The following is a 71,469-nucleotide window of genomic DNA, read 5'->3' as shown; positions in this document are numbered from 1 at the left end:
TCCTGGGCTCAAGTGACTCTCCTGCCTCAGCCTCTTAAAGGGCTGGGATTACAGGTACTGTGCCTGGCCAATTCTTCATGATTAAGATCTGTCAATGTTGAACTTTTATTTAAAACATAGGTCCCTCCCCTTATCATGAAAACATTTTAAAATTTCTGCACAATTCAGTCTGAGTCAGCATCCTCCAAAAAGAGAAGACGCTTGGCAAATTATGGAGTAAGTGTGAGAGGGTGGAAGCCAGGCCTATCACGAAGGGACCAGGTTGCTATCAGGAGGAAGGAGGCTGGTCATCCCGAGTGGGGGTGAACTTGGAAATAACAGCACTAATATGGAAGGTCCCCTGGTGCCACCATCGTGTGCTCGATACGTGCGGTCTCACTGAGTCCTCAGAGTGATCAGATGTGTCTGGGTAAGTGTAATCATGCCTGTTTAGACTTGCCTATTTACATATGGGGAAATTGGGAATCAGAGAGAAATAACTTATCTGAAGACACACCACTAGCAAGTGACAAAGCTGGGACTGAACATCCGTCAGTTTCCCTGTGACATGCCCTGGACTTGGATGTCAGTTAGGATGGACTCCAATGATAGCCAGTCAGACGTCGGGGTCCGGCTTCATGAAGAAAGAAGGAAAGCAGACGTTCTAGTGCTGTCTGACCACCTGCCTTTGTCTCTTTCTTCTCTCTGATGTGCTCATTTCCACTCTCTCTGTTTCCCTCTTTCTCCATCAAATGGAGCTGAAGAATATTTTTATTTTTGTTCGATATGTTGAAGGAAGATTTATGTTCTCTTTTCTTCAGGTTAAAATCTAATAAGACACGGTCGGGCGCGGTAGCTCAGCCTGTAATCCCAGCTCTTTTGGAGGCCGGCGGCGGGGGTGGGTAGATCACTTGAGGTCAGGAGTTCAAGACCAGCCCTGCCAACGTGGCAAAACCTCGTTTCTATTAAAAATTCAAAAAAGGCCGGGCGCAGTGGCTCACGCCTGTAATCCCAGCACTTCGGGAGGCCGAGGCGGGCGGATCACTATGTCGGGAGATCGAGACCATCCTGGCTAACACGGTGAAACCCCGTCTCTACTAAAAATACAAAAAATTAGCCGGGCGTGGTGGCAGTTGCCTGTAGTCCCAGCTACTGCGGAGGCTGAGGCAGGAGAATGGCGTGAACCCAGGAGGTGGAGCTTGCAGTGAGCCGAGATCGTGCCACTGCACTCCAGCCTGGGCGACAGAGCAAGACTCTGTCTCAAAAAAAAAAAAAAAAAATCAAAAAAATTAGCCGTGCGCAGTGGCGCGCACCTGTAATTCCAGCTACTCGGGAGGCTGAGGCGAGAGAATCACTTGAACCCGGGAGGCAGAGGTTGCAGTGAGCCAAGATCACACCACTGCACTCCAGCCTGGGTGACAGAGTGAGACTCTGTCTCAAAAAAAAAAAAAAAAAAAAAGAGTAAGACATTTTATATTTATCCGGGGCTAGTTGTCAATAACTCTCACTTGTGTAAGGTCTTTAGGTGAATTTTTTCTGAGTCCAGAATCCTCAGCAGAAAAAAGCTCTCTATCAGCAAAAAGCAGTTCCCTCTCAGGAGGTAGAACCTGAGGCTAACAGAGTTGGTGAGCAATGCCGCGCCTATGACGCCTTTCTACCATCAGGTGGCAGCACATAGTCCCGGAGAAAGCCATCAAGCCTAGCACAGTACCCATACTGTCATGCGGCCAATTCCAGTTGCAGGAAGTTCTGCATAATCTGATTAGTATTCAACAGAGTTTTAAGCTTTTGCTTGGGAAGGATTTTAGCTGTTGCTTACGAGACATTTTATCGGAAGGAATCATTCAGATATATGTAGCAATTAAAGAACAATCTCTGGCAATATCTTTTTTTTAAAACTCCTCTTTCTAGTTAAAACCATTTTTTGAAATTATGTTAAATTCCAAAAGACTCTTTTAAAATAGCCTTACAGTTCAGTCTTTGAAATGCTACCTTTCTATCGAGAGGTCCCGCTAATTTCTAATTCAAGATGTGGCAAAAGTACCTGTGCACAGCTGATGTGTAGCTCCAAGAGTAAGGCCTGAACTGGTGTTCTGGAGGCGGGGAGCTTGTGAGGCTCACGGGGCAGATCCTCAGGCTCTTAGGCTCTTGAATTGGTAACTAAAATTACACCCTCTGTGATCACTGGTTGTCCAAGAGGCAAAGTTTACATTGTGTTAATAATACACATGGATGCTTGATTAGCTATTTAATTTTTGAATATTTAGAGCAGTGGTTCTCAATCTCATGTGATTTTGCCTCCCTGGGGACATTTGGCAAAGTCTAGAGACTTTTTTTTTTTTTTTTTGAGATGGAGTCTCCCTCTGTTTCCCAAGCTGGAGTGCAGTGGCCCTATCTCCACTCACTGCAACCTCTGCATCCTGGATTCAAGCAATTCTCCTGCCTCAGCCTCCTGAGTAGCTGGGATTACAGGTGCCCACCACCACACCCAGCTAATTTTTGTATTTTTAGTAGAGACAGGGTTTCATCATGTTGGCCAGGCTGGTCTTGAACTCCTGACCTCAAGTGATCCGCCCACCTCGGCCTCCCAAAGTGCTGGGATTACAGGCGCCGACCACAGGCGCTAACTTTTGTATTTTTAGTAGAGACAGGGTTTCACCATGTTGGCCAGGCTGGTCCCGAACTCCTGATCTCAAGTGATCCGCCCGCCTCAGCCTCCCAAAGTGCTGGGATTACAGGCGTGAGCCATGGCACCCGGCCGACATTTTTGTCACAACTGGCGAGAAGCTACTTGCATCTAATGGACAGAAGCCAAGGATGCTGTGAAACATCCCACAATGCACAGGACAGCCCCAGACCTCCATTCCCTGAGTACCAGAACTTTAATTAAAGCTATTATTTGGAGGTTACTGTGTGCCAGACATTAAGGGCTTCATTGATTCTAACCTACTTCATTCCCACGACAACCCCATCTTTGCGTCCCTGTTTTTACAAACGAAATTGAGAATTATAGAGGTTAGAACATTTGTCCAGGATTATTCTGCTTGTAACTGTGGAGCTGGGATTCAAACCCAGGAGGCCAGGCTTTGGAATCCTAGTGCTTAACATTACACAACCTGCCTCTCGGATAACATATCTATATATATACTATATACACATATGTGTATATCTGTATACATGTGTATACATATCTGTATATATGTATCTGTATATATGTATCTGTATATATGTATACAGATACATTTCTGTACCTATGTATCTGTATATATGTATACATATGTATACAGATATGTATACATATATAGTAGTAATCAATGGCTTGATTATATATAAATATACACACATACATATGTATATATTGTGTGTGTGTGTATATATGTGTGTATATATATATAATCGAGCCATCATTCACATCACATAGCAATAAACAAATAGAAGCGGCCAGGCGCGGTGGCTCATGCCTGTAATCCCAGCACTTTGGGAGGCTGAGGCGGGTGGATCACCTGAGGTCAGGAGTTCGAGAACAGCCTGACCAACATGGCAAAACCCCATCTCTACTAAAAATACAAAATTAGCCAGGGGTGGTAATGCATGCCTGTAATCTCAGCTACTCAGGAGGCTGAGGCAGGCGAATCACTTGAACCTGGGAGGCGTAGGTTGCAGTGAGCCAAGATTGCACCATTGCACTCCAGCCTGGGCAACAACAGGGAAACTCCGTCTCAAGAAAAAAACAAACAAACAAACAAAAACTAAAACAAAAAACAAATACAAGCCTTTAAAGAAAAGTCAGCCTCGGCTGGGCGCGGTGGCTCACGCTTGTAATCCCAGCACTTTGGGAGGCCGAGGCGGGCGGATCCCGAGGTCAGGAGATCGAGACCACGGTGAAACCCCGTCTCTACTAAAAATACAAAAAATTAGCGGGGCGTGGTGGCGGGCGCCTGTAGTCCCAGCCACTCGGAGAGGCTGAGGCAGGAGAATGGCGTGAACCCAGGAGGCGGAGCTTGCAGTGAGCCGAGATTGTGCCACTGCACTCCAGTCTGGGCGACAGAGCGAGACTCCGTCTCAAAAAAAAAAAAAAAGAAAAGTCAGCCTCTGTGATAATATTATCTCTTTCTGTTCAGAGCTGGTTATTGTCACTGATTGTGAGAATGGGGACTATGTGTCACTGAACAGAGAAGGTGCTGAACAAAGTCTCTTTAATGAATAAATGAGTGATCAGATGGATAGGTAGAGATTGATTGGTCCACTTCTACATGGCCTGTCTTCCCTTCTAGCACCTTTATTTACTTATTTATTTGAGATGGAGTTTTGCTCTGTTGCTCAGGCTGGAGTGCAGTGGCACAATCCGGGCTCACTGCAACCTCTGCCTCCCAGGATCTCCTGCCTCAGCCTCCCAAATAGCTGAGATTACAGGCATGCACCACCATGCCCCGCTAATTTTTTGTGTTTTTAGTAGAGATAGGGTTTCACCATGTTGGTCAGGCTGGTCTCGAACTCCTGACCTCAGGTGATCCACCAACCTCTGCTTCCTAAAGTGCTGGGATTACAGGTGTGAGCTACTGCGCCTGGCCTTCTAGCCACTTTAAATGAACCTGATTTATCTGAGCTACTCAGACACCCATGTTTGCAAACCTTCTTGATTGATAACCCAGCCAAGCTTGGGTGCCATCCTGTCCAGGATGTGATTTTCCATATTAGTCTTTTAGCCATGTGAGTTGGGACCAACTAGTCAGATGTGTTGATGCCTTTCTAGACCTCTCCCAGGAACCAGAAGATGACAGGGAGAAAACAGTGACTGAAACAGACGGGTTTGGGGCTGAGGGGTAGGGGAAAAGGAGGAAGGGCAGCCTAGAAGGGAGAAAGCTGCAGAAAAAGACAAGCAGGAATGAAGCAGTATGATTTGCTTGGCTATCCAAGGAACACAGAGAGCTGAGCTTTCTTTGAAAATGAAGAACAGCTTGATCTCTGAGGAGCATCAGGCTTGGGGTGCCTTATATCTCAAACAAGGTAAACTTCAATATAGGATGTAAGATCTATAAGAAAAGTAATCTTGGCTGGGTGTGGTGGTGCATGCTTGTAATCCCAGCACTAGGGGAGGCCAAGGTGGGAGGATCGCTTGAGCCCAGGAGTTCAAGACCAGCCTGTGGAACGTAGGGAGACCCCCATCCCTAAAAATTTTTTTTTCATTATTGTTTTTTGAGACGGAGTTTCTGCTCTTGTTGCCCAGGCTGGAGTGCAGTGGCATGATCTCAGCTCACTGCAACCTCCGTCTTCCGGGTTCAAGAGATTCTCCTGCCTCAGTCTCCCCGGTAGTTGGGATTACAGGCTTTCATGCGCGTCCGTGTGAAGAGACCACCAAACAGGCTTTGTGTGAGCAACATGGCTGTTTATTTCACCTGGCTGCAGGCAGGCTGAGTCAGTCCAAAAAGAGAGTCAGCAAAGGGTGGTGGATTATCATTAGTTCTTATAGGTTTTGGGATAGGTGGTTAAGTTAAGAGCAGTGTTCTGCGGGCAGGAGTGGATCTCACAAAGTACATTCTCAAGGGTAGGGAGAATTACAAAGAACCTTCTTAAGGGTGGGAGAGATTACAAAGTACCTTCTTAAGGGTGGGGGAGATTGTAAAGTACACTGATCAGTTAGGGTGGGGCAGAAACAAATCACAATGGTGGAATGTCATCAGTTAAGGCTATTTTTACTTCTTTTGTGGATCTTCAGTTACTTCAGGCCATCTGGATGTATACGTGCAAGTCACAGGGGATGCGATGGCTTGGCTTGGGCTCAGAGGCCTGAAACAGGCGACCGCCACCACACCCAGCAAACTTTTTGTATTTTTAGTAGGGTTGGGGTTTCACCATGTTGGCCAGGCTGGTCTCAAACTCCTGACCTCAGGTGATCCACCCACCTTGGCCTCCCAAAGTGCTGGGATTACAGGCATGAACCACTGCACCCGGACTACAAAAAAGTTTTTAAAAAGTTATCTTGTCTGACTTGCTCACCACTGTATCCCCTGCACCTACAATTATACTGAATGAACAGATGAATGAATGAAGGAGTGAATGAAGTGAGTTGAAACTAGAGGGATCAGAGAGAAAGTTCTGATTTTCACAATGATCAAGGGCATTTGAGTCTCAGGACTACAGTCAGGTTACTTATGGATTAAGGTGATAGGAAGGTTGGTTTCGATGTAAACACTTGACTCCTAAGGTGGACCTGGTGGGCTCTTGAACTCTACATGACCCCACTGCTTGCACAATGATCTGCAGTAAAAGAGCAGGGGAGGCAGGCATTCCTGTGGCCACAGCCCTGCCCCTGCCCTGCCCTCCCTTCTGAATCCAGGTGGGGGCAGGGAAAGCCACAGTGTGAGCAGAAGACGTGGGTGTGAGGGCGTTGGTTCCCCCCTTCCCCCCTCCCACTGCATGGCCCTCGCCACCTTCCCTTCCCTTTCCTCTTCCCTCTTCTAGAGGTATCCAAAGGTGAAGGGATTAGTAGTTCACCTCTAAATAGCAGTTCATATTTAAATGTCTAATTAATGTTCATATATTTACAAGTGGCAAAAATGGAAGTGGTCTTAAAAATTATTCAGAACACCCATTTATTATTTTTTTTAAAGATCAGTCACATGGAGGCCCAAAGGGGGAAAGGGACGCATCTAGGGTTTCATAGCAGTGGAGTCAGAACTCAAACCCAGGTCTCTGAACTCCCAGGTCATTGCTGCTTCTACTGTTAATGATTTCAAAGTAGTTTCATGGGAGGAGCTGAGAGTGGAGCTCACACCTGTAGTCCAGCTACTTAGGAAGCTGAGGCCAGGATTTCAAGGATTACTGGGTCCCAGGAATTTGAGACCAGTAGTGAGACCCGTCTTTAAAAAAAGTAGTGTTGTGGGAAAGGAAGATGTATCAGCAGTAAACTAGGGAATTTGTCATGAGAATGAGCCTTGTGGATCTTGTCCTAGTTCTAGAAGATATAGTACACTTGATCTTAGCCAAAAGGCCGAGAAGCGATAAGTTCTAGAAGATATAGTACATCATAGAAGGGAACAGTGTGGACCTACCAGATCTACATTACAAAAAGTATAAGTGAAAAATTACATTTATTAGAAACAGAGCAGAGGTCGGCATGGTGGCTCATACCTGTACTCCAGTACTTTAGGAGGCCAAGGCAAGCAGATCACTTGAGGCCAAGAGTTTGAGACCAGCCTGGTCAACATGGCAAAACCCCATCTCTACCAAAAAATACAAAAATTAGCCGGGTGTGGTGGTGCATGCCTGTAGTCCCAGCTACTCTGGAGGCTGACTCACGAGAATTCCTTGAACCCAGGAGGCAGAGGTGCAGTGAGCTGAGATCGCACCACTACACTCCAGCCAGGGTGACAGAGTGAGACTCTGTCTCAAAAAAAACCAAAACCACAACAGAGTAAAGTTTGGCCCGCAAGCCTTGTACCCACTGCTGCCCCTTCTCAGCCGTACACAAGATACATTTGTTATTACTACATGGTCTTTTACATATGAAAGGCATTTCACAAACATGTTATTCAGCTAAGAAATGGTTATGTCTGGTTTTGTACATTTTGATGTAAAACTGTTATTTCATAATTGATGTCTGAAAAGACATTATACATTTATACACTAAATAAATTCTCTCTAAAAATCCCTTATATTGACAATCCCAGGTCGCCTTTACCTTGATGGTGCCAGAATCGGCAGAAGAATCAGCCCCATAAATTTTAAAGACTTCCTCAATCGGGATACTGTTCTGTTAAACAACAACAGCAATAACAAAGTATGATCATACCATGGCTTTTCTTTTATTACAAAACAAAGCTAATATAGCTCCAGTATGTCTAAAACTGTGCTTGGGTATCATAAATACTAAATACAGCAAATAACTTCTGATCAATGGATAAATCATTTTCTTTTTTCTTTGCCTCTTAAATAAATGTTTTCACATACAGTGTAGAAGTTAGTCTTTTTATTACTTTAAAAAATGAAACATTTACTATTAGCAACTCCTAAACATTTAGAAACATTGGTTGAAAAATAATGTAAATATTCATTACTGTAAAAATGCTCAGAGTAGATATGAAACATTCATATAGGCAGATAGTATTCTTTTCCTTACCATTAAGATTCCAGCATAAGATGATAAAATCATAGCTTCTCGTTCTCTGCGATTTGGATATATGGGTCTGCCATGGAATGGCATTTTCCTAATGGGGAATAGGAAATACAAGTGGAGGATTTATTCTTGTTCTTTTTGATGCCTGCTAAGGTTGTGATGATAATCGATAAGTAATCTGCAATGGCTGTGTGCTATCTGCTTATTTATATTAATAAAATTGATGTGATTGTTCCTCCATCGGCGAAATCCACACTTTGAATTTTTAATCTTCCAATAATGGTGATGAATTTGGCCTCATCTATCCATGTTTTCACAGCAATCAAAGATTGGCAGACTGGCCACTGTGGTGGATGTTTATGGTTTTGCAAACCATGATCCTTTCCCCTTCTTGTGACAATTTGCTTTGGGGGAACTACCTAACCCCACTGTAAGCCTCTATGCTTCTAGGGAAGCTGACTACATCCCTAGATTCCAAAGATGAAAAACACACTGTGGACTGAGCTGTCAGTGTATTCCACCTCCCCTGCGCTGCCACTGTCCAACTCTAGACAAGTCAGGTAACAGCCACTGAGACACAATTATGTGATTAAAAAAATATATAACCACCCTTCCCCGGATAATGAAATAGGCTGAAACTAGGAATGGTGTTCACCCTGAGGAAATGGAATCAAGAGGTAGATCCAGATGACATTGTTTGAGTTTTGAATTAAACCATGCCTAACACAGTCCTACCCATGGACTTTTCAGATACAAGGGCAATAAAATCTACTCCCCACCTTTTTTTGCTTAAGGCTGTTCAAATTGGATTTTCTGCTCATTACAGCTAAACCCTAACTGTTACAACTCTCTAGGTTCAGGTGTGTAGTCCGAGCCATTGAGTAGAAAAAAAAATAACAGGCCTCCAGAATAAGCTATTTGATCCTGTCTTCATTAGTTCTGTGTTGTTACCAGTTGAGTGAGTCTGCCTGAACACTCCCTGTACATGACAGAAAATGCCGGTAATCCCGGAAAGAAAATTATTCTGCGCTTCAAACAGCTCAGCTCAGATACATGTCTGCCTAAATGCTTAAGAATTTCTTTGGTAGTCCTTAGGAAAAGGTTACAGCCTTTACCCATAGAACCGACTGTTTTAAATCATGGCATGTACACAGTAAAGCAGTCATGTTTCTAAGACAGAGCATTCTTTATTTTTGAGATGGAGTCTCACTCTGTTGCCCCTGCTGGAGTGCAGTGGCACAATCTTGGCTCACTGCAACCTCCGCCTCCTGGGTTCAAGTGATTCTCCTCTCCTGCCTCACCCTCCTGAGTACAGGTGTGCGCCACCACGCTGGGCGAATTTTTGTATTTTTAATAGAGGCGAGGTTTTACCATATTGTCCAGGCTGGTCTTGAACTCCTGGCCTCAGGTAATGAGTCTGCCTCGGCCTCCCAGAATGCTGGGATTACAAGCGTGAGCCACCGCGCCTGGTCCCTTAAGACACAACATTCTGTGCGAGAAGGTCTTTTATCTCACAGAAATCAATTAGTAGAAATGCGAAACATGGAAACATGTAACTTCTTCAAGTTGGCAACTGTTTAGGTTCCTCAGGTGTCTCATTGAAGAGGGATATTCACCCTATAGTGTTTTCAAATCAGAGTGCCTCATGATGGAAGATGTTAGGGCTGGAACTTCCTCTATCGTTAATCACAGGCACAATTTAAAGAGGAAAGCAACAAACCTATTTCAACTTACAGTTCCTCCCACTCCAGCCAAGTTAAGTCTTCTGAGGGATCCAGCCACTGCAAAGCAACACGGATGGCCAAGTCATAGTGTGCCTGGGATCAGGAAGCACAGAGAGCAAAGAAACAGGCTTAGACATTGGCCGAAGTACTCCCCGGACCCAATGACAATGGCACTGCTAAGCCTATTCTAGTCTATCATGTCCAAAATGGGAAGGATCATTAGCTTTAATAACCTGATGCTCGGCTAGATTTTTTTTTTTTTTTTTTCTCAGACCTCACCTCACAGGGATGAATCAGCCAAAAATATTTTGGGATCTTCAGACATTAAATTTATTTCCCACTACAGCAGTTATCTGATTTCTGTGATTTGGAAAAGAAAGGAGAGATCAGTGAAGAATAATAAACTTGGAATCGGAGAATCTGGGCTCAAATCTAGGTATTGCCAACAACTCAAAGAATATCCTCAGGTGAGTAACTGATGCTTTCTGGGCTTCAGTTTCCCTACATTTTTTTTTTTTTTTGAGACAAGAGTCTCGCTGTCGCCCAGGCTGGAGTGCAGTGGCGCGATCTCGGCTCACTGCAGGCTCCGCCCCCCAGGGGTTCACGCCATTCTCCTGCCTCAGCCTCCCGAGTAGCTGGGACTACAGGCGCCCACCACCTCGCCCGGCTAATTTTTTGTATTTTTAGTAGAGACGGGGTTTCGCTGTGTTAGCCAGGATGGTCTCGATCTCCTGACCTCGTGATCTGCCCGCCTCGGCCTCCCAAAGTGCTGGGATTACAGGCGTGAGCCACCACGCCCGGCCAGTTTCCCTAAATTTTAAAATAGTAAAAGGTAAGGGTGGGGGAACAGGGCTGCAGGGAACAATTTCTGATTCTGTGAGTAGAATGTCAGAAATGTGCTTCCAGGGTTACAGGGGCAGTGTGGTGGGAATTTGGAGGGATGGGCTGTTTTATGTCTACCTGGGGAGATAGCTAGAACCCTAAGAAGCTTCAGAGAAGGAAGCTTCATTGGAGCTGGGGCTTGTGGGATGAGAATGTCTACAGATGGGGAAGGAAATCACAGGTAGAGGAAGTAGCATGAGGCAAGGACGGGGCGGGTGGGGAGGGGGGTAGACCTGAGTAAGTGACTTGCCGAGAGTTTCACATGCACATATAGTAAAAAGCTGAGAACCAATGCAGAGGCTTATTTTTATCATAGTGACCACCTTTTCCTAGTAATTCCTAAGAGTTCTTGTTCAGTAAGCATATTTACCATTTGTCTATCAAAATATTCCTTCTCTCCTTTCAGTCCCCACACACAGAAAAGGGAAGATTGGTTCTGTTTTTAATTATTGTAGAGGCGTTCTGAAGTTTTAACATTTTTTAACAATGGAGTTATTTCTTCCAGGGACTGAACTAAACTGAACAGTGAACCTAAATGAATAAATAAATAAGGAAGAATGGGAGCATGACCAAATGTTGCAACCGGATCCAAAGTTTGATGCCTTGGCATCACTTGTTTGCTCATTTGAAATGCAAATTCCTAGGCCGTGGGGGGCCCCGCCCCGCCCCCTTCACCTCTTGAATCAAAACAGCCTTGTAATACGACCTCATTAAAGTTTGAGAAGCACTGCTCTAATCTACTTAATTTCTCTGTTTAATATGTGTACAGAGAGAATAAGGCTTAACTATTTCCTTAACTCCAGGGTAGTTTTGAAAGCCAGTGAGCCTGGCTCTACTTTAGTCAGAGAAGAGGAGAGGTGAGTGGAGGGAGAGAGAGAGTCTTTTTTATTAGTGTAAGGATAGTAAATGGGCAGTGAAAAAACTGAGGGTTTGCTCATTTCTTTTGAGCTAGATCTTTATATGGTTTCTTCCTTAATTTCTGTGATGTGAACTTTCAGATCCTGAATCTGGGTTTCAAAATAAATAACACCAAGGATTTTTAGGGTTACTTAATTTATTTGGTTTTCTCTCACTAATGCAAATGGTAAAGAAATTATTTTGAGAACTACGTGATAGCTAGTTTTGTCAAACTCTTAACTCCATGGATGTAACATTTTGCCTTGCATTAATTTTGCTTTTTAATCTTCTTTCCTAATAGCAAATAACTCTCATGATTTTTATTTTCTCATTCTCTTTTTGCTTTCTGGTTAGTGGGTTGAAATGACCATATGAACAATCTCAGGGTGAGGGGAAGATGAGGTAGAGGACATTTGGGGGATGGGTGTCAATATTAGCCTTGTTTATTGTATAAATTAGATCCTTTTTCTGTCTCTTTAATACACATATAACACAAATATGACTCGCATCAGCGTGCCTTTCTTTACCATATCATCTAGAAAGGTGAGTTGCCTTCTTCCTTTTGGGTCAAATTCATTTTCCCGAAGTCTGATGCCAATATAATCTCCCCTTAAAAGCAAGAGAGCAGCATTGAACCATTGGAGTGACATGGGCTCAGTCTGCAGAAAAAGGCTTTTTTTTCCCCATCCCTCCCTCCCCCACCAAAATACAAGAGAATTTGCTGATGCTCTGGTAGCTAATATTCAGTTTTGGTTTACAAGATAATTCTACAATGCTGCAGTTTAAAATGTCTAACCATAATTAACTGAAATAATATTTATCTAAAAATTAAACTCAATTGGAACAGAATTTACAGGAAAGCAAGCAATATGCCAAATACCCACACACAGAAATGATTTTACAAGACCAAAAGGATTGAGACACACTGTTTAAAATAAGCATTTGCTTCCCGTGTTAAATTCAAGCAGCATGTCCAAAGTTGATAAATTCCAGATATATAAAATTCTGTAGGTAAGTATTATTTTGCTGTAAAGCTTTTTCTCTTTAGAATGCAAATACCCTTAGGAGGAGGAATGCATAAAAACTTATTAGTGATTCCACTTTAGTTTATCCTTACTGGATCCTTTCCTAACAGTGACTTTTAATAAAAGAAGGTAAAATAAGCACCATGAGGAGAGAAGAGAGAAAGGTGCTACCCTGGGAATGTCAGTGAGAAAAAATGGGTGCAGGAAAAGAAGGACTATGGCATCTCCCAGGTTGATTTCAGCACATCTCACAATTTTACATAAGGTGGAGAATAAGTTTATTTCTGGCTTCTAAAAGCTTTTCTTCTGAGTCATTAAGCTTAACTAGATTGATAAAAATTCTTAAATTTCTGCCGAAATTTCAGGATACTTTAAAGTAGCCTAAATGTATTCTTTGGATATAAACTTGTATTTATATCCCTTTGGAAATTCCAGTTCTTTGGATGAGATATGTGGAAGAGTTGGCATTCCTGATCATGGTTTGTTCTTTACTATTCTATTGGCCTCTAACATATAACACAAATATGACTCGCATCAGCATACCTTTCTTTACCATATCATCTAGAAAGGTAAGTTCCCTTCCTCCTTTTGGGTCAAATTCATTTTCCTGAAGTCTGATGCCAATATAATCTCTGCTTAAAAGCAAGAGATGAATATGAATTCACATATATGTGCATACACATATATGTGTACACGTGTACTATATATGAATTCACATATATGTGTATACATGTAAATATGTACATATATGTATATTCATAGTTTCTTCTAGTATTTTTTTTTTTTTTTTGGGACAGAGTCTCACTCTGTCGCCCAGGCTGGAGTGCAGTGGCGCAATCTCGGCTCACTGCAAGCTCCGCCTCCCAGGTTCACGCCATTCTCCTGCCTCAGCCTCTCCGAGTAGCTGGGACTACAGGCGCCCGCCACCACGCCCGGCTAATTTTTTTTTGTATTTTTTTTTTTTTTAGTAGAGATGGGGTTTCACCGTGGTCTCGATCTCCTGACCTCGTGATCCGCCTGCCTCGGCCTCCCAAAGTGCTGGTATTACAAGCGTGAGCCACCGCGCCCGGCCTTCTTCTAGTATTTTTTAAGGGCTTGTTAAAATAAAATTATCTTAGAAGGCCGAGAAAAGATACTTGATGGGGATGGTGATAAGCTCTTTGATGAAAAGGCTATTACTGTTGTGTCTATAACACATATGAGATAGAACATAATCTTTCTTTTTTCTTTTTATATGGTTTGTGATCTTTCACCAACATTTGTTAAGTACAAGTCAAACACTACCATGGGAGGAAAACATTACTTTCAAAGGAAACTTGATGTTTTCTGTGTTCGTTTTAAAAACGTTCAGATGTCAAGAAAAAGGAGATGAATTTCTTAGTTGATAAAGCTGACAATAAAAGAGGCAGAGCAGAGGCTGCAATTTAGATTCTGGGCCCTTTCAGGAATCTCTCCTATACCTTTTACCAGCAGGGCCAGCCTCTTTCAACGGTTCTAGAATGCGGATGCCTCGGATGTGCAGGCTGCCAGCAGAAACATCCTCCCAAGTGTTTCAGCATCCTGCCTCGCACCACATGTGAGGCCTCCCTGGCAGGAAACCGAGAGAGGCCAGATCATCCTCTGGTTTTCTCCTACCATGCAGAAATAGATTCTTCCTTAGATTTTTACCCGCTGCCAAAACCCAAGCCATCCATGACATGAAATCCACCGAATGCCAAGTGTCATAAATGAAAGTTATTCTCAATCATACTTACAAGAGCTTTTTCACTTCCTTCTTTATGAGCCTTCTTTCCATGTTAAAGGCTTAGCCAGCTGAGCAGGTATCCGCAGCTAACACTACACTTAGACCCAGCTTCTCTCAGCCTAGAGGCTACAGCAGCAAATCAGAGAGAATTTGAGTTAGGGATGCTATCACTCCAAATACCAGTCATGGAGTCCTAGGCTCTGGAAGGGATCCGAGGGAGCACCTCATTCAGGCCTCTTACTCAGCAGGTTCAGGGTCAAAAAGCTGCCTGGAGGCTCATGCACTGCACTTTTGTGTTTATTTGACACCTTTTATTCCTTCCAAATTTTCCAACACTTATAAATTTACTCTTCCTTGCAATAATCTAGCAAGTAAAACCAAAATGGTTTGTGTAATAGCTGATGAGACTATTCGGGCAGAACCATCCAAACTAGATGGATGTGATCCATCTAGATCTGAATGTGTTTGGGTTTTTCTGTGAGCATTCAACTCCCAGTGAGTTCACCCTGGTTCAGTGGCTCATAATGGCGTTTTCCGTAGAATCCATCTACACTCTCCTACTGCCAGGAGATCCTTGAAAGAAAATATGGTTATGGGAAATATGTCTTCAATTCCCAGCCCCACATTGAACCAGAAGTTGAAGATCAGGTGATGGGGTCAAAAGGGGTCTGAAGTCACCAAAAAGGAGTCTATAGAAAATCATCACTATTGAATGGGGTACTCAGGGAGAGGTATAAATAGGATATCAACTTTATCCGTGATGTTTTATTTATTTTTAAATTTATTTATTTTTATATTTATTTGAGACGGAGTCTTGCTTTGTCTCCCAGGCTGGAGTGCAGTGGCGCGATCTCTGCTCACTGCAAGCTCCGCCTCCCGGGTTCACGCCATTCTCCTGCCTCAGCCTCCCGAGTAGCTGGGACTACAGGCGCCCGCCACTACGCCCGGCTAATTTTTTGCATTTTTAGTAGAGACGGGGTTTCACCGCGTTAGCCAGGATGGTCTCGATCTCCTGACCTTGTGATCCGCCCGCCTCGGCCTCCCAAAGTGCTGGGATTACAGGCGTGAGCCACCGCGCCTGGCCTATTTTTAAATTTATTTTATGGTTGGGCCACTATGACCAAATAGTTATTCAAACATTCTCCCGGATGTTTCTGGTGTTTTTTTTATGAGATTATCATTTAAATCAGTGGACTTTGAAAGCAGATTGCCCTCTGAGTGAGCCTTGTCCAATCAGTCGAAAGCCTTGATAGAACAAAAGACTGACCTCCCCCATGCAAGAAGGAACCTGCCAGTAGGCAGCCTTTGGATTCAAACTGCAACTCTTCCCTGAGTCTGTGAGCAGCTGGCCTCCTATATCAGATTTTGGACTGGCCAAGACTCCACAATCATGTGAGCCAATTCCGTAAAATCAAAATATTTGAGTGAAAGAGATGGTTAAGCCTGTACTGCATCGTGTGTGTGTGTGTGTGTGTGTGTGTATCCACACTCATCCTGTCAGTTCAATTTCTCTGAGGAACCCTAATACTCAAATATAACAAAATGTTAATAGTTGTTGACTCTGGAATTCTAAGTCCATGGATGTTCATTATACCACCCTTTGTACTTTTAAAATTGTACGTATATTTAAATCACTACTCTAAAGATGATTGGAAAACAAACTTTAGAAACGGTTTTTTGAAAATGGTACCATATAAACACTAAGCTTCACTTGATTCAGCTCTACTAATAGTAAGCAAAGAGCCAACAGGATGGCGCTGATCTAAATGAATTCTTCCCTAGGCCACCTTCATTATTTTGGATAATTTTTTTTTTTTTTTTTTTTTTTTTGAGATGGAGTCTCGCTCTGTCGCCAGGCTGGAGTGCAGTGGCACAATTTCGGTTCACTGCAACCTCCGGCTTCTGGGTTCAAGCAATTCTCCTGCCTCAGCCTCCCAAGTAGCTGGGACTGCAGGTGTGCACCACCATGCCCAGCTAATTTTTTTGTATTTTTAGTAGAGAGGGGGTGGTGTCACCATATTGGCCAGGATGGTCTCCATCTCTTGATCTTGTGATCTACCCGCCTCAGCCTCCCAAAGTGCTGGGATTACAGGCGTGAGCCACCACGCCCGGCCATTTTGGATCATTCTTGCTGCTACTACATCTGCTTTAGTTTTTGGGGAGTGGAAGGGATGTGGATAAGATGAAAGTGGGGAAGAAAGTAAGAGCATTTCACAGGAAATTGATTAAGTATCAAGACAATAATATTGCTCCCTACAAAGTCAATGGGGAGAGGATGCAGCAAACCATAGAGGTGGCCCTATTGCCTAGAGAAGAAAGAGCACTGGACCCAGGAAAGCCACACTCATTGATGTGGCTGTGCATCTTCTGCTTCCCAGCCTCAGGTGTTATCCAAAAAGATGGGCCTGGTTAACATTGCCAAGAGCACTTGTTGCCCCAACATTCTGTAACTCTATAAAGTCTGGCATGCATTAAAATTCTTCTGATTCAATAATTTGGAAAAACATTTGTTGCTAGACTATTTGGCCTATCTCAATTCCTTGGCAGGGAGTAAGGCACAGTTAGCATGTGCTTTAATCCAGTCTTGTCTTGTAATTCTGAGAAAGCCCTTTGAGTTTCAGATTTACAAGTTATAATATTTGCATCGCTTGGTTGTTACGACAGCTTCGTCTTAGATCATCCCTCATCCTCCCCATCCCCTGCCCCCACCACCGCCATTCAATGTAGTATAATATGCAAAGGTTTCAGTCTTTAAAATATGAGTATGTCCCACTCCCAAACCACTAAGCTGTAGGTCAGAAGACCCTGTGAGGCCACCAACTAGCTGTGCACCTTGAACAGATTAATTTGCCTATGTTTTTTCATTTCTTCCTCTGCAAAACAAGCATTGAATGATTGGAGAGCTTCCTTACAGCTGTAGAAGTCAGTGATTTATATGCATTTAGTAGCTACGCCTGGTCTAAAGAAGGCCATTTGCACGGACTCTAATTCAGCTAGATTTGAATTCTGCCAATTATCCCTCTTCTTGTCTATAGAGCTCTAAAGAAAACAAGACCGCTGTGTGTTTTGTGTGTGGCTGAAAGCACACATAAAAGAAGTACTGGAAAGATGTCAGCTGTCTCAGGCTTTAGCTGTTTCATAGAAACAGTTCCCTAGAAGTCAGAGCCCCCAAATTCTATAGGAATATCATTTCCTGGAAAATATCTGCACATTCCATGCAGGTTCCCTGCTGCACACCTGCAATCGTGGTACAGGTCTCTTGGACTGTTCTATTAAGTGCCTGCTCTTAACAAATTCCCCTTTGAGAATCGCTCACCAACCAGAGACCGATTCCAGTGCTTTTGTTCCTTCTCTGCTTCTGGAGGCATGCTGGAGCATCCGCGTATCTCAGACTAGTGCTCACAGACATCAGGAACACATGCTTTTTCCTGGTTGCTAGGAAACAGTGAATGAATTAAAATCATTGTTTTAAAAATACACTCCCCCACGCCCACCCCCATTAGGGGTTGAGGGAGGGCTGAAAGTCATATATTTGGGACAGGATTGTGATCCTGGCCTGAAGTTCACGTGTCGTTTTACCTGAGTAGGCTTATGTTTCCCATCTAAATGATTAATTGAAAAACCAAGAGGATGGGAGGAGTTTACCTCCCTCAGAGTTTTTTATAGTATTTGGCTGCAGACATAGGAATCAATTGACCAAGCAAGGATTGCTGGGGAAGCTAGTGAAACTCTGGCTCCTACATACTTAGGGTGCCCCAAAGTACCCAATGACCCAAAGATCATTCTACTTGATGAATGTCAACACAAAACAGTGGCAATCCTGAAGAAACATCACCTGGGTTCAAGCTATCACCATCTTTCTAATTATAGATGAGAACCCTGCCCACACACCTGCCTCCTAGTCTTAAACACTTGCTCCTTTACTTAAAGCTTGCTAATGGTTTCTGTCTGTGTCTCCTCTATACCACTAGACTGGGGGCAGAGTTTGTTCTTCTGGCCCATCTACGGCTGGGTGTCTGTTGTTGACACCTCTTAATCTTTATTTCCACTCCTTTCCACTGGCCAAGTAAGTCACTTGATTACCTCAGGTCACATTATGAAAGACACTAACAAAACCCTAGATTTAGAATTTTCTAAACTAGTTGTTCACTCCATATTGAGTTTATATTGTACCTAGACGCTTCCGGGTTTGGTGAGCCTGAAGTTTATACATTATGGGGACCCTCTTTAATAAAAAGAATGCAGAATTGTAAATATGAAACTAATACAAAATTGTATGTTTATTTAGAACTATTCATTACAAGTTACAAATTTTAAAGAGCTGAAAAATACCACAAACAAAAAAATCAGTATTAATATTTTCATGATTACTAACTGCCTAACATACACTCAAATTCCTTTTTTTTACATACTCTTTGATTATCTCTTAATAGGACCAAGATTTCATAGTATTTTCTATAGATAGAATTAAAAAATAATTCAGTCTCTCCTCTACTGTGACTGTGTACTTTTATTTATTTATTTATTTATTCATTTTTTTGAGATGGTGTTTTGCTCTTGTTGCCCAGGCTGGAGTGCAATGGTGCGATCTTGGCTCACCACAACCTCCGCCTCCTGGATTCAGGCGATTCTCCTGCCTCAGCCTCTGGAGTAGCTGGGACTACAGGCATGCGCCACCACTCCCGGCTAATTTTGTATTTTTAGTAGAGATAGGGTTTCTCCATGTTGATGAGGCTGGTCTTGAACTCCCGACCTCAAGTGATCTGCCCGCCTCAGCCTCCCAGAGTGCTGGGATTACAGGCGTGAGCCACCGCACCCAGACAATTTTTATTTTTTAATTAATTTATTTTTTTGTAGCAATGAGGTCTCACTATGTTGTCCTGGCTGGTCTCAAACTCCTGGGCTCAAATGATCCTTCTGCCTTGGCCTCCCAAAGTGCTGGGATGACAGGCATAAGCCACCACGCCCAGCCATTTTCAATTTATTCTAATATTTTGTTTATAATTTTTTTTTTTTTTTGAGATGGAGTCTTTCTCTGTCCCCCAGGCTGGAGTGCAGTGGCGCAATCTCGGCTCACCGCAACCTCCACCTCCTGGGTTCACGCCATTCTCCTACCTCAGCCTCCCGAGTATCTGGGAATACAGGCGCCTGCCAACACGCCCGGCTAATTTTTTGTGTTTTTAGTAGAGATGGGGTTTCACCGTGTTAGCCAGGATGGTCTCGATCTCCTGACCTCGTGATCCACCCACCTCGGCCTCCCAAAGTGCTGGGATTACAGGCTTGAGCCACCGCGCCCGGCTTATAATTAAAACTAAATTGTAGGCTGGGTGTGGTAGCTCATGCCTGTCATCCCAGCACTTTAGGAAGCTGAGGTGGGTAGATTGCTTGAGCCTAAGAGTTCAAGATCAGACTGAGCAACATGGCAAAACCCTGTCTCTACAAAAATTGATAAAAACTAGCTGGGCATTGTGGTGTGTCCCTATAGTTCAAGCTACTCAGCAGGCTGAGGTGGGGGGATTGCTTGAACCCAGGAGGTTGAGGCTGTAGTAAGCTATGATTACACCCCTCCACTCCAGCCTGGGCGAAAGAGTGAGACCCTGTCTCAAAAACAAACAAGCAAACAAACAAACAAAAAAAACCCCCAGAATAAATAGAAAATAAACTGAGTTATTTTTCAGCTTTTTGACTCCCTATTGTTGATGCCTCATTATAAGATGTTCCACAATTTCTTGATCAAGAGAGCTTTTTACCCAAAGGCAACCTTGGAGAACTTCAACCTTGACCCTGCTAGGCTTGTTCATCCCTGTTAACTCCCTTACCCCTGCTCCCAGCTGAGGCTGCTGCAGCTGGTCCAACTCAGCCAAGTGTTCATCAATCCCAATAGTCACCTTCCCAGCTTCAGTCCTTGAAGGCAAATAGAAGGTCCACGTGTGCAGTGGTATATCAGGGGCTGGTCATTGCTAAGACTCACATTGATGGAGGTGGTGATGCCTACCCTGCTGCCATGCCAGTGAGTCAGGAGTTGGGCAGGACTGGTTTTTTGTTGTTTTTTTTTGTTTTGTTTTGTTTTGTTTTGAGACGGAGTCTTGCTCTGTCGCCCAGGCTGGAGTGCAGTGGCACGATCTTGGCTCACTGCAGGCTCCGCGCCCTGGGGTTCACGTCATTGTCCTGCCTCAGCCTCTCGCGTAGCTGGGACTACAGGTGCCTGCCACCTCGCCCGGCTAATTTTTTTGTATTTTTAGTAGAGACGTGTTAGCCAGGATGGTCTCGATCTCCTGACCTCGTGATCCGCCCGCCTCGGCCTCCCAAAGTGCTGGGATTACAGGCTTGAGCCACCGCGCCTGGCTAGGACTGGTTTTACAGATCACAAAGACCCAGCTGATAAAATGATATGTAGTAAAGAAGCCAGTCAAAACCTGCTGAAACCAGATGGTGATGAAAATGACCTCTAGTTGTCCTCACTGCTCATTATATGCTCATTATAATATATTAGCATGCTAAAAGATACTCCCATCAGCACCATGAAAGTTTACAAATGTCATAGCAATGCCTGGAAGTTACCCTATATGGTCTGAAAGCAGGAGGAATTCCCTCAGTTCCAGGAATTGCCCATCCCTTTCCCAAAAAAACTAATGAATAATCCATCCCTTGTTTAGCATATGATTTTTAAAAAACATAAAAATAAACACAAAAAACTCACAAAAATATAAAACATAAGAAAACATAAAAATAGCCAACCAGCAGCTCTGCCTATGGAGTAGCCACCCTTTTATTCCTTTACTTTCACTTTACTCTGTTGGCTTGCTCTTGAATTCCTTCCTGTGTGAAGGCAAAATACCACATGGCCTTTGGTGTTCAGCCTGTGACATCCTTTCTGACAACCAATGAAGGGACAATGGAGACCTCCCCCTGGAACCCAAACTAAAACCAATTGGCACCATTCAGACCCGATGGGTGGGTGAGTCTCTCTTTGTCCAATTTCAACTTGCTACTTTTTTTTCCCCTTTGATTTTGGCTCGTCCGTCCTTTCCTATGTTCGTTATTTTGGACAGATGGGGAAGTGGCTGTGAGACCTCTGGCTTGGTAGCCTGATTGCAGTCTTCTGTTGTCTGGGTGCCCCAGACATGAAGCATGCCTGGCAAGTCATGTCCTTTGTAACCCACCTTGTCATCACTTCTCTTGAACCCAAAAGTCAAAGAGATCAGATAATGCAATGCCAAACAGAGCAAAGCCTTAGATTTTGAGAGGAATCTATCCGCTTAGAATTCCTGGGGTTCCGGCTGGGCACGGTGGCTCACGCCTGTAATCCCAGCACTTTGGGAGGCCGAGGCGGGCGGATCACGAGGTCAGGAGATCGAGACCATCCTGGCTAACACGGTGAAACCCCATCTCTACTAAAAATACAAAAAATTAGCCAGGCATTGTGGCGGGCGCCTGTAGTCCCAGCTACTCCGGAGGCTGAGGCAGGAGAATGGCGTGAACCCGGGAGGCGGAGCTTGCAGTGAGCTGAGATTCCGCGGAGATTGCGCCACTGCACTCCAGCCTCGGCGACATAGCGAGACTCTGTCTCAAGAAAACAAACAAACAAACAAAAAAAAATTCCTGGGGTTCCATGAGGAAAACAAGTTTTTCCCAAAAAGGGTCTGTGGCATGCTTTCAAATATAAAGAGACTGCTTTAAGGAATTAAAGTTGACTTATAGAGCCAATAAAAGCCCCTTGGGAAAACGGGCCTCACATCTTGTCTATGCAGTCCCTGTACAGGGTTCTTGACTTGTGGTAAGGAAAAATGTCACTTTCTGACAGGCCCAGGATCCCCAAGTTATCTTGGGACCTCGAGAGGAAAGGAATGCACCCAACTCATAAAGGCATTTTTTGGCACAGATAAATCTGTGGCTGGGCTCAAGACCTTAAAAAACCTAATCTGAGATTATTTACGTAACAAAGTTCCATCAAAGCCTATTTAAAAAGAGCCTATATGGCAAATAATTATTCTTGCTGCACTTTATGCAAATAATCAGGCAAAATATAATAAGACTAAAACTTATTTTGCAAACGAATCGGTCTTACCACGATTTATCTTTTATAAAAACGAGAAACTTCAGAGAAAAAATTATACTACAAAAACTATAGTACCGTGTTGTTAGATTCTAGTCTTGACCATTGTTTTTTGGGTTTTTATTATTGTTCAAAATTTGGACTGACTCCTAAATTCTTTCTGGGTTACAAGTCCCCAAACTGTTTTCAAATTTTTCTTCAATTTTTCTGATTAAATTCAAAATCACTACTACCTTCTTCCTGAGGCCCTGCAAGCTAAAGCTTATTCCTTGTGATACAGATGAGAAAAATATGTGAGGTTGCCACTGCCTCCCTGCTCTATAACTAAAGATGCTTTGAGTCTAACCCATGGATAGACTGTACCCAACATTAACCTTTGTTTTTCTTCTGTTCTCATAAAAGTGCCTCTTACTAAAAATCTGTTTTGTTTTTATTTGATTTTTAGAAATAATTGTTATTTGTTATATTTAACAGGGATTCAGCCTGTTATAATTTATGTCTTCCAAGTTATAACAGTTCCAGACAAAAATTGCTGGCCTGAGGGTTCCAGCTGTGCCACCGCAGAAAAGATTGTGTTCCTATAAATCATTAGATCGGATGGTGAGAGATTTCTATGCCTCCAGAAGGAAGGCAGGTAGGGACGATGGCCTCTGTTCGGCATGAAGCAGTTATGGAAGATGAGACCTTTATCTTTCTACAACCCTTTAAGATTAAAAAGGAGTATATGGTCTCTGAATGGGGGAGGAGATAGGAGTTTGGCAGGACTGGTTTTGCAAAGTACAGGTCACAAAGACTCCACTTATGAAATGAGATGTGGTAAAGAAGCTGGTTAAAACCTGCCAAAACCATACAAAAATTATTAGCCGAGTGTGGTGGCCTGTAGTCCCACCTACTCAGGAGGCTGAGGCAGGAGAATTGCTTGAACCCGGGAGGCAGAGGTTGCAGAGGGCCGAGATCATGCCACTCCAGCCTAGATGACAGAACAAGACTCCATCTCAAACAAACAAACAAACAAACAAAAAAACCAAAACTGCAAAAATGACCTCTGGTCATCCTCACTTCTCCTTATACTTATACACTAATTATAATATATTAGCATGCTAAAAGACACTCCCACCAGTGCCATGACAGTTAACAAATGCCATAGCAACATCTGGAAGTCATCTTATATGGTCTGAAAGTGGGAGGACCCCTCAATTCCAGAAATTGCCCACCCCATTCCTGGAAAACTCATGAATAATCCATCCCTTGTTTAGCATATGACCAAGAAATAACTATAAAAATAGCCATCAGGGCTGCTCTGCCTATGGAGTAGCCACCCCTTTATTACTTTGCTGTCTTCATAAACTTTCTTTTGTTTTACTCTGTTCGCTCACTCTTGAATTCCTTCCTATGCAAAACCAAGGACCTACGTGGCCTCACAGGCTGAACCAGGACCACCATCAGGACATGGAGAACGGCCCTCAGGCTGGGGCCATGCTGCTTTCTCTTCGCATTCCCCATGGAGGACACGTCAAGGGTTGGAAGAGCCCAGGAAAACGAGGGGCCCTCCAGCTAGGCTGCTTTAGCTTTGGGGGAAATTCACCTCTTCTTATACCTTTTATTCTCAAGACATTAAAATCAAAACAAATAACACAACAGCAAAGAACACTTCTATGCCATAGTTAGGAAATTCTCTCAGTTCTCATAGCATATCCTTGAGGCAGATATAAAAATAATATCCATGTTTTATACAGAAGGGACAGAAGAGGAATACCTAGCCAGAGAAAGACCATTTCTGCAATTCTGACTTCCCAAGTACTGCATCTTCATCAGACTTCAATGTCCCTTTCAAAGTCTTTAAAGTTCTTAAAATATTATATCTACATATAATATATTACCTTGATATTGTGGAAATGTCACAGAACATTGCCACTTCCACAGAATATTGATAGGAATTTTTCATCTTCATCAAAATTTATATTTAAATTACTGAAAAGTAGCAGTAGTACATGGTAAGTTAATAGAATGATAACTATGTGATTTTGGGTAAGTTACTTCTGCACTTTATTTCTCTCTTCTGTAAAGTGCTGTTAATGAAAATCTACCTTATGGGTTCTCCCAAATATTAGAAATATCATATATATAATGCTTGGAACATTATAATAAGTCTTTTGCAAATGGTAGTTATTACTATTATAAAGTAGTGTTTGCCTCTTCTTTCATTGTATTTATCCAGCCCTTTTAAAGTGTTCTACTAGTGAATTTCTTTTTTTTTTTTTTTTTTTTTGAGGCGGAGTCTTCCTCTGTCGCCCAGGCTGGAGTGCAGTGGCGTGATCTCGGCTCACTGCAAGCTCCGCCTCCTGGGTTCACGCCATTCTCCTGCCTCAGCCTCTCCGAGTAGCTGGGACTACAGGCGCCCGCCACCACGCCCAGCTAATTTTTTGTATTTTTAGTAGAGACGGGGTTTCACCGTGGTCTCGATCACCTGACCTCGTGATCCACCCGCCTCGGCCTCCCAAAGTGCTGGGATTACAAGCGTGAGCCACCGCGCCTGGCTCTGATGACAATCTTATTCTTTCTAGTAGTGGCTTACAATCAGGCTTAGCTTCTCCAGGAATACTACAAGATGGACTTAGTTTAAACATGTTTTAAACTAAAAGGCATTCTCTCAAATGAGTTTAAATGCATTTAATTTTTAGACAACCTACCTGACATATTTTTCTTAAAGACAATGTCTCCACTCCAAATAAATTATGGTCAAAATAAATGAAGAGCTCAAGATGATATCAATCCCATTTGTGTGAAGTCCTGGTGTTATGTGGATGATAAGCAGAAGCCAGTTATGACAACAGGTGAGAGATTCAAAGTAATTGCCAAATTTGTTAACACTTTTCCATTTCTAAACCATCCTTAAAAACAATCACTGGGCACGGTGGCTCACACCTATAATCCCAGCAGACAGGCCAAGGCAGACAGATCGCTTGAGCTCAGGAATTCGAGACCAGTCTGGGCAACACAGCAAAACCTCATCTCCACAAAAAATACAAAAATTAGTCGGGCTTGTGGCATGTGCCTGTAGTCCCAGCTACTTGGGAGGCTGAGGCAAGAGGATCACTTGAGCCCGGAAGATGGATGTTGCAGTGAGCCGAGATTGTGCCACTACACTCCAACCTGGGTGGCAGAGGGATACCCTGCCTGTCTCAAAAAAAATACATAAGTAGAATAAACAAAATAACAATTGAGTCAAAAGGTTTTGAAAAGTATTTAAAAAAAAAGAAAGAAAATTATATATGGGGTCACACTTTTACCAGTGGCAAATCCGAATGTGTTTGCAGCAACCTCAATTCTGGCCTTCTCAGAAGAAAGAATTCGATCAAGGAGGCCGACGCAAGAGTTACAGCAGGAGTGAAGGTTTATTAAAAAGCTTTAGAGCAGGAATGAAAGGAAGTAAAGTACACTTGAAAGAGGGCTAAGTGGGCAACTTGAGAGATCAACTGCACCGTTTGACCTCTGACTTGGGGTTTTATATGTTGGCATGCTTCCGGGGTCTTGCATCCCTTCTCCCTAGATTCTTCCCTTGGGTGGGCTGTCCGCATGCGCGGTGGCCTGCTGCCTCTTGGGAGGGGAGCATGGGTAGTGTGTTTACTGGACTTGTACGCATGCTCACTTGAGGCATTCTTCCCTTACCAGCTGAATCTTCCTAGGTGGTTATATATCAGTTAAATTCCGCCATTTTGCTTCTTAGTGTGCAAGCTTGAGCCCGCTCACTCAATTCCTGAGATCTTATTGGTAAGCTCCTTATCACCAGTTTCAGGTTTTTTTCTATCTATTGGGAGACTACCTTTCCCTGGAGCTGGCTGTGACCAATTATTATTATTATTATTATTATTATTATTTTGAGATGGGGTCCCGCTCTGTCTCCCAGGCTGGAGTGCACTGGCGCAATCTAGGCTCACTGCAACTTCCGCCTCCTGGTTTCAAGGATTCTGTTACCTCAGCCTTCGGAGTAGCTGGGATTACAGGCGTATGCCACCACACCTGGCTAATTTTTTTGTATTTTTAGTAGAGACGGGGTTTCACCTTGTAGGCTGGTCTCAAACTCCTGATCTCAGGTGATCTTCCCGCCTCCGCCTCCCAAAGTGCTGGAATTATAGCCGTTAGCCACCACGCCTGGCCGTGACCAATTATTATTTTAGAGAGACAGTTAACAACCGCCTGACCATCACCTGATGGTCGCCTGACATTCCTGGTGGGGGTAGGTGGAGCCCTCTTCTTCCCTGCTCATGCCTAACTAGCTACCTACTGTAATAACACCAGTCTCACGGTAGTCCAATAGAGCAACCATGCCATCTAGGTTCATGTTTTCACTAATAGAAACTGGTATTGTTTTTGAAATTAGCAAGGGCGTGCTTGATTTGTTCTGCGGCCTCTGTCGTAACAGGTTTTATTCTTTCTGGTCTCTGTTCTTAAAGTTTGCCTTTGATTGATTGCATATAATCTTGGATGTACTTCTTGTATGCTTCCTTTGTAAAGCTGCTTTCTTTCAAGGGATGGTTCTTGACAATCTTAACACCAGTGATTACGGTGCTTTCCGTACATTTGCCCTTTGGGCCTTCAGTGGAGGCACTTCCACCAGTGAGAGAGTCATCAATGCTACCCTCTGTCCTAGTGACCATCTTCTCCTCCACTTCCAGGCACAGCCATCTCCTGGATCTTGTAAATGTTGCAGAACATCTCATTGTGGCTGATGAAGTCCTGGTGAATAATCATAATTGTGGCTGAAGGGAGAGGCAGCAGAGCAGTGCAGCGCTGGGGGAGAAGGAGCCGGTGGAAAAGCCCTAATAGTAGTTCTGAAAGGATTAACAGTGACTGAAAACCCAGTTTACCCATTTGAGAGAATTTGTGGGTTCAGGAGTAGGAGAAGGGAAATTCGGAATAACAGCTTGGAATAGTGGACCTCTGAGAAAGTTTCCTGCAAAAATTGCTGAAGCCAGCAAGGGGTAAGAAGTAGATAATATGGGCCGGGCGCGGTGGCTCACGCTTGTAATCCCAGCACTTTGGGAGGCCGAGGCGGGCGGATCACGAGGTCAGGAGACCGAGACCACGGTGAAACCCCGTCTCTACTAAAAATACAAAAAATTAGCCGGGCGTGGTGGCGGGCGCCTGTAGTCCCAGCTACTCGGAGAGGCTGAGGCAGGAGAATGGCGTGAACCCGGGAGGCGGAGCTTGCAGTGAGCCGAGATCGCACCACTGCACTCCAGCCTGGGTGACAGAGCGAGACTCCGTCTCAAAAAAAAAAAAAAAAAAAAAGAAGTAGATAATACATCTTATATACTATCTTATATTGTACCCATTAGAGATTACTCGCAATTAATTATCATCATCCTGTTTTTAATATGGCTAACGTAAGCCAATCAAAACTTTATGTAAATTTATTACATATGGCAGCTTTTACCTAACCTCCTTTCATGGTTCTCAAACTTTGGCATGCGTGAAAATCACCTGGAGAGCTTGTAAAATTGGAAATTCCTGGAGCCCTGCCTTCAGAGTCTCATTCAGTAGATGGAGCCCAAGAATCTGCATATGAATATTCAATTGGGTGTTTCCAAATTAATTATCCATTGTGTGTTTTACCTATCACTGGTGAGTCTCATATAAGTGACCCTTGGTTCATATTTCGAGAAACATTTTGTCAAGATGCACTGAGAAAATGATAGTTTGACCTCTGTTCTGCTACTTACTGGCTGACCCTGAGCAAGTCACTTTTATTCTCTGGGCCTCAGTTTCCTCCTGTGTAAAATGCAGTGGTAGATGATGGTAAGAATGAAATGAAAATACCTATAAAGGACCACATACATAAATGTAAATTCCCTCAACTGTTATTCTAGTTAAATACTGAAGACTTACTACATTGCTTCCCCAATAAATTGTGTTCTAATGCCAAACTGAATTATCCAAACGTTTGAAATGCAGTCTATTTGCATCCTTGCATCTTGAACCTGGTATAAGGTTGAACTTATTTACCAAATACCATGTGTCCAGAAAGCAATTTACTTCTTTTTTTTCGAGATGGAGTCTTGCTCTGTTGCCTAGGCTGGAGTGCAGTGGTGCCATCTCCGCTCACTGCAAGCTCTGCCTCCTGGGTTCATGCCATTCTCCTGCCTCAGCCTCCTGAGTAGCTGGGACTCCAGGCAATTGCCACCACGCCTGGCTAATTTTTTGTATTTTTAGTAGAGGCAGGGTTTCACCGTGTTAGCCAGGATGGTCTCCATCTCCTGACCTCGTGATCTGCCTGCCTCGGCCTCCCAAAGTGCTGGGATTACAGGCGTGAGCCACCGCGCCGGCCGCAATTTACTTTCTAATGCTACAGACTGTCAGCAGAAATGTTAAGGTCATTAATTTTACATAGAACTTAGTCTGTACACTGCTTTTCCATAACTCTAGTTTACATGGGATAATTCCACTTATAAATCCTACACACTGTGACATAGGCCTAAGGTTTGTCATGCTCTTACAATCTCAGGGCTCTGCAGGAATTCATTCTTCTTTTTTCTTTTTCTTTTCTTTTTTTTTTTTTTTGAGGCAGGGTCTCACTTTGTCACCCAGGCTGGAGTGTAGTGGTGCGATCTCAGCTCACTGCAACCTCCTCCCAGGCTTAAGTGATTCTCCTGTCTCAGCCTCCCAAGTAGCTGGCATTACAAGTGTGAATCACCACTGCCTGGCTAATTTTTGTATTTTTAATAGAGATGGTTTCATCATGTTGGCCAAGCTGTCTTTGTTTTTTTTCCTTTGTATTGCTTTCCTAGTCTACTCAATCCCCACTAATTTAATAATTTTAATTTAATAATTTTCCATAAGGTTTATGCACAACAGATTAAGAAAAGAGTGTTTAAGGAATTGATGTTTTCATAAGGTTTATATAAATTGGATTAAGAAAAAAATGTTTAAGACATTGTCCATTGCGACTAAAACTTCAAAAGTGCCTACTTTTGAAGTGTTTTGTTTGCTTTTGTTTTTTTTGGAGAGGACATCTCAGTATGTTGCCCAGGTTGGACTCAAATTCCTGGGCTCAAGTGATACTTCCACCTTAGCCTCCAGAGTAGCTGGAACTCTAGGCATGTGCCACTGCACATACCTTTGCCTACCCACTTTGTATCTGAATAAACAACAAAACTGAATCTTCCATGAACAATTCACATAATTATTGAAATAATAAATGGATTTACATTTGTTTTCAAAAAGTTGCCTGTGTAATTTGTACACATGGTCCCCAAACGCCAATGTAGAATGATGCATAAGTTCCCCTCTCTTTTTGGTAGTATATAAATGGTGTAGTATTAAGTTTCAAGTCTAACTTATCACACTGTGCCCATTGTGTGTGCCCATTGGCCAAGCCAGTCCCTGGCACACAGTGCACCCTCAAAAAATATTTGTTGAATGAATGCATAGGTTTGGAATTTCAGTAGGAGTTGAATTTCTCTTAGAAGCTTATTCAGTTGTTTATGTGATACCCTATATTTTGTTACCTGTTGATTATTTTACTACCTTTGTTCAAAGTGATTCCTGATCAGATGGCAAAGAAAATCAGTTCAGAAGACCGGGTATGGTGGCTCATGCCTGTAATCCCAGCCCTTTTGGCGGACGATGTGTGGGCAGATCATTTGAGGTCAGGAACTTGAGACCAGCTTGTTCACCAATATGGCGAAACCCAATCTCTACTAAAAGTACAAAAATTAGCCGGGTGTATGGCCGGGCGCAGTGGCTCACACCTGTAATCCCAGCACTTTGGGAGGCCAAGGCGGGTGGATCACCTGAAGTCAGGAGTTCAAGACCAGACTGGCCAACATGGTGAAACCCTGTCTCAACTAAAAATACAAAAAAAAAAAATTAGCTGGATGTGGTGGTGGGTACCTTTAATCCCAGCTACTTTGGGAGGTTGAGGCAGGAGAATCACTTGAACCTGGGAGGCAGAGGTTGCAGTGAGCCAAAATGGTGCCATTGCACTCCAGCCTGGATGACAAGAGTGAAACTCTGTCTAAACAAGAAAAAAAAAAAATTAGCCGGGTGTGGTGGCACATGCTTGAAATCCCAGCTACTCGGGAGGCTGAGGCAGGAGGGTTGTTTTAACCCAGGAGGCAGAGGTTGCAGTGAACCGAGATTGTGCCACTACACTCCAACCTGGGCGACAGAGCGAGACCCCGTCTTAAAAAAAAAGAAAAAACTGGCTGGGTGAGGTGGCTCGCGCCTGTAATCCCAGCATCTTGGAAGGCCGAAGCGGGTGGATCACAAGGTCAGGAGTTCGAGATCATCCTGACCAACATGGTGAAACCCCGTCTCTACTAAAAATACAAAAATTAGCTGGGTGTGGTGGTGAGGGTCTGTAATCCCAGCTACTCAGGAGGTGGAGGCAGGAGAATCACTTAAACCCGGGAGGTGGAGGTTGCAGTGAGCTGAGATCACACCTCTGCACTCCAGCCTGGGTGACAAGAGCAAAACTCCATCTCAAAAAAAAAAAAAAGAACAGCAGCAGCAACAAAGAAAATCAGTTCAGAAGATGGGAATGTGATAAACCTCATTTCTTTAAAAATCTTCATATGCTTTTTGGAGTATGATTCTCCAGAGTTGCCGGTGATAATTTTTCAGTTTGCCTTCATCTTCAGCCTTCGTCAAATATTTGAGCTGGATGTTTACTCCTTCCTACATGAATTGGCTTTCCCTCTGACTTCGTTTGACATTGATCTCCTCTGGTTGTCTTTCAGGTTGTTCTTTCTGTATCCTTCACTGATTCTATTACTGAAGTGTAGCCAGTCATTGACCATCTGTTGTTTTCGTTTTGCTATTCTTGTCAGAGAGTGTCTATTTTCAAGATTTCAACAGCTGTCTATATCTCTGGTCCTGGCTTCAATCCTTCATCTTCAAATACTGCTTGAAATCCTCCAATTTGGGAGTTCTGCCTATTTCATACTCATTGGGTTCATAACTGAGCTCATTGCTTTGGAACCAGCAATCTTCATGGAACTTCTGTACTTTTGACAGTGTTCCCTTGATTCATTCATCCAGACTCAAAAACAGTGATCTTTAAAATGCATTTCCTTCATTTTATTTTGGAGATTATCAGTGAAATCTCTGACCACTGAATGGATAATGTGGACAATATTCTGTCATTCCAGAGAAGCCATGTGCCTAAAATTCTCCTCTGTGTCAGAGGGAGTTTGTGAGGCAGTCACATCAGACCTGATACTTTTCCAGTAACTGCCAGAGGAAACGGCACATGCGAGCGATGTGGCAGTCATACTGTGTCCAGAATTGGTGGGTTCTTGGTCTCGCTGACTTCAACAATGAAGTCGCGGACCCTTGCAGTGAGTGCTACAGTTAAAGATGGTGTATCTGGAGTTTGTTCCTTCAGATGTTCAGATGTGTCTGGAGTTTCTTCCTTCTGGTGGATTCGTGGTCTCGCTGACTTCAGGAGTGAACCTGCAGAGCTTCTCAGTGAGTGTTATGGCTCTTAAAGGCAGCGCGTCCGGAGTTGTTTGTTTCTTCCGGTGGGTTCATGGTCTTGCTGGCTTCAGGAGTGAAGTTGCAGACCTTTGTGGTGAGTGTTACAGCTCATAAAGGTGGTGCAGGCCCAAAGAGTGAGCAGCAGCAAGATTTATTGTGAAGAATTAAAGAACAAAGCTTACACGGCATTGGAGGGGACTCGAGTGGACGGCCGCTGCTGCCTGGGGCAGTCTGCTTTTATTCCCTTATCTGGCCCCACCCACATCCTGCTGATTGGTCCATTTTACAGAGAGCTGATTGGTCTATGTTGACAGGGTGCTGATTGGCGCGTTTACAATCCCTGAGCTAGACACAGAGTGCTGATTGGTGCATTCACAATCCTCTAGCTAGACATAAAAGTTCTCCGAGTCCCCACTAGATTAGCTAGACACAGAGCACTGATTGGTGCATTTACAAACCTTTAGCTAGACACAGAGTGCTGATTGGTGCATTTACAATCCTCCAGCTAGACATAAAAGTTCTCCAAGATCCCACCAACTCAGGAGCCCAGCTGGCTTTGCCTAGTGGATCCAGCCAGTGGGGCAGGAGCAGAGCTGCCACAAGTCATGCGCCATGGGCCTGCACTCCTCAGCCCTTGGGCGGTCGATGGGACAGCATGGGATGGCAGGGGGCAGCACCCGTCGTTGGGGAGGCTCCGGCCTGCATGGGAGCCCATGTGGCATGGTGGGGAGCTCAGGCACGGTGGGCTGCAGGTCCCGAGCCCTGCCCCACCGGGAGGCGGCTGAGGCCCGGCGTGAATTTGAGCGTGGTGCGGGCGGGCCGGCAGTGCTGGGGCACCCAGCAGCTGCTGGCCCAGGTGCTAAGCCCCTCACCGCCCTCGGCTGGTGGTGCCGGCTGGCCGCTCCAAGTGTAGGGACCGCCAAGCCTGTGCTCACCCGGAAGTCACGCTGGCCCGCCAGCGCCACGCGCAGCCCCAGTTCCCGCCTGCGCCTCTCCCTCCACACCTCCCTGCAAGCAGAGGGAGCAGGCTCTGGCCTTGGCCAGCCCAGAGAGGGGCTCCCACAGTGCAGTGGCGGGCTGAAGGGCTCCTCAAGTGTGGCCAGAGTGGACGCTGAGGCCGAGGAGCTGCTGAGAGTGAGTGAGGGCTGCCAGCACGCTGCCATCTTTCAATACCACTGAACTACCTGAGGTAATCACAACTGTGGAAAGGGGCAAGAATTAAAGTACTAATTGTACAGATCAAGATGTTGCTTATCTTGCCATAGCTTTAGGATGTTTGAAGAATGTGTTCATAGAAAATGAGACCCAAGTTAACTCCAAATAAGTTCTGAAAAGCATTCCCATTATAATAGTAAAGAATCATACTGATACACCGTCACAAAACCAATGACTCAAAACCCAAGCTGCCTGACACTCAGCAATGGTACAATAGCAGTAGCCTGACCTATAAAAGTACCCTTACCAGAGGTTGTGGGTCCTGTGGGACACTGATTTACCAAGATAGTGTCAGGATTAGCAGTCATACTCCAATCTACTTGTTGGATGAATTACGTTCAAAAATCAAAGAAAGGAAAAAAACCCTTCTGTAAGGAAGTAGATGGAAAGTAGTTGCAGATGGAAAGGCCAAATTAAAAACATTGGCTGAACTCCAAGTTGTAAGTTTTCATGGAATAGTACAAAAGCATGGTAATTAATTTGCAGTAAAAAATAAGTCACCAACAAGCAGGGTATTTCAAACAATAAAAATACAAACATGATCAAAAGAAAAGTAAACTTGCTGAGTAATTCTAACAAAGGGAGTAACTGCAGCCAGGAAATATGGAACATTTTAAATAGGTAAGAATAGCTCTAGAATATTAGAATAATATTTCAGGGTCAAAGTTAAGTTGTTAGCTTTTTGTTTTTTGGTTGTTTTTTTGAGATGGAGTCTCGCTTTGTCACTCAGGCTGGAGTGAAGTGGCATGATCTGGGCTCACTGCAACCTCTGCCTCCCACGTTCAAGTGTTTCTTCTGCCTAAGCTTCCCAAGTAGCTGGGACTACAGGTGCCCGCCACCATGCTCAGCTAATTTTTGTATATTTAGTAGAGACGAGGTTTCACCATATTGGCCAGGCTGGTTTTGAACTCCTGACCTTGTGATTCGCCCCCCCTTAGCCTCCCAAAGTGCTGGGATTATAGGCATGAGCCACTGTGCCCAGCAAGTTGTTAGTTTTTAATCATGTGTTTTAAACATTTTGGAGTTTACTCAAAAAATTCAGAGTTAAACCCTGTAGGAAATGACTGAAAAAGTGGAAAAAAAGGAGAAAATTTTGAAATTGGTAAAAATTTAGTGACTTGAACATAGGAAAATGTGATTCAGTTGGAATGTCTTGAACGTTAGTCTCTGAATATATAATGTGCAAAGCATTATTTTCCAAATAAAAGCAAGACCAACTAGGAAAAGGATAATTCTCATGTAGAAATCAAATGAAAGCTTTAAAACCAAATACTCCTAACGAGAAAGTGTTATGAAGTCATCCAGGTAAAGGAATGTAGGTCCAAAAAGCCCACTAAAGACCCTCAAATGTCTTTACTCATAATACTTAGTATATAGTCCAATTAAAATTCCAGGGCGGAGCGCCTTCCTGGAGAGAGGCTTCCTAAGCTAATATTTGGAAAGGTTAAAGATGATTTGAAATTGTGTCATCTATCAAAGGCAAACCAAGAGGGTTTGTCAAGAGGGTGAGCCGACACTGCAGAGAAAGTTTTTGAATTTGTTCCAGAAGAATGTTGTCCTATGCAATTAGTCCAAGGGATTAAGAACAAGTTTCCTAATATACTTTTAAAAACTTTTTATTATTAAAAAAGGAAGCAGTAGACCACACAAAACAAGTGTATAATGTAGTAAACCATTACAAGATACTCTTGTAATCATTATCTGTGTAAAGAAATGGAACACAGCCAGCTGCCCTAGAAGTCCCCATGTGCCTATCCCAGTCATACTCTGTCCCTGTTCCCATTATTACCTGAATGTCCATCATGTGGACTCCATAATTTAGTCTCAATAATAGAATTTGAAAGTCGATATCCCCATCTTTCCAAAAGGTCAGTAACTGGTGACAACCCTAGCACCCTAGTACCTTTCTTTGCTTCTACCCCAGACTTGTTTTTTAAGTTAAGTAAGGCTCCAGTCTCTGGAGATCCATCTTGAAAAAGGCGGTCTTTCAACAATACTTTCTGCTGAGACATTGTCTGGTTAGATCTAGAAAGGAACGTATGGACCAATACATACTATTGGTAGAAAAGGAGGATCGCAGGTGAAAGCTCTTCTCAGAGGAAGCCTCACTTAAGAAAAGTGAATCATACTACTAGGTGGCTTAATATACGAGACAGTATACCCAAATTAACTGTTTGCAAAATATGTTACAATCCTGACACAACCCAGCCTGATAGGATTCCCATTGGCCAAATCTGAGACAATCTAAGCATCAAAATATATGAAGATGGCAGTAAATTACAGTCCATTGAATAAAATAAGAATCTGTGAGTCCAGGCTATGCGTGGTGGCTCACGCCTGTAATCCCAGCCCTTTGGGAGGCTAAGGCAGATGTATCCCTTGAGTCCAGGAGTTCGAGACCAGCATGGGCAACGTGGCGAAACCCCATCTCAACAGAAAACACAAAAATTAGCTGGGCATGGTGGTGCATGCCTGTTGTCCCCCTTGCTAGGGAGGCTGAGGTGGGAAGATCACTTGAGCCTGGGAGGTTGAGGCTGTGGTGAGCTGTGAGCATGCCATTGCACTCAAGCCTGAGTGACAGGGCAAGACCCTGTCTCAAAAAAAAAAAAAAAAAAGGAATCTGTGAGTCTATACCAATAATACCAATATAGATGAATGGAGGGAAGAGAAAGCTGTTCTTTATGGTAATATAAATATATACTCTTTTTATGCTAATGTGTGTAATAATTATAGAAGGTGTGATGGAGTTATAAAATCATCAGTGGACATTGAAACAATGGGTGAAGCATGATGACGAGCAGTGTGCATACACAGCATCTCCCTACATGTTACTTACATTTACAAAGGAGAGAACAGCAAATTCACAAGGTAGCTACCACCTTCACCAAATAAGCAAAGCTAATTTCACCAACGTGAGGACAAACCAACATTATGCATCCTTCCCCCTCTTCCCGTATTATCATATACTGAGAAGGATGCTGTATCACTTGACAAAGATACAGTTTTGCTTGGCCAAACTTTAGTCAGGCTTCTGAATCTTCTGCTAGGTCCATCTGTGTATTTTCTTGTAAAATCCAGTTTTAGCAAAGAACCCTGCCAAGTCACTTTAGCAAGGACCCCCCATTATTGATATCTGATCATCCTCAATGTGTGATCATATTCCTCATCTTCCACCATCTCCTAGGTGATGTCTGATCATTCTGGTCGCTCTTCAGCAAGAATCCTGTTGGTTGCTTTAGCCAGAATTCCCCTCACCCCTGATGTTTCCTCTTGGTAATTTTCCATCCATTGACCCCACCCTGCTCCTTGGCTATAAATTCCCACTTGCCCATGCTGTATTCAGAGTTGAACCCAATCTGTCTCACCCACTGATTTGAGATCAGTCTCAAATCCATCTACCTGACTGACTAAAATTAAGGGTTTATAAAATAGGGAAGAAATGTAACAACATTCAGGGAAACAGGAAATAGGGAGGAGTAAGGAAGAGGAGTTGGTCAACAGGAAGCAGGTAATTGCTTCACAATCATGATGGGTGAGGGGTCTGATGTTTCCTTGTCCAGATGCAGTGATCTGATAAATTCCAATTCCTTGATGCTATCTGAGAGGGCTGATGGTTTATTTCTTGAGAAAAGAACTCAGATAAGACAAATGTAACTTTTTCAAGTTTTAAGACTAGGAGGGCGAATTTCTATGTTTATTCAGAAGAAACCATAAACATTAGTTCTATGGGACAACTGGGCCAGTTTCATAAACAATGCTACAATATCTGCAAAATTCACCTCCTGCAGAGTCTGAGATATCATCCAAATTCAGAGTTCTTTGAGTTTCTTGTTCCAGAGGAATTTAGTTTGGAAGTTACATTCTCCCTAATATTAAAAATAGGGGTTGTGAAAATCTCTAATATTAGAGAGGTGAGTGCAAAACTTTTATCAGTATTGATATAAGTATTCAAAGTCTTCATTATCATTCTTTATATTAGTTTCTAATTTGCTTCTTAATAAGAAAAGCCAAGACTGTTAATTTGGGGAAAATATTTATTATGTAATATTGAAGTAGATGATAGGTCACTTGTTGGTGTTGTAGAAGGATTTTATGTATCAAGAAAGAACATAGGGGAGCTGTGATTCTGACTGCTAAGATTAAATTTTAACTATTTTCAGTTAGAAATTCTTCCTAAGAAACAGTACCTACAATTTGGAGTTTTGAAGTCTGGAACTCATATCTTCCCTGTCCCTGGATCCTGCTGCCTTCAATGTTGTGCTAAAGAGCAGTCATTTTCCAGGTCAACAATTCTGATCCTCTAGTTGTTACATAATAAACCATCAGCCTCTGAATGTATTGGTCAGCATCTGTTCATTTGCTAATTATTTTGGAACATTAAGTGGTTCTTGGCCAAATGCTGATCTTGATAGACATTAGGCCAAATGTTGATCTGCACTCACCAGATCAACTCTGAGGATGCTTGTGAGTGCTGAAGGAACTATTTAAAGTAGCCCAGTCCAATGCTATCACTTTGTTACTTGTGATGCTTTCATCTCCTACCCAAACCTGAAATGTGAGTCCCAAGTTCTGGTCCAAAATGGCCACTGATGTATTTTGCAACTTTGATCAAAGTAGTAGAAACAAAATAACCTTTTTTTTTGGAGACGGAATCTCACTCTGTTGCCCAGGATGGAGTGCAGTGATACAATCTCAGCTCACTGCAACCTCTGCCTTCGCGGTTCAAGCGATTCTCCTGCCTCAGCCTCCTGAGTAGCTGGGACTACAGGTGACCACCACCATGCCTGGCTAATTTTTGTATTTTTAGTAGAGACGGGGTTTCGCCATGTTGGCTAGTCTGGTCTTGACCTCAAGAGATCCGCCCACCTTGGCCTCCCAAAGTGCTGGGATTACAGGTGTGAGCCACCATGCCTGGCCCAAAACACTTTTAAAATTTATTAAAATCTTGTTAATGAAAGAGGAAATGGATGCTCTAACAGTTATGAAGAGTTTACCAGGCAAAAATCTGTAAAAAGAGTATTAATTAGTTTATTTTTTAAAATTTTTATTTTTTTTTGAGATGGAGTCTCATTCCGTTGCCCAGGCTGGAGTGTGGTGGCGCAATCTTGGCTCACTGCAACCTCTGCCTCCCAGGTTCAAGTGGTTCTCTTGCCTCTGCTTCCTGAGTAACTACAACCACCACGCCTGGCTAATTTTTGTATTTTTAGTAGGGACGGGGTTTCACCATGTTGGCTGGAACTCCTGACCTCAAGCCTCCCAAAATGCTGGGATTACAGGCATGAACCACGGTGCTCAGCTGAGTAATAAGTTTAGATGAGAGGAGGAGAGTGCAAAACACATTTTATTTGACAATTTTTTTTTGGATGTAAAGTTTAAAATGTTAAAACAATTTGAATTTTATAAGAAGCCAAATATCTAATAATCTGAAGAACACTACATTTAACCAGTATGTTGGACATCAAAGGGCTTTAAATATGTTTGCGGCTGGGTGCGGTGGCTCACGCCTGTAATCCCAGCACTTTGGGAGGCCGAGGCGGAAGGTCAAGAGTTCAAGACCAGCCTGGCCAACATGGCGAAACCCCATCTCTATTAAAAATACAAAAATTAGCCGGGCTTGGTGGCCGGCACCTATAATCCCAGCTACTCGGGAGGCTGAGGCAGGTGAATTGCTTGGATCCGGGAGGCGGAGGCTGCAGTGAGCCAAGATCACGCCGTTGCACTCTGGCCTGGGCAACGGAGCAAGACTCCATCTCAAAAAAAAAAAAAAAAAAATCTATTTTTCAGAGAGAAAGACCTGTGGCCTTTTGGAAGAAAATATCAGCTCCACCTTTAAGTTAAGTATTAATAACATCTCTAATTTTTTGCTTTCTCATTAAAAAAATCAGTGCTATACAGTCAACTTGTTAAGACTTTGGTGAGAATTAAATGAGATAGTATGAAGGCACTTAAAAAGAATTTACATTCCTTTTCCTTATAATCCCAATCTATCCTGTTAAAAAAACTTACAGGTATTAATGTTAAAATGAGTCATTGGCACGCCATTATATTGAGACAAAGACTAGTTGAATTTATCAGCAAAAAGCCACCAGAGAAACAATGATTATGTGTCTTCTATTCTAATTTACATAGATCTCTATATCTTTTACAAACTACAGATTGTATAGGTTATAGAATCTTTTACTGAAAAATCTTTTTTTTTTTTTTTTTTTTGAGACGGAGTCTCGCTCTGTCACCCAGGTTGGAGTGCAGTGGCGCGATCTCGGCTCACTGCAAACTCCGCCTCCCGGGTTCACGCCATTCTCCTGCCTCAGCCTCTCCGAGTAGCTGGGACTACAGGCGCCTGCCACCACACCCGGCTTTTTTTTTTTTTTTTTTTGTATTTTTAGTAGAGACGGGGTTTCACCGTGGTCTCGATCTCCTGACCTTGTGATCCGCCCGCCTCGGCCTCCCAAAGTGCTGGGATTACAAGCGTGAGCCACCACGCTCGGCCTGAAAAATCTTAAAAATCTTACATGAGATGAAAAATCTTACGAGATGAAAAAAATCTTACGTGAGATCTTTCTTGATGTTAACTAGAAGCAATGCTTTTTTTTTTTTTTTTTTTCTACCACCTGAGTGACCTGACAGTGGTTGATCTCATGCGAAAATTGATTTTTATTTCCCTTGCCAGGAGAGCTCATGTGGTTTGGATTCTAACTTCAATTTGGTCAGGAATAAATTGCCCAAGCCACATGGGCCTCCCCTACTTCATGAGAATCTCCTCTCAACAGGGCTGTTCTAGGACTGTGGGCTTGGATTTGGATGTATTTTGGGGGTAGCACTTAGGGAAATTGGTCAAGAGCTCATTCTGAATAAGCTCCATGCCATCAGATTCTGAAAGGCTCCATGTTTCATTGGGCTTTCAAGGGGATTTGTGTAGAGCAGTGCCTGGGGCCCAACTCCAAGCTTGCCAGGAAGGTAGACTAGAAATTACCAAGGATCCCCACCCCAACTCACTGACTTCTGATGTGTAAGAGTGCAAAAGCTCACCTGGGCCTCCTCCCAGAGATGCTAGGATGTGGAGCAGCCTTTCCCCAGGTGTGAGGCCAGAAAGTGGGAAGCATCTTTGACTTGCTGCTGTCCCTCCATCCCCACATATCCTTGGTCTCGCCAAGACCCATCCATTCAACTTCCTTATCCCAGGGATTATCCCGTTCTCTTCCTGGTGCCACTGTTCCAGTCAGATCTTCACCATTTCCCACCTAAATATTGCAACAGCCTCCTAACTGGTCCTCCTTCCTCAACTGCACCCAACACTCTCCTCCCCATCCCAAACCATCCATTCTTTTTTCGTTTTTCTGAGACAGAGTCTCACTTTGCCACCCAGGCTAGAGTGCAGTGGTACGATCTTGGCTCACTACAACCTCCACCTCTCAGGTTCAAGCGATTCTTCTGCCTCAGCCTCCTGAGTAGCTGGGACTACAGGCATGTGCCACCACACCTGGCTAATTTTTGTATTTTTAGTAGAGACGGGGTTTCACCATATTGGCCAGGCTGGTCTTGAACTGACGTTGTGATCCACCTGCCTTGGCCTCCCAAAGCCACTATCCATTTTTTATTATTTTATATATATATTTTTTGAGACGGAGTCTCACTCTTTCACCCAGGCTGGAGTGCAGTGGCACGCTCTCGGCTCACTGCAGGCTCTGCCCCCCGGGGTTCACGCCATTCTCCTGCCTCAGCCTCCCACGTAGCTGGGACTACAGGTGCCCGCCACCTCGCCTGGCTAATTTTTTGTATTTTTAGTAGAGACGGGGTTTCACCTTGTTAGCCAGGATGGTCTCGATCTCCTGACCTCGTGATCCGCCCGCCTCGGCCTCCCAAAGTGCTGGGATTACAGGCGTGAGCCACCGCGCCCGGCCAGCCACTATCCATTTTTTATAAAAGTTTCCCAGAGTGCTATTTTTAAAAATAAAAATATGATCAAGTCCTTTATTTCTTAAAAGTCTTCACTGGCTCCCTAATCATTTACAAGATAACGACTAAACTCCTTAGCATGTGCATAAACATAATCTATTCTCTAATATTCCTTAATTCTTCCTTTAGTTCCCTCTTTGGTCCTCTTTCCTTTCACTGCAGGATCTACATCTTACTATTTACTTATCTATTTCCACCATGGTAAACTTTTTAAGAGGAGAGAATTTTTTCAGATTACACTCCTATGGCTAGGATGTAGCATGGTGCATGGCATCCAATAAACAGAAACGCAGAAGAATAGTAATTAACACTTAATTTTAATTAAAATCAACAGTTCAGGAGAAGATAAGGGCTAGAATAGTGTTTAATATCAACTTCTGAGAAATCACATTTATATAAAAGAAACAAAACAGGCCAGCAGAAGTCCAAAAAAGATTCAACTTACATTATTGCACTTGGATGAAATATGCTATTTAGAGTAGCATAATATTCAGGCCAGGCCAGGAGGAGAAAAGAGACAAATGGAGAGGACAAACCTCCAGGTAGTATTTATTCCGGATTCCAAACTCTCCTGCGGCCTAAACAATATTTAGTCTATTGGAAACATTCAGCAAGCTCTTTACAAAAATGACTGCAGTATCTTCAACACATTTGAGTTGCACTCATACTTTGTTCCAGTCATGTGCAAGTTTAATGCACAGCTCTACCTCACAAAATGGGACATCTATGACACCAGAACTTCCCTGTGCCCAAGGTCATGGACAGGAGGGGAAGGCAGTGAATTTCTACTTTATGCATATTTTAGGGAGCAATACTGTGGCTATCATTTACCCTTTTGAGCAATCTTGATTTCGGTCATTTATAATTAGAACATGAGAAAAAGTGACAGTGAATACAAATGAGTACTAACCGAATTCCTAGGCTGGTACTAGAAAATAAAATAAAATTTTTAAAGAAGTCCCTTGCCATGTTCACAAAGGTGGCAATAACTGTGTATATAAGAAAAAGGCTGTAAACTTATAGAAAAGATAAACTCTGGCTTCTAAACAAATTACAAAATTGATTTTTCCTTTATCTTTGAGTGTAATACAGAAAAATGTAAACCTGTAGACCTAGTTACCAAAAGACACTTATCCTTCTCAGCTCAGGTATGAACTTAAAGTTTGGCCTGAGCTAGTTTGATCTTCAAGTTTTCTCCAAGTTTGTCCATGAACTCAAACGTATTCAAGTAGTCAGAACGTTGCACACTAACGGGGAGAAAAAAAAGAAAATTTAGTTTGTCTCTGATATGGTAGCAGGTAGTGGTAAAGTCCTAGAAATGCTACTTAAAATAGTATTCTATTTGTTTCTGGAAGAAAACACATTCATGTTAGTAAGCTACAAAATCTACAGACAATGACTATGTTCAGGGTTCCTAGGGCTGACCCAGGCTCAGTACTCAGGCTCTCTAGGCAACCTACAGTAGAGACTCATCCACACATACTCAGTTAGGTTTCTTGCTATGTAGCTTTGGGGGTGAAATTATCATGGAGTTTCAGTTCAGACTAATGCTGCTGAGACCAAAATCATCATACTTCTTCCTCATTCTTAAACATAACAAAACTTATTCAGGGCATAGCCAAACCTTTACCCACTTTCCCACAAACTGTTTACATGTCCTTAAAAAAAGTTATAATGTTATTATTTCTATCAGTGTCTTAAGAAAAACAAAAGACAGGCCGGGCCTGGTGGCCCACACCTATAATCCCAGCACTTTGGGAGGCCAAAGCGGGTGGATCATGAGGTCAGGAGATGGAGACCATCCTGGCTAACACAGTGAAACCCCATCTTTACTAAAAATACAAAAAAAAAAAAAAAAAAAAGAAAAGAAAAAGAAGAAAAACAAAAGACAATGGACAGGATAACATAATCCTGCTGACAGGTGTCTATTAAATAGGCTACAAAGGTATTCCACTGATAAGACCATTTCGAACACTGCAATCTTGCTGGAAATTTAAATTAAGGAACATGCAGTGATCAAGTATATCCCCATTATGGGGTATACTGACTCTACCTGGGACCTCTGCAGATGCACTGGTTGAGATATGGAGCCAATCCCCCCAGGATACTGGCTACCATGTTCTCAAAAATTCTCAGTAAACATATAAGCTGTCAAATATTTGCCCAAATATTGGTTACAGATACTTAAGGGACTGTAATCAATTGCACACCTTAAACTTGTGCTGCTCACTTTTCTCATCGGTAAGTTAAAGAAAATAAAGGAGTAGAATAAAATAGCCTCTGAAGTATCTTTGTTTCTATTTGTCTATAATCTGCTTCTTAAAATTAAATAGAACCTTTTCATTCAATGATTATCAACTAGATCAGATGTCAGCAAATTACAGCCCAGCACATGAACCAAATCGAGGCTGGTTTTGAACATAAAAGTTTGATTGGGGTGTTGCCACACCATTTGATTCTGTATTGTCTATGACTGCTTTCCTGCTACAATGGCAGAGACAAAGTTGAATAGTTGTGTAGTTGCAAAAAGACTGTATGTCCCACAAAGCCTAAAACATTCACTATCTGACAATTTACAGATAATGTCTGCTGACTCCTGAACTAGATGATGAATAACAATTTATAATTCCAGAAAGCACCGATGCTCTGAGCCCAGTGAGGATAAGTCTTAATTTGACCACAGAAACTAGGGCATCTTATACTTACTTGGGTAAACCTTTAATGCAAGCAGCCAAGTCCTTCGTCATGAAGCCAGCCTCAATTGTCTCAATAGAGACTTCTTCCAAAGCATTTGCAAAGAAGGCAAGCTCTTTATTGTTATCAAGCTTTGCTCTGTGGGCTAACCCTCTGGTCCAGGCAAAAATGGAAGCTAAAAGAGGGGAAAAAAACCCAACACTCCAATCATCCTAGTTATAGAGGTTTCCAAATGTCTCATAGTTCCCAAAAACAGAATAGTTTTTTGTTTAGGTGACAGACTTCTTTAGATACTAACCACATGGGCTAGAAGTTTTAGGAGAGTTAGAAATATTTTACCAAACAGAAACTTTAAAAAAACACATTTTCATGGCATGGTACTAGTGCTTGAAACTTAAGGCATTTTCTAATTTGAAAAAGGTCACAATCTCTTCTATCTCTTGTCTATATTGGTCTCCTTTTTCCAGGCTGTAATCTCTTTTTAAAGTGCTATCTTTGAAACTTGTTGAAAGGATTTATCCATGTGACTTTTAGATTTGTAGCCTTATATGACATTTCACTGCACCAGAGGTAAAGGAAAATGCTTGTTGATAACATTCTTCTCTGTAACCTATGTTCTCCCACAAAACAGAAAAGCAAATATTGTATATTTTAAGAAGCATATTCAAATAGATCTTATTAGTAGAACAAATCAGCTACTTGGTGATGACTTTGCACACAAAACACTGAGCAGCCAAGGGAACACATCTGAGCTGCTTTGGAGAGCACTCTCTGGTGAGAAATCAATGTAAACACCATCTTACCAATGGGATTGGTGGACGTCTCCTGTCCTTTCTGGTACATGCGGTAGTGACGGGTTACAGTCCCGTGGGCAGCCTCTGCTTCTACTGTCTTGCCATCTGGACAAACCAGCACGCTGGTCATCATGCCGAGAGAGCCATACCCTGTAAGTAGCAGAGCATGAAGTATTGGGTCCAACTGCATGAAGAGCACTGAGTCTCTCAGAGATGAGAGCATAAATGACTCAATCTTGATAGGTCTTGGTAAGCAAAGTAAACAAGAGCACATGGAATCACCAATAATTCTGCCTTTCAGAAGGCAGGATCCCTGCTCCAGATGTCAGAGCCAATGGGTCTGGAAAGGCTGCATTTTCCCCTCACTTATCTCAGGGATACCTACTCCTTGATGGAGGGCTCAGGGTCCAACTGCCTACATTCCACTCTAGTTCTATGACTTCATAGCTACTGCGACTGTTTTCTTATCTGTAAAATGGGAGTAATAACAGCACCTACTTCACTAGGTTGCTGTGGGATTAGATAAATATACATATATTCATAAATATACATGAAAATAATATATATTTATATTCTTTAGTACTAGACACAGTGAGAGCTCAATCTATTATTGTTATTCTTATGTGCAATGCTCTGCTGTTCTGGGGAAATAAAGATGGATGAGAGCTGTCTCTTAAGAACCTTCAAGCTGCTCATACACTTGCTGGGAGTGGGAAGAGAAGGCAGGTAAACACAGGATCGGTTGGATCCAAGAACATCCCAGTTGCCCTTCCTCACTCTCTTTCATACCCTCAATACAACAGTTCTCTTCTGTGGTTTCTTATTGAAAGAACCACATTACAACTCTTATATCTATATAATTGATTTTCTTCTTTTCTCCATTTTTGCTACCTCCCAACATCACCTGTGAAGTTAATAATCAACCACGGAGTCATCACAAAGCAACAACACTCCTTCCTCTGTTGCATTCAGTACAAATGATTGTGAGGATATAGATAAATGGAGGGTAAGGAGAATTGTGTAACTCATTTATCTGACAAAAAGTTATCTTTTTTTTTTGAGACGGAGTCTCGCTCTGTCGCCCAGGCTGGAGTGCAGTGGAGCAATCTCGGCTCACTGCAAGCTCCGCCTCCTGGGTTCACGCCATTCTCCTGCCTCAGCCTCTCCAAGTAGCTGAGACTACAGGCGCCCGCCACCATGCCCGGCTAATTTTTTTTTGTATTTTTAGTAGAGACGGGGTTTCACCGTGATCTCGATCTCCTGACCTCGTGATCTGCCCGCCTCGGCCTCCCAAAGTGCTGGGATTACAAGCGTGAGCCACCGCGCCCGGCTCAAAAAGTTATCTTTAACCAGATTGATGTACTGATTTTCAAACTGAGAGGAGATGCTTAACACTGATAAGAGGGAGAAAAAGTAGTACTTCTTGGGAAAAACAAACCTAATTAAAGTTAACAAACATTCATCTGGGGAGATTCAAGTTCACACAGCTACCAAGGGCAACTGAAACTGAAGGGCAACTTGGCGCTGAGGAAACCAGGTGCTGTGTTTCTGTTGATTTGGCCCTTGTCCCATGCATGAAACTTCTCCTGGAATTTCTGTAAACAGCCCTAGGGTTCTTTGCTCAATTTATTTGTGTGTAAGCTAAGCAGTAAACAAAAACACTTTTGTTGTTGTTGTTGTTGTTGAGACAAGAGTCTTGCTCTGTTGTTGCCCAGGCTGGAGTATAGGGGCGTGATCTCGGCTCACTGCAACCTCCTCTTCCCAGGCTCAAGAAATTCTCATGCCTCAGCCTCCTGAGTGCCAGGGACTATAGGCATGTGACTGCACCTGGCTAATTTTTGTATTTTTTTTTTAAAGTAGAGATGGGGTTTTTCTGTGTTGGCCAGGCTGGTCTTAAACTCCTGGCCTCAAGTGATCCACTGCCTTGGCCTCTCAAAGTGCTAGGATTACAGGCGTGAACCACTGTGCCCAGCCAAACACATTTGTTTTATATTCTACCAGAACAGCAGCTGGCAGAGGGACATGAGTAGGTCCTGCTGCCCGATAAATGAGCTTTGCAGGCACCAAAGCTTGGTTATGACATGATCAGCTCCTCACTTTATCCCTCCTTGCCTGAGTGCCCTGGTTTTTTTACATTTTCACCAAAGGACAAGGAGGGCAGGGAAAGGGAGTGATTTTCAGATCAGGTAGGCTTTGAAACTTCAAGGACTGACACTGGAGCCAGGAGTGTCAATCCACTAATTTACTTCCCATGTGGTCTTGGGTAAATCACTTCTCTAGTCTGAGCTTAATTTCCTTAGCTGTCAGATAAGATGGTGGACCTGGAGGTTTAACATTCCATGATTTTACAGCAAAGGACTACAGAACTCCCCTTCCCAAATTAGAGAACTACCCTGAAATGACCCAGTTCCTACAGACCAGGCTCCATCTCTGTACCTTGGGCCACAGAGTCCGACTGCACGTCACCATCATAGTTTTTACAGGCCCAGATGAAGCCTCCCTCTGATTTCATAGCTTGGGCCACCATGTCATCGATGAGCCTATGCTCATACCAGATCTTTTGGGCTTCAAATTGGGACTTGTACTGCCTGGGAAACAAAAAAGAGAATAATAATGAAGAAAATTGATTTTGTTAGGGGTATCATCTGCTTGTCCCAAACAGAAGACGGGACACACAAGAAGCAGCATATTTTAGTAGAAGTAGCAGAAACTCAGGAATCTGACAGACATTGGCTCAAATCTCAGCCCAATCATTTTCTAACTGTAAAACTCAATTTGGCCATCTGTAGGAACAATTTTACCCACCTTGCAGGGAAGCTGTGAGAATTAAGTGAGACAGTAGAGTATCCCAATGACTACTTCACTTTTCAGTTTTCATTATACTATAGATCAGATTCTTGAGATTCAGCTTATTTTAAAAATACATTTTTGAAAAGACTGTTCTACTTCTTGGTGTCATTCAGGTAAGTAAAATATATTCCAGACAGTTTCTGGGCTTGGTATAGATGGGCAGCAGGAGGAGGAATCAAAATGCCTCAGGAACATTTTGGCCTGAACACTTGCACCTAAAGAGAGTTATGCCAATCTTAAATATCAACACATGCTCACCTCCTGTGCTGTGGAAGCCAGTGTTGTCATAAACTTAGACTTAAGTTCAAATGACTCCACTAAAACAGAATTTTAAATTCTAACGATGGGCTTCAGAAAGAATGGAAATGGGTCTGACTTACAAACTCACACATGAAAAATTAGAACTTCCTATCACTAACAGGGTACAAGTTTATTTAAACATTAAAGAACCTGGCTCTGAAAAAAATTCATGTGGGGAGCTTATTTAAGAACACGTTTATCTTATAAAAGCAACTCAGAGTGGTTTTGTTTCCCTCCTGCTAAACCTCAGTTTTGCCCTTATCTTTAAGATAGACAGTGATGATTTTCACTCAGTTTCCCCAGAATCAAAGGGATAGGGAGATACATACTCTATATGCAAATGTCAGCTTACTTGAGAATAAAGAAAAAGTTAAAAAAGAACTATAGTTACTTGTCATATATCTCCTGAAAGATGTCTTTAAAACGCCCATCATATTTCTTCAGAATAGTGTTTTTGGTGCTCAGATACAAAGGCCAACCCTTAGACAGAGCCATTTGGAAGGAACTGTGTGCAAAATCTTCAATTGACTTATCTTGATTATACATCCCCATGGCAACACCACCACCCTCTGTAGAGGAGAAACCAATGAGAGGAAAAAAAGGGAGAAGAATAAATGTAATGTAGTTGTAATAAGGCTAAAGTCACCCACCACAACCAAATGACCTGCTTCTCAGCTCTCACATCTGAGACTAGATTTCAGAAGTCCCAGACAGGTTTCCAACCTGAATATTCCACAAATTTCTGAGGCATATAATGAGAGAAAAGCCAGTTCTAGATAAGGACATTCTACCTTGTTTTGGAAGGACAACAGAAATGAAAAAACAGTCTTTAAAATCCTGAAGATGCAGAAATACCAAAAACTGATATGAACCATAAATACATGTAAGAAAAGGCAAATAATTTTGAAACTTCTTTTACATACTGATATGGTTTGGATATTTGTCCCTTCCAAATCTCATGTGGAAATGTGATTCCCAATGTTGGAGGTGGGGCCTGGTGGGAGGTGATTGGAACATGGGGTTGGATCCCTTATGAATGGCTTAGGACCATTCCCTTTGGTGATTACGTGAGTTCTCGCTCAGTTAATTCACTTGAAATCTGGTTGTTTAAGAGTCTGGGACCTCCCCCTTCTCTTTCTCTTGCTCCCGCTCTTGCCATGTGATACACCTATTGTCTGTTCGCCTTCTGCCAAGATTGGAAGCTTCCTGAGGCCCTCACCAGGAACAGGTGTTGGAGCCAGGCTTGTACAGCCTGCAGAACTGAGCCAATTAAACTTTTCTTTATAACTTATGCAGCCTCAGGTATTTCTTTTTTTTTTTTTTTTTTTGAGATGGAGTCTCGCTCTGTCACCCAGGCTGGAGTGCAGTGGCGCAATCTCGGCTCACTGCAAGCTCCGCCTCCCGGGTTCACGCCATTCTCCTGCCTCAGCCTCTCCGAGTAGCTGGGACTACAGGCGCCCACCACCACACCCGGCTGATTTTTTTGTATTTTTAGTAGAGACGGGGTTTCACCATGGTCTTGATCTCCTGACCTCGTGATCCGCCCCACCTCGGCCTCCCAAAGTGCTGGGATTACAAGCGTGAGCCACCGCGCCCGGCCTAGCCTCAGGTATTTCTTTATAGCAATGCAAGAATGGACAAACACCCTACCTTTACAATTCCCAACATCTATTTTAAACTTTAGGGGTGCACTCAATCCTCAGTTATTGAGAAAAACTTACATTTCAAATACTGAATGAAAATTCTTATAATCTCCTGGAGGATACTGAGCACTCCTACTGTAGTTGGTAGAAATAAGTAGAAATAATTATGCTACATGTAATCACTGTGTTTTACAACTCTTATTGAACTTTGTTATTACTTAAAGATAGAAATTGAATCCATGCCAATGCTCAGGGTTAACTTGGGTTCAGGGTGAAATGTGCTGAAGCCTGCAGAACCAGATTCCAATAGATATTATTTGGAAGAGGCAAGAAAAACAAAAGGTAGGTGAGTGTTGGGTTTTTTGTTTGTGTGAGTGCTTTCAACAACTTCAATAGTGAAGGAAAAGGGCCCACTAATTCTTTCAACAACTTTTGGGTGGGATTTGTCATCAAAGGTAGCAGGGTAGCTGGGAAAGAAAAGGCAAAAAGCAAATGTTCTACTTTTTCACAGGATAAATACCCAGAAGGGCAAGAAGAAAACTTCAGCAAATATATAAGGAAATCTCTTCCAGATACAAACTCTATCAGAGCAAAGGGCAGGATTATATGCTGGGTGATTTGAGAATATTAATATTTAATGTATATAATTCATGCACAGCAGATTTCTGCCAACTTCTCTCTGTGCTTTAAGATAAATGCATAATCATCTCCTTGTCTTTGCCTAAAGGCATTTCCAATTAAGTGGGTAACCCTTTTGTGCCTTTATTCATGCCACAAGAAGGTATGGAAGCAAATTACTTCTTTATGTCAGGTTTTGGGTTTTGCAAAAACACTATAGATTCAGATTATATTTTTAGGCAGTTACATAACTAACGTTAAAAAAGCAATGAAAATATTATCTAAATCATTTGTTTAAAAAAAAAAAAAGAAGCTTATGCTACAGTCATACATACCTTCAAAGTTATGTACCAGGTATGTCACCTTTTGGGTTCCGTCACTTGGTGTGTAGGTTATCTCTACTTTTCCAGGCCCAGGAACAACAAAATCAGTTGCTCTGTACTGTGTAGGGGGGAAAAAGGTATAAAGAAAAAAAAAATACCCTAGCAGGAATTGTAAAGAAAATATTCATATAATATAGACCTAGAAGACACCTAGACAAATAGGGCAGTATGTCAAACTTTTTTTTTTTTTTTTAGGAGATGGGGATGAAGAGGTCCAGACGTCCCCCCAAATCAATAAATATTTGTTAGGTGCCTATATGAGGTACAGGAAAGTTTTCTGAGCACTGATCTGAAGAGGACAGAGAATAACATAAGCCACTTTCCTTTAGGAAGTTTACAACCCAATAAAGACATATGTAAGTGAAAAGTAATATAAGAGCTTTCAAATGCCAAAAGAGGGTATAGACACCGCAACCCCCTCCAAAAAAAAAAAAAAAAAAAACTATAGGATGACAGAGGAAAAGAGGTGACCATGGCAAGGAAGTCAGGGAAGTCTCCCTAGAGGGTGATGATAACAATACCAATTGTAGTACTGAGGTAGCTAATGCTTTGTCCTACTCCATGCCAGATGCTTTAAGTGCTTAACGTGCATCATCTCATTTGATTCTTACATCCATCTTACAAGGAGGGAACTATGATATCGTAGAAATAATGCATCCAGGGTCAAAGGACTTGAGGTCTGGTCCTTACTTAGGCCATCGGGGCTCGGTCTCACGGTATCATTGTTACTAGTGTTATAGGACTTGTTCATATGGAGCAATCCAATCATTCTGGGAGCAGCTACAATGGGATGATGATGATTTTTAGGAAAGGGCTGTTCAAGGACAGGCACCTCCCTCATGGGCCTCAGCTACTCAGTGGAATAATATGCCTGGCATATACTAGATATCCACAAGTCTTTACTGCATTGTGTCTTCTTCAATGACTTGCATTAGATACTTGCAGAGTTGGGTACCAGCAGGCACTGGCCACATCTATATGTGTAGAGAAATACTAATAACAACTGGTAAAAGAGCAGTAAGTAACAATAAAGATTAAATACCTACTTTACACAGAACATTTTTGACATATAAAATCCATAAAGTAAATATGGGTGGTAATTTATTACTATTTCTGAAAAGGGAGAAAATGAGGCACCAAAGCACCATAAATGCTTTGTATGGGTTTATGTATATTTAAACAGTCCGTGAATCAACCTGAGGTTTGAAATTCTCTTTCTGGACTTTAATAAATAGAATGGCCATTTTTACAAATGACTGATGCCAAAATAATTTTAAAAAAAAAAGAGAAAAAAAAAGGAAGGCCGGGCATGGTGGCTCATGCCTGTAATCCCAGCACTTTGGGAGGCGGAGGCAGAGGCGGGCGGATCACAAGGTCAGGAGTTTGAGACCAGCCTGACCAACATGGTGAAACTTCGTCTCTACTAAAAACACAAAAATTAGCCGGGCGTGGTGGCATGTGCCTGTAATCCCAGCTACTCAGGAGGCCGAGGCAGGAGAATTGCTTGAACCCGGCAGGCAGAGGTTGCAGTGAGCCAAGATTACACCACTGCACTCCAGCCTGGGCGACAGAGTGAGACTCTGTCTCAAAAACAAAAAACAAAAAGGATATACACAGAAAAAAGGCAAGACTGAGCTGGAAAGAATCTAGGGTGATGTTTGCAAGATTAGCGAGTTTGCACCACTGCCATTCTACCTTCCCTTGCTTGGGCCCCTGGGAGCTATTTCTGAAGGCTTTGGCCAGGATGAAAGGATAGTTTTAGCCACAGGGTGGAACAAAGTTAACTGACCCCTCAAGGACTAAACTGTTTACCCTCAACACACTGTTTTCAATGATGGCTACATTAAAACCTCTGGATTTCAGCATGAGAGATTCCTGTTTTTAAGGTCCTTTTAAGACATAAACTACTTTCTATGAAAGTCTGAAACCTCAGTTTCAGCACTGAACTTTGATTTTATTTACTTGGCAGTTTTTTTGCTTAATTTGGCAACAAGCCTACTGGTACAGAAGTAAAGAAGCAATACTTTCCTTCCAGGCAGGAAGGAATGCTTTAGTGAGGCTGCTTTCAACTACCGAGTCAGTTTTTTTTTTCTTTTTCTTTTTCGAGACAGGGTCTTGCTCTGTTGTGTAGGCAGTGGTGTGATCATAGCTCATAGCTGTAACCTTGAACTCCTAGGCTTAAGGGATCCTCAGGCCTCAGCCTCCCAAGTAGCTGGGATTATAGGCACATGCCACTCCACTCAGCTTTGCCTAAACTCACTTTGTATATGAATAAACAACAAAACTGGCTCTTCCATGAGCAATTGACATAATTATTGAAATACTTTTCATTTTTGTAGAGACAGGGTTCTGCTATGTTGTCCAGGCTAGTCTCAAACTCTGGCCTCAAGCAGTGCTTCCAACTTGGCCTCCAAAGTGCTAGGATTACAGGTGTGAACCATGGTACCCAGCCAGTTTTTTCTTTTATGCATGATGGGATGTTTAATACAATCTTTGGTGGTTCTCAAGTTGGCACATTAGATTCACCTGGGGAGCTTTAAAATGCCTGAACCCCATGGAATTCAGATTTTAATTTGTGTAGGGTGGTACTCAAGCATTGGAACTAAAACAAACAAATCAAGCAAAGCAAAACAAAACCACCAAAAAAACTTGTAAGGGGATCCTATTGTGCAGCCAGTGTTGAAAACCACAGATCTGGTTGAACCATATGAAATTACCAACATAAAAATGGCAATATCATATGGTATAACTGAATAAAAGGATAAAGGAAAAAAAACAGCATGTTTGAAAAAAATGTGTTGAGATGGACGCCTATTTGTAAGTTTATTTGTATTTGCCTTTAGCTAAATGTGTGTAAATATACAGTTATACATATATGCATTTCTCAATTTTGTACCTTGCTTAATGGGTGTAGATACCAAAAGATAAGAATAAAACACATATAAGTTGGAAATTTCTGGCCATGAAAAAAAAAAACATGGAAAATCACATTATTGCCAACATGACTTACTTGATCCCCATAAGCATGACGACCTATGATGATAGGTTTTACCCATCCACTCACAAGCCGGGGGATATTTTTGCAGATAATGGCTTCTCTGAAGACCGTGCCACCCAGAATATTTCGTATGGTGCCATTTGGTGATTTCCACATTTGTTTCAACTTGAACTCCTCAACCCTCTTCTCATCAGGAGTGATAGTGGCACATTTGACGCCAACATTATACTTCTTTATAGCTTCTGCAGCATCCTTGGTGACTTGGTCGTTGGTGGCATCACGATTCTCTATGCCTAAATCATAGCTTGAAAGAGAAAAATTAGAAGCAAATTTTTTCAGACAAATGGATAGTTATAACCTGTAACTGCAGTGATGGCATATAGAGCTCACTATGCAGAAAGTGAAGGCTCCGAGTACACCAAAATCTGCCAAGTTTTAGCATTAGCACACAGAAGATGGGTGCCAACTAAAAAGAGAACTGAGAGGCTAGACTGCTGGGCTGCCCCTCCTCTTGTAATGGGAAGCTATCAGGAAACTGAATGGAAACCATCAAACTCTGCCCTTTGCCTCCTGTTTTTCACCAGATAGAGGCAATAATGGCCTGGTTTCTCTCCATATAATTAGTGTAATTAAGTGTAAGTCTAAGGACCACCTTTTTCCCTTAGTAAATATTGCTCTTTAAAAATAAAAGCGGGTGGGAGGGCTTAAAGGATTTTTTGTATTTTGACATTAAAGTGGTGGGAGGTAAAGATGTGACAGTTGATGCCAAAAATGCGAATGACTCCTTCATTAATGCCAGTTAGTCATAAAATGAGCCTTTCCCTTTTTTTTTTTTTTTTTTTTTTTGAGACGAGTCTCGTTTTGTTGCCCAGGCTGGAGTGCAGTGGCACGATCTTGGCTCACTCAACCTCTGCCTTCCTGGGTTCAAGTGATTCTCCTGCCTCAGCCTCCCGAGTAGCTGGGACTACAGGCATGCACCACCATGTCCAGCTAATTCTTTCTCTAATTCTTGAGCAAGTGTTTGTGCTGGAAACAAGCCTACAGTTTACTGGGTAAGTAAAGGAATCCATCAATGGTTTTGTACATACCAGAGAGTAATAGCTTAATATACACCAACACTAAGATCGCAGGTCATTCAGAGCTGAAAGAATGTTGGTTGTCCAGGGAGCATAGAAAATGACTGCAAAGCTTTATTTGAAGCATGTAATAGTTTGTTAAAAAGCAAGAAAACAAAATAATGTAACAATTTATTCTGTTCTCCAAGAATTTAAAGAAAAGTTTTTCAGCTCTTAAAACCTGCCTCTAGATTTTTTTGGTTCCCTTATCTTCCTTTCTTAGATCTCCTACCCAACTCATGATGCAAACAGAGACAGTAATCTTGACATATTTCCAAATAAAAATAACTCCCAATTGCTTCGACTTTAGATAATTCATATAAATCTAGCAAAGTCATGTCCTTCTTTATCTTCTTGCATAGGAAATGCTGATCCAATCCCAACTCCAACAGGAAGTATGATCAGTAGTTTTCAAGTTCCTAGGAACCATTTCTCATGAGGAGAATCTATCAGCAAATTAGTAGATTTTTTGCTTGTCTTCTTAACATTTCTAAGAAGGTAAGAAAGGAAGGAACAAATTGCCCGGACCACCATCCAGCCTACATAAAACAAACTATCTGTTCCATTCTCCTGAAAAAGAACCAGTCAGTGATAATAATAGGAATTTTGGAAAAATTTAAAACTTGTTTGAGCCTCCAAAAATTATCTAGTCTGTAGCCACCAACTTTTTTCCTCCTAGTCATAGTAACTCCCCTTTAAAACTCCTCATGATTCTACTCTAGAAGAGAACCCTGCCAGTTCACCTACTGTCATGTAAAGTCCTGAAACAGGAGTTCCTAAAACGCTTTTTTATTTTATTTTATTTATTTATTTTTTTTGCACACAAAACAATAAACATTTTCTAAAAGTACATACGAACAAAAAGATGCATATCAAACATATTAGGAAGGTTGCACATGGGAAGATGGGGAATAGAAATGGGGGGTGGGAATTAAAGAAAATAAATGAGAGAGGGACTTTGTATGGATCAATGATAATAACTCAATCCTCTATTTGACAAAGAAGAAGGAGAAGAGGAAGAAAAAGAAAGTGGGATAAAGGATCAGAAAGGGAGGAAAATAGAAAAAATTAGAGTATGACTCCAGGGTAGACCTGTTTTGTTGTCGCTTGGTTCGTTTGACAGTTGCATTTTTCATATGTTTCGCCATGTTGGCCAGGCTGGTCTCCAGCTCCTAGCCTCAAGTGATCAACCCGCCCCAGCCTCCCAGAGTACTGGGACTACAGGCGTGAGCCACCACGTCCAGCCCCCACATTGCTTCTGGCCTCTGTGGTAGACCTCCCAGACGGGGCGGCCGGGCAGAGGCGCTCCCCACATCACAGACGGGGCGGCCAGGCAGAGGTGCTCCTCACTTCCCAGACGGGGTGGCCGGGCAGAGACGCTCCTCACATCCCAGAAGGGGCGGCCGGGCAGAGGCCCTCCTCACTTCCCAGACGGGGCGGCCGCGCAGAGGTGCTCCTCACTTCCCAGACAGGGCGGCCGGGCAGAGGCGCTCCTCACATCCCAGACGATGGGTGGCTGGGCAGAGGCGCTCCTCAGTTCCCAGACGGGGCAGCCGGGCAGAGGCGGTCCTCACTTCCCAGACGGGGCGGCCGGGCAGAGGCGCTCCTCACTTCTTCCCAGACGGGGCGGCCGCGCAGAGGCGCTCCTCACTTCTTCCCAGACGGGGCGGCCGGGCAGAGACGCTCCTCACTTCCTAGACTCCTCACATCCCAGACCATGGGTGGCCGGGCAGAGGCGCTCCTCACTTCCCAGACAGGGCGGCCGCGCAGAGGGGCTCCTCACTTCCCAGACGGGGCGGCCAGGCAGAGTCGCTCCTCACATCCCAGACGATGGGCGGCCGGGCAGAGGCGCTCCTCACATCCCAGACGATGGGCGGCCGGGCAGAGACGTTCCTCACTTCCTAGACGGGGTGGCGGCTGGGCAGAGGCGCTCCTCACCTCCCAGACGGGGCGGCCGGGCAGAGGAACTCCTCATAACCCAGACGATGGGCGGCTGGGCAGAGACGCTCCCCACCTCCCAGACGGGGCAGCGGCCGGGCAGAGGCTGCAATCCCAGCACCCTGGGAGGCCAAGGCAGGCGGCTGGGAGGCGGAGGCTGCAGCGAGCCAAGACCACGCCACCGCACTCCAGCCCGGGCAACACTGAGCACCGAATGATTGAGCCTCCATCTGCAGTCCCAGCACCTCGGGAGGCTGAGGCGGGCAGAGCACTGGAGACCAGCCTGGCCGACATGGCGAAACCGTGCCTCCAGCCAAAGGAGAAAAACCAGGGAGGGGTGGTGGCGCGCGGCGGCAATCCCAGGCAGCCCGCAGGCCAGGGCAGGAGAATCACGGGAGCCGGACGCAGGGAGTCTGCAGCGAGCCGAGTTTACTCCAGCCTGGGCCACAGAGGGAAGAAAGAAAGAAAAGGAAGGAAGGAAGGACGGACGGACGGACGGAAGGAAGGAAGGAAGGAAGGCAGGCAGGCTAAAACGCTGTTTTTTTAACCTAGTTGGAAGATGTTTTTATGCCTAATTTCCTATGTTTGGTTGACTTCTGCAAGTATTTATATCTTATCATGATTTCTATTTATCATGATTTCAATATAGACATCAGCAGCTTAGGTTTAGAACAATTAAAAAGTATGCTTAATGACATTATGTGAATTAAATGTCTCCACTTAAACAGGTCCTTAGGACAAATTTTGATGACTAATTCTGGGCTGAGGCAAACACACTTAGAGTTGCCAATAGTTTGGCTGAAACATGTTGTTCAATATTTTTCTATGCCAGTCTTCAACCACTTTATCCTTTTAAAAATTCTATCTCTACCTAAAGGTACAAAGAACAGAAGCAAGTTTATAAAAAACACAGCGAAAAAAAATGAGAGAATTACACAGACTTTTGCATCTGTCCCCAAGCACTTTACACACAGGGCAAAGGGACACAGGATTTAAGGGAATTCTGCCGGAAAGGAGGGGTTCAATTAAGTAACGTCATGAATTCTTTCTGCACTACAATTGTATGAAAAGGGCAAAAGGTGAGGAATGAAAGGGAAACAAGTCCATTGACTAAGTAGAGTGATAGAAAATTGAGTTTGAAATGACAAAATTGTGTTAACTGCATTTAGTTTCTTACATCCTCTCTTATTTCCCTTTTCTCAATACATTGTATTCTTAGCCACTGCTTTATTACAAATAAAACCTTCACAGGAAACAGAAGGTTAGAAGAATCTGAAAATCATTCTTTCCCTTATAATTCTTGACTTTTAGATGATAAATCCAGTTTTTCTAGCAGTATGTTAAAATTAGAAGATTCATCTGAATATATTTAGGCTTAAAACAAACTTTATTCACAAAACACAGCTATATAAAAAAAGCTAACTTCACCTCAAAATAATTCAGATTACATTCTTTTTTTTTTTTCCCTGTTTTTCCTTCCCTTTTTTTTTCTTTTTCTTTTTTAAAGTGATGGGGTCTCACTCTGTTGCCCAGGCTGGACTTGAATTCCTGGTCTTGAGGGATCCTCCTGCCTCTGCCTTCTAAGTAGCTGGGACTTCAGGTGTGCACCACCATGCCCAGCCAGATTATACTTTCTGAGTTTGCTACACGGAGGGGTAACTCATTTACCTATGTAGATCCAATTCCACGTAGGGAAAAATGAGTTTCTCTTTAATCAATTCCCAAATGATTCGTGTCATTTCATCTCCTTGCATCTCTACCACAGAACCACCACTGATTTTTTTGGACATTCTGACTTCAATAAACCTAAAAAGAAAAAAAAAAATAACATGCCTTGTCATTTATTTCATTATAAAGTGGAAACAAAATATATAAACAACATAGTGACTACTAAAAGAACAATTCATGCAATTCAATTTATGTGCAGTTGAATAAAAAGCTAGCAACAGCAATTCTATTTACCATTAGAATTGAGTATGTTCTCTGAACAAAGTATTGTGTTATGTTTCACATGTGGTTTCTGAGCTAGCCCTTGTAACAATCCTAAAAAATGGACATCATTTCCCCATTTTACTTTGTTAAAACAAAAAGAGCTTTCCCAAGGCCACCTAGCTGGAGCATGGGAGAGCCTGACCCTATAACATGCCCTTCATAATGCAATCATTCTCAACTACTGGTTTGTCTTAAGAAATGAGATTATTTCCACAATCTCATGTTTATTGAACACTTCAGTCCAACTCATCATTTTACTGGGCTCTCAAGATGTGCAGAATGGTGAGTGCTAGTATTTCTCCTCCTTTTAAGAGGCTGTTTTTGTTATTTAATAAAAATAACTAGCCATGAGGAGATTCAACTGGTTCTTGTGACCCATATTCAGGGAAACTTTAAGTCTAAAAGCGAGATGAAGAATTCCTGGTGGAACTGTTTTCCTAGAGATAACACAGACATTGGAGATGTGGGGCTAAATACAACAAAGTGGTTTCTCAATTAGAAGAATCTCTATACAGTAGGGCCACTGCCCAGGACCCAAGCATGTCCCTGTCATTTTCTTCTGGCTGTTCACAGGCAAGGGTAAGCTGCTAGTGAGTGGGATAGGACAAACTGTGCATTGTCCTAGGAAGATAGCACTTTAAGGATAGGGTGTGGGGGTAGCATATACAAATCAATCTGATTCTCAGAAAGTGCAAGGTTGGACCCTTTGGAAGAAATGAAACTGTCCCAGCTTGTCCCTAGAGGTAGAAGAAGCTCTGAGCCTGCTAAAAGTTATCTATTCCTTCCAATGATGCTCTAATCGAAACTCTTTTTTAATCCAACAACACAGCTGCAAATTGCTTTCATTCCCTTAAGTACTAAAAAAGTCAAGAGAATTGACTTTAAAGAATTATTAGATAAGAGGCCTAAAATAGTCTTTCTTGAAAAATTGAGCTAAAGTAATTTGGTCTTTAAATAAAAATGTAGGCCGGGCGTGGTGGCTCACGCTTGTAATCCCAGCACTTTGGGAGGCCGAGGCGGGTGGATCACGAGGTCAGGAGATCGAGACCACGGTGAAACCCCGTCTCTACTAAAAATACAAAAAAACTTAGCCGGGCGTGGTGGCGGGCGCCTGTAGTCCCAGCTACTCGGAGAGGCTGAGGCAGGAGAATGGCGTGAACCCGGGAGGCGGAGCTTGCAGTGAGCCGAGACTGCGCCACTGCACTCCAGCCTGGGCGACAGAGCGAGACTCCGTCTCAAAAAAAAAAAAAAAATAAAAAAATAAAAATAAAAATGTAATGATTAGTAGACAGTAAGCCTCTGTTTCTTGACAAGCCTAGATGTATTTCCAGTCCCCAGACCCATTTTCACTTCCCAAATTTGTAATTCTAGAATTCTTCTTACTAGTGTTTAGGAGATTCCTTTGGGGAACCTTCTGGAACTGAACTAGACTAAAAGAAATGAACAGAATGGTGTGGATGAGTCAATTACTTCCCATTTGTAATGTCAAGTATAATTTGTAGTACAGCTGAAAGCATATGATTCAGTTCATGTTTGATTCCATGTCACACCTATCCTTATTTTAAAACAAAGCAAAAAAGGAGGCAGTGAACTTATCTGGTTCCTGATATTACACTTCCATGGCCATGCCCCTATATAGTATGACGCAACAGTCATGATATGGCAATTTATTCTTGATGGCAAATACAGTTAATAGAGGTCAAATATTGTACCTAAAATGTGAAGACTGATATCTTTTTAGTTCACTATTTCCTTCTCAGTTAAAGCAACTGTACTCTCTGCAGTAATCTTTCTTTATCTTATAATGCATACTTCAGACGCTTCAGGTTTTCCTCACATTACTTAGCCATGAAATTTTTACCATCTTTTAACTAAAACAGTGAAGCTTTATTGTTACTACCACGTGGAACATAATTGTATTTCTTCTGGATCTGATTTCCATGGGATGGGCTCGAGGCCCCACTGGACTGACTTCTCCACCTTTGTTGCCCCTCAGATTTTGTCTCCACTCCAACCCCAACTTCAGAAGGAAGGGCTGTTCCAAGACCAACAGGCACCAGCTCATTTAATTTTAAAGTAGCTGAATCCTATCTCCTAACATACTTGTGCAATTCCAGAAAATAAACCTGGAATAACAATACAGAGTAGTTTAATGAAAAAAAGAGCCATTTAATATTATTTTCATCAACCTCAAGTTTTTGGCCAGATTGTTTTTTGCTGAGTTCATGAACTACAATAATTTCTGGGCGAAAATGATCTCTTGCAGATAAGACACTGTATTAAAAGAAACAAGGAAGCTGTTGGAATTCGTTGTTGGAAATATTCCTCACTCATTCCCTTGCAGTGCCTTGGCCTGCCCCAAGACCAGTTAAACACTGTACTGCCACATCAAAGAAAGTATAGAAGAAGGGGGAAAATTGCTAATTCTCACCTTGACAGTGAATGAATTTCTTATCACCCCAATTCCTCCCAGTCTTGCAGACTCAACTGAATGTAGTTTATCTCCTAAAACAAAACAAGGAATAAAAGTGTTAACATACAGAACACTCACAGGAGAATTTAGCTGTTTTTAATACCTGCCAGACAGCCCAGTTTATCCGGTTTAAAGTACAGTGCTGAGTGTACTCGGAGGGACAAAGGCCAGTTTTAGGCCCGCAGGCACTTTCCAAATAAAGGTCACGGGGACACAATTTATCTCTGCGTGTGCGAGGGCGTGCCCCCGCTTCGCCGCCCGTTAGGTCTTCGGGTTTGCACGTCCTTGCTCTTGGCCTGCACCCGTCCTTATGGCCGTTGTGCAAGAGGGCTGCAACCAAGGCTGGATCGGTACCTCCTTCCAGGTCTCCACGCCCGCCCCTCCCCTCCCCTCGCTGGTGCTGGGACCTTTTAAACTCCAGGCACCCGGAACTGGCGGGGGTGTTTCCCCCAGTCCCCTCTCGCCCCGCGTGGCCTAGCGACCCCTCTGAAGGCCGCTGGAGCTCCGCCTCTCCAAGCCCCCTGGCGGACGCGAGGGATCCGCCTCAAGGCTATTCCTCGCCGCCTGAGTTCCCTGCAGACGCCCGTCTTCGGCTTACAGCCTTCTTTGCATCCAGTCCCCAGCTGCTGCACGTTTTATTCCTCCTACACTCTAGGCTTAGTCTTCTACATGCATTCTCGCAACTTCCACCCCTCGATCTTCCAACCCAAGTGCAGACCGGATTTTCCCCTTGTCACTGCATCCAACTTCCTCACCGCCCAATTTCTCCCTCCCATGCCTAAAAGCAGGCCTTCTGCATATTCAAGCATCCAGCATCCCCTCCTTCCATTTTCTTTTCCCATTCTCAATACCTGGATTTGTTCCCTTCTTTGCACGCAGGCCTCGACTCCTTCCACACCCAAGATCTGCGCTTTTTTCCTTTACCCCATTCCTGCCTTCTGCGGAATTAGAGCCACCCCCCGACAGCCAGGGGCCGGGGCCGCCCCTCGGAGCCTGAGGTTACCTGCCGGGATGATATGCTGGCGAAGAGTTGGGGCGCCACAGCCGCTCACAAGCTCAGACTCACGAGCACAGCCTGGCAATCCCAAACCGGACTCACACTGCCTCAGCTTCTGAAGTAGACTCTGCAGAAACCCGGGACCATAGGGCGGGTCCGAGCTTTTCCTCTTCCCGGCTTTGTCCCCTCCCAGGCCCCGCCTCCTCAGCCCACCTCCCCCCAGCTCCGCCCCCGACACACCTCCAATCGCCATGTGCCAATTCCCGTGGGATGGGCGGAGTCAGCGAGAGGGGCGTGGCCACAGTCAAGGATGGAGAATCCATGGTGCCGCTTTCCCGGTGATCCTGGTGGGGGAAGGGGTTGCCGCCCGGCATAGATTCAGTCCCGAATTCCGACAGCGAAGAGACTCGTATGCCACCTGCAGGCCGGGGAGCGGGGGGCGCTGGGGCTGCACCACCCCGAACTTTGTAACAATCTAGAGCACCACGGAGTGAGTTTCCAGGTCGACATAAAAGCGAACGGGACAGGGCGCCCCGGGCGGCGGCAGCTTGGCCGGCCCGCTGCCTGGCGCGCCCCCGAGAGGCGGTAATGGAACGTGCCTTTGGCTGAAGAGTGCTCCCGGCCAGCGCGGGGTCGCCTAGGGGGTTCTGCGCTGCCGAATGCAAAGGATGGAACAGTTACACAAGCAGGTCCTGACACCACATATGTCTAGGTCTTTAGAAACTCCATTGATTGTTTGCATTAGAAGATAATGAATGGGATTCTTATTATTTTCTTTTTAAAGACAGGGTCTTGCTCTGTCGCCCTGGCTGGAGTGCAGTGGAGTGATCACCGCTCACTGCAGCCTTGACTTCCTGGGCTCAAGAGATCCTCCCACCTCAGCCTTCCGAATAGCTGGGATTACAGGTGCACACAACCACACTCAGCTAATTTTTCTTTCTTTCTTTTCTTTTTCCTTTGGTAGAGACGGAGTTTCACCATGTTGCCCAGGCTGGTCTTGAACTCCTGGACTCAAGTGATCGGCCCTCCTCGGCCTCCCAAAGTCCTGGGATTACAAGCGTGAGCCACCATGCTCAGTCGGTGGGGGATTATCTGTGATCCAATGAAGCTGGACTAGAGATGTGAAGCCTTAGAAAACGGTGGATTGAAAAAAGAATTTTAGTCCCTTCCAGAGATTACATTTTGTGTGTTCACTGCTCTCAAAAACATGAAAATAAAGAGTATTTTATATTGTGATTTGTAGGATAATAGCATGCTTGTATATTGCTGCCCAGAATTTAATGCTCCAATATTTATTTATTTATTTATGAGACAGAGTCTTGCCCTGTCACCCAGGCTGGTGCAGTCTCGGCTCACTGCAACTTCCGCCTTCTGGGTTCAAGTGATTCTGCTCTTTCAGCTTCCCAAGTAACTGGGACTACAGGTGTGCCACCACGCTAAGCTAATTTTTGTATTTAGTAGAGACGGTGTTGCACCATGTTGGCCAGGTTGGTCTTGAACTCTTGACCTCAAGTGATCCGCCTGCCTCGGCCTCCCAAAGTGCTGGGATTACAGGGGTGAGCCACCGCGTCCAGCCTCCAAAATTTATTTTAAAAAATTATCTCTAACATTGAATTAGTACATTATTCTTTGAAGATAAGCTGATCTACATGGTACTACTCAAGGTGCACTTTGGACACCAGAGGGCACTGGTATTTTTCCCGAGAGAAAAGAAAAAAGCATACACCCTGTCAACTTGGTTTTTGAGGTGGCTTAAGGGATATTGGCAGCCACCTCCATTTATTCCTGTAGAACTGTTTAGAGAGGTATATGAGCTTTTTGAAGGGGGTCTGCCCCTCCACACCTGTGGGTATTTCTCATCAGGTGGAGCCGAGAGACTGAGAAAAGAAATAAGACACAGAGACAAAGTATATAGAAAGAACAGTGGGCCCATGAGACTGGTGCTCAATGTGCGAGGACCTGCACCAGCGCTGGTCTCTGAGTTCCCTCAGTATTTATTGATCACTATTTTTACTATCTTGGCGAGGGGAGTGTGGCAGGGCAACAGGGTGATGGTGGGGAGAAGGTCAGCAGGAAACATGTGAGCAAAGGAATCTGTATCATGAATAAGTTCAAGGAAAGGTACTATGCCTGGATGTGCACATAGGCTAGATTTATGTTTCACTTTACACAAACATCTCAGTGTAACAAAGAGTAACAGAGCAGTATTGATGCCAGCATATCTCGCCTCCAGCCACAGGGCGGTTTTCTCCTATCTCAGAATAGAACGAATGGTCAGCTTTACACTGAGACATTCCATTCCCAGGGACGAGCAGGAGACAGAAACCTTCCTCTTAACTGCAAAGAGGCCCCCCTCTTTCACTACACCTCCTCAGCACAGACCCTTCACGGGTGTCAGGCTAGGGGATGTAAGGCCTTTCCTTTCCCACGAGGTCGTATCTCAGGCTGTCTCAGTTGGGGGAAACCTTGGACAATACCCAGGCTTTCTTGGGCAGAGGTCCCTGTGGCTTTCCACAGTGCATTGTGTCCCTGGTTAATAGAGAATGGAGAATGGTGATGACTTTTACTAGGCATACTGCTTGCAAACATATTGTTAACAAGGCACATCCTGCACAGCCCTAAATCAATTAAACCTTGATTTAATACAGCATATGTTTCTGTGAGCACAGGGTTGGGCTAAAGTTACAGATTAACAGCATCTCAAAGCAGAATAATTTTTCTTAGTACAGATCACAATGGACTTTCTTATGTCTTCCATTTCTACATAGACACAGTAACAATCTGATCTCTTTTTCTTTTCTCCACACTCTTAATTTTCATCTTGAATCTGATGCCCTAAGACACCTGAGACTGTAATTACTTTATATTATATCAGGTTCACATTGCTTATTACCCCTTTCTCACTACCGAAAGTAAGCATTCATATCCATTCTTGTTCCCAAAACACATCAAATACAGCACAATAAAAACATTGACTATAATTGAGAAAAATAAGGTTAAAAAATGAATAGCTATAGGATGTTATATAGAACCAAGGCAAATTCAATCATCAAACATGTTATATCAAATCCCAAACACTTGCTAGAGATGGCTGCAAATTTGGCTTTAAGCCAATGTAGTAGTAAAGGTGGCAGTTATTGGAGTCTCAGCATCTAAAACAGTGTTTCCTAAGCCAGTAATGGAGAAGTTCATTTTCCACGGAAAAATTTGGCCAGGTGCAGTGGCTCAAGTCTGTAATCTCAGCACTTTGGGAGGCCAAGGCAGGAGGGTTGCTTGAGGCTAGGAGTTTGCAACCAGCCTGGGCAACGTAGGGAGACCCTCTTTATACAAAACAAACAAACAAAAATTAGACAGGCAAGACTGCGCCTATAGCTATAGCTACCTGGGAGGCTGAAGTGGGAGGATCACTTGAGCCCAAGAATTCAAGGCTGCAGGTTCCAGTGAGCTATAATTGCACCACTGCACTCTAACTGGGGCAACCAAGCGAGACCCTATCTCTTAAAAAAATTATTTTTCAGATCCCTAGGATTGACATTAAAATATTGCTATAAATATACATAAAACTAGATATATGCTCCTTAGGCTGACAGCTCTTACACAACTGTAAAATAAAAAAATTTATAGATAAAATGACTAGAAAGAAAAGTAGAAAACAACACATTACCATTAATATCACTTAAATATAACAAATAACATTTAGCTGAAATTAAATTACTTCTTGAAATGGGAAGATGAAGCTCACTGGTTATGTGCACGTTCTTTTTTTTTTTTTTTTTTTTTTGAGACAGAGTCTCACTCTGTCGCCCAGACTGGAGTGCAGTGGTGCAATCTCAGCTCACTGCAAGCTCCACCTCTTGGGTTCACGCCATTCTCCCTCCTCAGCCTCCCGAGTAGCTGGGATCAGCCTCCTGAGTAGCTGGGACTACAGGCGCCCACCACCACGCCTGGCTAATTTTGTTTTTGTATTTTTAGTAGAGACGGGGTTTCACCATGTAAGCCAGGATGATCTCGATCTCCTGACCTCGTGATCCACCAGCGTTGGCCTCCCAAAGTGCTGGGATTACAGGCGTGAGCCACCACACCTGGCCATGTGCACGTTCTTTTTTACATAGCCAGCCTATTTTACTGGATGACATATGATGGTTCATTTAGCCCAGCACCCCTCTCTATTTGGTTAATATTGCATGTGTTGACATCATTTGTCTTTCATTTAGCCAGTAAAAGAATCTGAGTATTTTAATAGTCAGGCCCCAAATACTGTTATAAACACAAATGGAAACATGGGCCATGAAATTTCTGTAAGCATTTGGTTTTGAGACACTCATCCAGATAACGGGATTCTCATAAATATTCTAAGGTGGTTGTATTTTCATTTTGATTATCTAAAAAAAACTGAGGTAGAAAGAATAGAGCTTGGTCATTGATTGTCCATGAAGATTATGAGAGAGAGAACGGCAAAAGGGAATTCTGAATTTGGAGTTTGGGAGACAAGGTGCAGTTCAACAAGGAAGGAATATACATAGAGTCACAGATTTGATGGCCAAGATCATGGGTTAAGTTTAAGGTTTCTTAACTTTGCCATGCCATGGGACAGCAAGATGATATCCAGGAGGCAGTTGGGCTCATCTGCAGTTCAGAAAGGGTGGGCTGGAGAAAGAAATGTGGGAATCTTTAGCATGTGTTGATAACAGTTGAAGACAGAGTATATATTATCCAGGACTTCAAAGTAAGGAGAAAAGTCAACCTCAATGAGAACTCTGAGGGACACATATCTTTTTTTTTTTTTTTTTTTTGAGACGGAGTCTCACTGTCGCCCAGGCTGGAGTGCAGTGGCGTGATCTTGGCTCACTGCAGGTTCCGCCTCCTGGGGTTCACGCCATTCTCCTACCTCAGCCTCCCGAGCAGCTGGGATTACAAGCGCCCACCACCTCGCCCGGCTAATTTTTTGTATTTTTAGTAGAGACGGGGTTTCACCGTGTTAGCCAGGATGGTCTCGATCTCCTGACCTCGTGATCCGCCCGCCTCGGCCTCCCAAAGTGCTGGGATTACAGGCGTGAGCCACCACGCCCAGCTAGGGACACATATGTTAAAGGTCAGGTAGAGGAAAAGGAGCCCCCACAAAGAGAATGAGAAGGAGAGTCTGGGGGTTAACAAAGAATCAGCAGAGCCTGATGTCATAGAAGCCAACAGACAAGAAAGTTTTCAAAAAAAGAGGGAGTACTACAGAGAGATTAAAAAAAAAGACAGGGTCTGAAAATAATTTTAGCAAAAAGAAGACCTCTTGAATGCACTTTTAGTAAAAAGGCTCTATGAGGATGAAGAAGATAGAAGTGGAATGGTTCTATGAGGATCAGAAGATAGAAGCCATACTACTGGGGACTGAAGCATGAATGGGGGGTATGGAAAGGGAGACAAGAAAACCTTTTCAAGAAGGTTGATTACAATTGTAAAGTGAAGAAAAATACTTTTTTATTTTTGATACGGAGTCTGGCTCTGTCACCCAGGCTGGAGTGCAGTGGCCCGATCTTGGCTCACTGCAACCTCCACCTCTAGGGTTCAAGTGATTCTCCTGCCTCAGTCTCCTGAGCAGCTGGGATTACAGGCGTGGGCCACCACGCCCCGCTATGTTTTGTATTTTTAGAGAGATGGCGTTTCACCATATTGGCCAGGCTGGTCTCGAACTCCTGACCTCAAGTGATCTGCCCGCCTTGGCATCCCCAAGTGTTGGGATTACAGGCGTGAGCCACCACGCCCGGCGGAAAAATGCTTTTAAAAGTCTTAGTCAACATACTACTGATGCCTACATATTTTAAAAAATCATTTGTATTACTTCCATGTTGGTTGTTTTGGTTAGAATGGATTTGATTATATTGCTTTCATGTCATTTGTGTTGGTTTGTATTGGATGTTTCCTTTTTGTTTCTTTAATGTTTAAATGGCTGTGACAAATGTCTTTATCTTACTTTTTTAAAACACAGATCGGCCGGGGGCGGTGGCTCACGCTTGTAATCCCAGCACTTTGGGAGGCCGAGGCGGGTGGATCACGAGGTCAGGAGATCGAGACCACGGTGAAACCCCGTCTCTACTAAAAATACAAAAAAAAATTAGCTGGGCGTGGTGGCGGGCGCCTGTAGTCCCAGCTACTCGGAGAGGCTGAGGCAGGAGAATGGCGTGAACCCGGGAGGTGGAGCTTGCAGTGAGCCGAGATTGCACCACTGCACTCCAGCCTGGGCGACAGAGCGAGACTCCGTCTCAAAAAAAAAAAACACACACACAGATCAATTCTTTGGGCTAGATTGCTAGAATGGGAATTATTGGATCATGAAGTATAAATATATTTAAGGTGCTTGTTAAATCCACCAAATCATTTTCTAGGGGGGAATACACCAATTTATATTTTCACATGCAGTGTAAGAGAGTGCTAATTTTATTGCATCCTAGCTGGAACTGAGTTTCATAATTTTTACAAACATGTTTGCATCCCTAATAAAAGGAATTGGTGCTCCTTTGAGAGCTGATTGATTCTAGGCCCAGGGCAGGGAAAGTTCAAGATGAGCCTGCTGGCTCAAAAAGTAAGGAAGTGCTCTCAACAAATTAGGTATAGCAAGAATATGCCTCAACACAGTAAAGGTTATATATGACAAACCAACAGTTAACATCATTTCAACAGTAAAAAAGAGCTTTTCCTCTAAGGTCAGGAACACGACCAGGACATGCACTCTTGCTGCTTCTATTTAACATAGTATTAGAAGTCCTAGTCAGGGCAATTAGGCAAGATAATGAAATAAAAGGCATCCAAATTGAAAAGGAAGAAATTAAATTGTACCTGTTTGCAGATGACATGATTTTTTTTTTTTTTTTGAGACAGAGTCTTACTCTGTCACCCAGGCTGGAGTGCAGCAGTGAGATCTCGGCTCACTGCAACCTCTGCCTCCTGGGTTCAAGAAATTCTCCTGCCTCAGCCTCCCGAGTAGCTGGGACTACAGGCATGCACCACCATGCCTGGCTAATTTTTGTATTTTTAGTAGAGACGGGGTTTCAGCATGTTGGCCAGGCTGGTCTCGAACTCCTGACCTCATGATCTGCCCACCTCTGCCTCCCAAAGTGCTGGGATTACAGGCGTGAGCCACCACGCCTGGCAGATTACATGATCTTATACATAAAAAACCCTAAAGACTGCACCAAAAAACTATTAGAATAAACAAATTTAGTAATGTTGTAGGACATAAAATCAGTATACAAAAATGAGTACTGTCTCTAAATATTAACAGTGAACTATCTGAAAGAGAAATCAATAAAACAGTCCTATTTGCAATAGCTACAAAAATATATTAAAATACTTAGAAATAAATACGGGCCAGGTGTGGTGGCTCACACCTGTAATATCAGCACTTTGGGAGGCCGAGGCGGGTGAAGCATGAGGTCAGGGATTTGAGACCAGCCTGGTCAACATGGTGAAACCCCGTCTCTACTAAAAATACAAAAAAAATTAGCTGGGTGTAGTGGCAGGCACCTGCAATCCCAGCTACTCAGGAGGCTGAGGCAGGAGAATCACTTGAACCTGGGAGGCAGATGTTGCAGTGAGCCGAGATGGCACCACTGCACTCCAGCCCGGGCGACAGAGTGAGACTCCATCTCAAAAAAATAAAAAAAATAAAAAAAAATAAATAAATTTAACAGAAGTAAAAGACCTGCACACTGAAACCTATAAAACATTGATGAAAGAAACTGAAGAAGATAGAAATAAATAGACATCTCATGTTTACGGGTTGAAAGAATTAATATTGTTAAAATGTCCAAAGTGGTCCAGAGATTCAATGCAATCCCTATAAAAATTCCAATGACTTTTTTGCACAGCTAGAAAAAAAACTCTATAATTCCTATGGAATGACAAAGGAGGCTGAATAGCTAAAGAAATCTTGAGCAAAAAGAACAAAGCTAGAAGCATCATACTGCTTGATCTCAAAATATACTACAAAGCTACAGTAATCAGAACAGCATGGTACTGGCAGAGAAACAGACAAACCAACTGAACAGAATGAAGAATCTATCAGTTAATAGGATTGCTCATTAAAAAAAAAAAAAAAACGAAAAAAAGAATAAAGAGTCCAGAAGTAAATCTACCCATTTACAGTCAATTGTTCAGTAAGGGGCGAAGAATACACAATAGGGAAAGGATATTCTCTTCAACAAGTAGTAATGGGTAAATGGGATATCCATATGCAGGAGAATTAAATTAGAGTCTTATCTCATACCATATATAATAATCAACTCAATAAATTGAAGATGTATGTGTACCACCTGAAACTGTAAAACTACTAGAAAAAAATGAGAGGGAAAAGCTCCATGACATTGGTCTGAGTAGTGATTTTTTAGATATCACCCCAAAAGCACAGGCTACAAAAGCCAAATAGACAAATGGGATTACATAAAACTGAGCAAGGGTTACAATCAACAGACTGAAGAGACAACACAGAACAGGAGCAAATATTTGCCAGCCACACATCTGATAAAGGGATAATATCCAAAATATATAAGGAACTCAAACAAGTCAATAGTAAGGAAACAAATAATCTGATTATAAAATGGGCAAAGGATGTGAATAGACATTTCTCAAAAGAGGACATACAAATGGCCAACAGGTATACGAAAAAAAAGTTCAACATAATTAATCATCAGACAAACGCAAATTAAAACCACAATGAGAGATATCACTTCACACCTATTACAATGGCTATATCAAAAAGACAAAAGACAACAAGATTGGAGAGAAAATAGAGAAAAGGAAACCCTTGCACACTGTTGGTAGGAATGCAAATTAGTACAGCCATTATGGAAAACAGTATGGAAGTTGCCAAAAAATTTAAAAATAAAACTATCATGTGATCCAGCCATCCCACTACAGGGTATATATCCAAAAGAAATAAAATCACTATTTTTTCTTTTATTGAAATTTAAAAAAATCTTTTTATAGAGATGGGGTCTTGCTATGTTGACCAGGCTGGTGTTGAACTCCTAGTCTCAAGCAATCCTTCCATCTTGGCCTCCCAAAGTGCTAAGATTACAGGCACAAGCCACCGTGCCCAGCCAAAATCACTATTTTGAAGAGGTATCTGCACTTCCATCTTTATTGCAGTATTATTCACAATAGCCAAGATATGAAATCAACCTAAGTGTCCATCAGTGAACAACTGAATGAAGAAAATGTGGGGCTGGGCACGGTGGCTCACGCCTGTAATCCCAGCACTTTGGGAGGCTGAGGCAGGTAGATCATGAGGTCAGGGGTTCAAGACCAGCCTGGCCAAGACAGTGAAACCCCGTCTCTACTAAAAATACAAAAATTAGCCAGGTGCAGTGACAGGCACCTGTAATCCCAGCTACACGGGAGGCTGAGGCAGGAGAATAGGGGTGGGGTGGAGGTGGCGGGGTGGGGCGGAGGGCAGAGATTGCAGTGAGCCCAGATCGCACCACTGTACTCCAGCCTTGGTGACAGACTCCATGTCAAAAAAATAAAATATAATAAAATGTGGTATATATATACTGTGGAACATTATTCAGCCTTAAAAAGTAAGGAAATTCTGTCTTTTGTGACAACATGGAT

General features: G+C 43.1%; 2 protein-coding genes, 1 non-coding gene and 1 pseudogene across 3 annotated transcripts in view; all 4 read right to left on the bottom strand.

Annotated features, from left to right (window-relative positions):
- The window catches only part of CUNH2orf80 (chromosome unknown C2orf80 homolog), a 26,511-nt gene extending 8,537 nt beyond the window's left edge, over window positions 1–17,974 (bottom strand). Inside the window, exons 1-7 of the mRNA XM_058439091.1 lie at window positions 17,947–17,974; window positions 17,688–17,802; window positions 14,378–14,493; window positions 12,126–12,207; window positions 9,830–9,912; window positions 8,099–8,186; window positions 7,661–7,732 (exon numbers count right to left, since the gene is read on the bottom strand). Coding sequence (XP_058295074.1) covers window positions 7,661–7,732; window positions 8,099–8,186; window positions 9,830–9,912; window positions 12,126–12,207; window positions 14,378–14,418 — 366 coding nt within the window. The 5' untranslated portion in view covers window positions 14,419–14,493; window positions 17,688–17,802; window positions 17,947–17,974. The remainder of the gene's footprint in view (window positions 1–7,660; window positions 7,733–8,098; window positions 8,187–9,829; window positions 9,913–12,125; window positions 12,208–14,377; window positions 14,494–17,687; window positions 17,803–17,946) is intronic.
- On the bottom strand, window positions 6,793–6,982 carry LOC116810011 (U2 spliceosomal RNA). Its single transcript, XR_004370144.1, has one exon. It is a non-coding gene; the product is annotated as a U2 spliceosomal RNA (small nuclear RNA).
- Window positions 17,975–25,287: 7,313 nt separating the features above from the next.
- LOC116809474 (translationally-controlled tumor protein-like) lies at window positions 25,288–27,175 on the bottom strand (annotated as a pseudogene).
- Window positions 27,176–41,370: 14,195 nt separating this feature from the next.
- IDH1 (isocitrate dehydrogenase (NADP(+)) 1) lies at window positions 41,371–62,050 on the bottom strand. The gene is made up of 10 exons (XM_032754730.2): window positions 61,876–62,050; window positions 60,831–60,904; window positions 58,076–58,213; window positions 53,367–53,658; window positions 50,309–50,414; window positions 48,104–48,281; window positions 46,999–47,150; window positions 44,572–44,712; window positions 43,781–43,943; window positions 41,371–42,321 (listed from the first exon to the last, which is right to left on the bottom strand). Exons 3-10 carry the CDS (start codon window positions 58,195–58,197, stop codon window positions 42,231–42,233), a joined length of 1,245 nt encoding a protein of 414 aa, XP_032610621.1. The 5' UTR covers window positions 58,198–58,213; window positions 60,831–60,904; window positions 61,876–62,050; the 3' UTR covers window positions 41,371–42,230.
- Window positions 62,051–71,469: the final 9,419 nt, after the last annotated feature.

The sequence above is a fragment of the Hylobates moloch genome, unplaced genomic scaffold (genome assembly GCF_009828535.3).
Source record: "Hylobates moloch isolate HMO894 unplaced genomic scaffold, HMol_V3 SCAFFOLD_1, whole genome shotgun sequence".
Classification (NCBI taxonomy): domain Eukaryota; kingdom Metazoa; phylum Chordata; class Mammalia; order Primates; family Hylobatidae; genus Hylobates; species Hylobates moloch.
This window is presented reverse-complemented; position numbering and strand designations above follow the sequence as displayed.

Bases quoted from the DNA above. Each gene is read 5' to 3' on its own strand.
- IDH1 (XM_032754730.2), bottom strand. From the start codon at position 58,197: ATGTCCAAAAAAATCAGTGGTGGTTCTGTGGTAGAGATGCAAGGAGAT. The intron at 50,415-53,366 runs GTAAGTCATGTT...CCCCCTACACAG, and splicing joins GTCATGCTTATGGGGATCAA to TACAGAGCAACTGATTTTGT. The intron at 44,713-46,998 runs GTACAGAGATGG...TGCTACTTACAG, and splicing joins GTCGGACTCTGTGGCCCAAG to GGTATGGCTCTCTCGGCATG.